We start from the raw sequence: 72,089 nt of genomic DNA, 5'->3' as shown, positions 1-72,089 counted from the left end.
AAAATATGGCATACCTGCTGTAAATATATTTGTAGTTTTGCAGATATAGCTACTGATTCATTGTGCGCCAGTTTCCCCTATGACCAAAACTGTTAGATATATGATTTTTTTTTTAATCTCCACATGTGTGGTCTCTCAAGTTTCAGGCATACTATTGTTATTTCTACCTGGTTCTTTTTATGTAAAATTCTGCCCCTACCAAAAACCAAACCATTGTATTCCTCATTTGAGTTTATTCAAGGTCACGTTAGAAACCAGGCCTGGGACCCTCACAGACAGTGTCCATCTTGTGAAAGGCCCCTAAAATGAGTCCATACAACACTTTTATACCTTGTGGGTGTTAACATAGGTGTGGTTTAGTCTAACATTTCTAATGTTACTGGCTTTCACCAACAGGGGGAGCTCTCCCTGTGTCTGAAACTTGGACAGATAGAGTAAAACTTAACATATTTCTCCGAACGTCCGAACAAATAACACAAATACTTAATAGCTAACATACAAAAATAATTAGCACAGATATATATATATATATATATATATATATATATATATATATATATATATTATATATATATATATAATATACAAAAAACTTCCATTTTGTGTGATAGAATTTAAGATCTACAGTGAAGTTTTAGGCTACAAGGTAGGCATAGTGGTTGAAGTCAGTTTGAAAAACAAGTTGTCTTTCATTTTAATTTCTCACCTAAAAAACGAACTGAACTTTGAACTAATTCAAAATTGAAATGGTGATCTATGAATGTTAACAGTTCACTTTGAACATGTGTGAACTGACCTTTGAACTAGTTCATGAAAAGTGTGAACTGATCAAGACATTTTATACTTACTTCTCAGATTCTCAAGGGCAAATGCAGCCGCTTTCAGCTGTAAATAAATGCAGATTGTTCAATAATTATACAAAGTCAAAATGATTGACACTATTGCCACTGGGTGTTTTATATGAGTTAAAAAGGACAATGGGGGTGCTCACCCAATGCAATCTCCATGCCCTTGTCCATTACTTCATCATCATCATCTTCACTCTGTAACAGAATAATAATCATGATAATTTAACCCTACTGAAATTAAACAAAGAGTTGCGATTACAAATAAAGCAAGGCAAAGAACAATAAGAATTGTAGATGTAGCTACCTCAGGACTCAAAATACATTCTTCTTCTTGTGAAGCCGCTGTGGTCTGTACATGGTGGTAAAAAGAACAGTTTAATATGATGTGTATGTAAAGCATGCCAGTTAATGTAATTTATCTCTATATACTATTATACGATTCCTTGGAAATAATCATAATGTTACTTTATACATACCTTCTCTTTCATTTCCTTCTCTATAGCTCTTGCCAGTTCTTCTTCATCATTGTTCTTTGAAACCACTTTCTTTTCTTATTAATCTACAGAGACAAAATTATATTGCAGCATTAACAAAGTGAAATCCACACATGACAAGGACATACACAGACACTATCATAGTGCATTCATGAAGAAAACAATCCCTAACACTGCCATTAAGAGAGCAATGTTACTGGATGGCATACGCTGTCAAAATTACCATCAAATTCCAGAAGAAGTATTTCTTTTACAAAAACTGCACAAATGCTGTGAACTTATTTTCAGTTTCTCAATCGAGATAATGGTGAAATTTGCAGGACATGAAAGCATGTAAATTAAATACCATGTTGATAAATTGCCCTCAAATAGGCACAGTATTGTTTGTTTTGTGTCAGGATACAATGAGGGTGTCTATTTCAGGGAGGAAATTTACAGATCACTGATGATTCAATGGTGTCTCAGAATTTCTAAGTTCGGCTTAGATAACAGTATTTTCTAATTATAGGCTAAAAATCATGATTTTTATTAATTAAAAAATAAATGTTAGCAGTCTTTTTTTATTTTGTAATTATTTGATTTAATAGAAGAGTATTTAAGCTTTATAAAATATATGGTTGTTGGGGGTTACTGCAGCTTTGTCATTACTGTATTATCATTATTTTCTGTTACCATTTATTCCTGGAGCATGTTATCCCTAAATAGGCCAAAAAGAATATGATGCCCCCTAAATATACATAAGCTTGTAAGAAAACTAGAACACCCATTGGGGTCATATTGTGAAAATACTTAACTCACCACCAGTTTTCAAAATGTATGCGCAGCAGTTTTTGCCTGGTAACTCGTTCAAGTGGATCTCTTCTTTCCCAGTTTTCTTCATCAAATTCTTGTTTAAAAGGCCATTTAACAATAACCTGAGGAAAAAAGAAACACAATGTGACAAATATTACATATATAATTTGGGGCATTTTAAATTAATTTATTGCTGAGGTCTGTGTAGTCACACATTGTACCTTAGGGGTAACATAATGCGATTATATTTTGTAATGGAACTCATAGGAAAGTAGAAATGAACACTATGGAATGTAATTATGCTGTAGATAAAAAGTGCCTGGTTATTACAAAACATGAATTTCATCCTTTTGTGCTGTTAGCAAACAACCAATCAACAGGACAAATGAAACTTGTACATGACACCATGAGGAGGGTGTCCTTGCATAAATAGGGCGAGCATTGCAAACAAATTGAGCATGTTTTATTCAATGGTAAAATGAGTTTCCTAGTCCAGAACTAGTGTTGAAGCAGGTCTTAGATTCACCTTCAAAATGCTGGTCGAAATAAGCGAGATGGAGTTCCGAGTGCGCATGTGCGAGTTGAACATCTGGTAGGCAGCTCGGTATAAACAAACGCTTTTCGTCAATCGTGACGCATGTGTTTGAATCGATTTTAAAACTGAAATCGAATATTACACAAAAGTATTTACGATATGAAATGGGCAGAACACAGCAGGACCGGACTTGGGAGTCCTGTTTCCTTTTGTTGATACTCCCATCGGTGTTTACAGCCCCCCTGACGATTGCAGTGAGCCATTTCTCACTCCTGTATTTCTCAGAGGTATAATATAGAACTGCCGTTCAGGATAACTCCTGGTTGCTGGTACAACCGGAGCCCAAGCGCGCAACTACGACTCCATTCTCTTATTGTGTGATGTCCGAGGTGATCACACGTAACACACAATCCATACCTCTGTTTTACTCCATCATAGACTCTGCAATCTGTTTGTGGCCAACAATCCACTTGAATTCGCCTACTTCAACGGCATCTTCCTCAAAAAACTCAAAAAAGGGCGTATTTCACTATTATACAAGCGTAAAATGTGAAAATAAAGGAAACAGACAAAGTGACGCGGTCTTTCCTCCAAGATCGGCCTCGTTTGAAATGGCGCGAATCCTATGAGCGCGTGGCATCATGGGATATAACGGACCTATGACCCGGAGACAGATTCTGACTTATACGTGTTTATTTGTTCACATGATCTAAGTTAGATGTTTTTATGAAGAAAACTGAAAAGTTAATTCTATTTTAAATTTTGTTTATTTAAAAAAATGTATGCATTTTGAATCATTGCGGGCGCTGCTCTGTTGTACGCATGCGCACCTAACCTGATGGCTCCTCCTGACCAACAGAGAGAAGAAGACGCAGAAGAAGAAAACACAACAACCCGACGGCCATATTTCGGTTGACATGCTTCGACAACGTTACAGACAATATGGGATTAATCCCGATATCTCTCTTCCGAGACAAACAAAATGTAATCGACGAAAGAGAAGAAGAATTGTAGGTGGTGAAACCATTGATCTCAACTCTTCACAGTCGGTTGCTCCCGTAAGTACAAAAGAGACCCGTTGTCTTATGTTTAGACTGGGGGGGTCACTAACAATCGGGCGGGGGGATTTAAAAAAAAAAAAAAACGAGGCATGCGAAAATATTAAGATTTCTTTCATGAAGAAAAACACATGTAACATAATGCCACACCATTCTAATCATTGGCCACTTGATTCAAATCAAATCAAATCAAATTAATTTATATAGCGCCAAATCACAACAAACAGTTGCCCCAAGGCACTTCATATTGCAAGGCAAAAGCCATACAATAATCACAGAAAAACCCCAACGGTCAAAACGACCCCCTATGAGCAAGCACTTGGCGACAGTGGGAAGGAAAAACTCCCTTGATTGACAATGAATTTGGCATGTATATGGTTAATTGTAGATTCTTGAATGTTGGCTATATTATGATCTACAGCATGTATAGAATAACCAGTTGAAATTGAAACTAATTAGTATGGCTGTTTCATTATTTGAATTGTTTCCATTTGAACAATATTTCTGTTTGCTTGAAGATAATTTGTATACTGACTTTTTCCTTTTATTAATTTTATGAGAAATTGTTTGTAAATTTTGATAAACATCAATCAAGATTAAAAATATGAAATGCCACTTCTCTGCATACTTGAAATTCATGTTGCTAAAGGTCATGTATCCTATATTTTTTCCTAGGAGCATTCAAGAGACTGACGAAGGGATTGATTGTACCACTGTGGCCACTGAGGTTGAACAACCTGAAAACTGACTTACCAATGAATGATCGAATGGACATCAGAAATAGAGCTGGTGTTTCAACATAGTAGTTCTCAGAAGGGGGGGTTTGGTTTTAGAACAGGATGATATAGTGGACAATGTAAGCAAGGATGATGTTCTCAATGAAGTAACCAAGCAGATTCAGCAGACTTTGGATGGTGATGTGGATGTGATCATAATGTTGAAGATAACACTTATATTGATGGCAACAAGGAAGGCGAGATGATTTGGGGCAAGACATGGGTGGAGACTCAGTACAAAATGAAGAAATGGATCAGGGGGATGATGAGGACTGGCATGACAATGGAGTTGACTCTGGAGGAGATGATGAAGATGATGATTTTCAGCATGGTGATGGGGAGGAAGGACATGAACCAGATGATAATTACCAGGTAAATAAGCATCATGACTGATACCAATTTATGTACCATATTTCCTCTATTCTAGAAATAAATAGAAGCACACCTAAACCAAACATTGCATTTATTGCATATAGAAATGTTAACATATGACTTATTTTGAACATAAAATTGCTTCTGTCATTTAAGCACATGCCATTCTAATAGAACAAATATGGTGTTTGGTTTTTCTATGCACTGTAACCGTATGAATTAGGGCATTGTCTATGACCTTAACCTTAACAAAAGAAAAACAAAATATTTTCTTACTTCAAACACACATGTACCATATTCCTCTTCTCTTGGGCCAAAAAATTCATTCTTTTTGTATACAGGAATTTTAAATTATTTATACTTATTTTATTTAACCATATACAAGATAAATGGCATAGGTAACCCTAATTATTATGCAGTTCAAACAATATACTTTAGGTGTTTTAAATAAATACTGTCATTATTGATTTAGAGTAATATATTTTATTATACTAAATACATAAAGCTGAGGATTATGCATTTCAAATAAATAGGAATTATTACAGTAATGAATATGAATCATGTAAGGTCTATTTGGTAGGTTTGTATTAAAACTATCTTAAAAAAAAAGTAAATGGGAATTAGTCATGTAATAAAATTACATAAATCTTCAAAGTCAGGGTTAAATATTTCTGTGAGTGTAATAGTGTCGCAATTAATGTTCATATAATAAAAATTAAGGCTCAACCAACTATAAACAGTCCATGTCTGATGAGTGCAGCCACGTTTATCTAAGGCTCTTTCTGATATCAGCCCCGTGACTAATGTTTACACCTTTCTGATGGCTCACTGTTTTGTTTTGTTTTTTTTGCCTTTTTTTAGGGATTCAGCCTTGAAGATGGAAATCTTCCAATTTATCCAGATGCACCCATCACCAAGTCACAGAGTCTACTGCTGATAGTGTCCTATGTCTTGCGGCATGGTCTTTCTGATAGTGCTTTGGATGATCTTCTTTTTCGATGAATATACACTGTCCAAACAGTGTTCCTACATCAAAGTATTTGCTGTACAAGAGTGTTGAAGATTCAATGTACGAGGTATGTTTATTTTTATTAAATCATCATCTGTACTGACCATGTGTTCATATAAAGGGAGTTATGCTGCATTTACACATAGGCAGAATGCATGACGAACGTCATATTTTGCTGTCATTCTTGGCACATTCCTGACATTCTTAACATGATCAGCGGCCAAGAATGTATACTTCGTGGCATTCATTTCTTTGTCATTGTTATGTGTAAATGCAGCATTAGTCTGTGCTGTTATCATTTGCCATGGTATGCTAGTAAATCAGTTCTTGCTGGTGTATGGTGATTTTTTGTTGCTATACAGATTGCTTATCATTGATAATCAATATGCTCAAGCTTCTGTTGGCATTAAAAAACGATCATGCTCTCGCAGGTTTCAATGTTCTTATATTCATACCATTCTTCTATTTCAATTTCAGGTTCACTATTATTGCATGGCGTGCACTGCATATCTTGGCCCCGAGAAATTGACAAGGAATTGTACAAACTGCGGCAATGAATTCAGTGCAGACATCTCAACTGCAGAGGGTAGTTTTTTTCTCAGGATGCCCGTCAAAACACAGCTGCAAAGAATGATGAAAGTACCAGAAGTGGCAGCTGCCCTTGAAAATCGAAATATTGATGAAATCTTGAGAGAAACTAACATAAATGACATTGTTCATGGTAAACTTTATAAAAACCTTCTTCATGATGGCATAATAGGTCCCAGTGACTTGTCATTATTGTTCAATACTGATGGAGTTTCTATTTTAAATCCTCCAATTTTTCTGTTTGGCCTTTGTTTGCCACAGTAAATGAAATTCCACCACATATGCGCAGGAAACATATGATTATGGCAGGCTTGTGGTTTGGAGAATGTAAACCCAAAATGAATACTTTCTTAAAACCATTTGTGGATGAACTTAGAGATTTGGGTGCAGATGGTTTGCACTCACCTCTTGGCCAAACCAGGATTTTGCTCTTTGCCTGTCAGCGGATGCACCTGCCAGGTCTTTAGTGAGGAATTCCAAACAGTTCAATGGGAAGTATGGATGCGACTGGTGTAAGCAGGAAGGCACACCAATACCCATTCGTACTTACCCATACAATGGTGAAGCACTCCCAAGAACTGACGATGATCAGAGGAGATTGTCAATAGAGTCACAGAGAACAGGGATGTGTCAGCAAGGTGTGAAGGGGCCTTCAGTTGTCATGCAGTTACCACATTATGACTCTGTGAAAGGCATTTGTTCTGAATCACAACACACAGCTTTCTTAGGAGTTACTAGACATTTTGTGGGGACTTGGCTGGATTCAGCAAACAGAGCAGAGGCATATTACATTGGGGACCAAGTGAAGAAATTAGATGAGAGACTGCAGGATATAGCACCTCCAAGTGAAATAACCAGGTCTCTCAAAACGCGGAAGTATTGGAAGGCATCTGAATGGTGAGCTCTCCTGTTCTATTCTTTGGTGGTATTTCAGGGAATTTTACCTGCTGTGTATATGAAACACTGGTTCCTATTTGTATTTGGTATTTATTACCTCATGAGTGAGAGTGTTTCTGAAAGAAAGGTTCGTGAGAGCAATGCTTGCCTCAGGATGTTTGTTCTGATGACTGAGCGTTTATATGGAATAAGACATTGCACTTTCAATGTCCACTCATTGATTCATTTTGCCCAGTCAGTTATCAACACTGGCCCTTTATGGGCAACTTCCACCTTTGTTTTTGAGGGATACAACAGGACTTTGATTAGGTGTTTCCACGGTACCCAGAAAGTTGGTTTTCAGATTTGTGAGACATTCTCTCTCATGAAGGTGATGACAGAGTTAGCAGTTAGTTGCATGGAGGAGAACACTGATGTGTCTGTCCTGTATACCTCATTGGCCAGCAGACACATTAAATCAAAATGTACAAACGTACTTTCAAATAATTTGCGTGCTCTTGGCAAAGGAGAGCAAGTTATTCTGCCTCCATCAAAGTTACTGGCTGCAAGCAGACTGACAGGGAACCAAGTGCACACTTCCGCCGTGTATATAAGAGATTTATTTTTCACCACCAGCTGTATGCCAGCAGTGACTATTTTCAATCTGCTCGGCATTGCAACTGCTATGTTGCATTTACTCATGGTGTGTATAAATATGGAAGAATTGAAACTTTTCTCTGTGTTAAATTGGGACCAGACTGCATGAATGATAATGGTTTTTGTTTGTGTGATAAAGCAAATATCATACTAGTAAAGCCATTCAGCATTACACGAAGACCATTATTTGTTGATGCAAGGCTAGGCTGTTCATCTGACTTTCTTGTAAATATTGACCAACATGCAGATAACCCAAATATTTGTATTTATCCAGGAGACATCCTGCAAAAATGTATTTTTATGAAAACTGATGTTTCATCTTACCTGTGCCCACTGCCTTCTCGGTTTTACTGGGATTAAGTTGTGAATTGATGGTTACACATGAATGTTTTACATGTTAGCAGAACTTGGCCCTCTATAGAATGCTATAGGGCAGCCTATAGAATTCTCTCAAAGTCACCGTCAAGTCACTCTCAAGTCATGAATTGGCCACCAATTGTTTGCAAGCTCACTTGAGATTTGACTTGAGACTTGCCGATTCATGACTTGAGAATGATTTGACAGTAACTTAGTCCCACCTCTGGCATAGGATATAGACGGTCCTACAGAATTGTATACACTGGCGTATGGGTTGAACTGATATAACATATGCATGTGTAGTTTCAGTTACAGATGTTATAGTAACCATTTGAAGCAAACTGTCTGCATTAATGCTGACCTGTTTGGATGTTTACATCTATACTTGTGTTTGATGATACTGCAGTTTCCAAGTTCCATGGTTCGACAAAGAAAATGATATATGTGATTATGTATATACATGTAATAATTTTTAACTTGTAATAAAAGATATTGTTGAATTTGTAATGTTGTGTAACTTTTTTATACTTTGCCTTTATCTGCTTGTGTATAAGCGTGATGTGTATATACACACTTCTCAAATATATTATAGTTACAAGTGAACAAAAATTAATATCTCCTTGCTAGTACAGTGGCAACGTTATCTTGCATAAAAATATGCAGACAAAATAAAACAATCTGTTTTTTCATCCAAATTCCACATTTTTTTCTATCAGATAATTTATCGGCTACATTTGAGCCAGAATTGATTAATATGGTGTTTCTATATACTGGCATGTCTATAGAAACCTATAGGTTTCTATACGCAATGGCGCCTATAGGTCCTTATGTCTGTAGAATGCTATCGGTCTCTATAGGCCAAGACCCCTGTAGGTCGCGTGTCTATAGGTGTTCTATAGAAAGCTATATGACCTCTATAGAATCCTATAGAAACCTATTGAACTTTTTCGTAAGGGTGATTCCGTAAAAATGATTATTAAACAGAAAAACGAAAAGAGTTTTCTGCAGCGCCGGTATTCCTGTCTGGAATTTTGTCAGCTTTCTTCCCCTTCGGCTCTGAAAAACACCACAATTTTACAACCCAGAACGTTTTCAAATTTTCCCACCTGCTCTAAAGATACCGGCGTACCGGCGACGCTATTTGTAACGCCAGCCCGCGCTGCTCCGCCTCGTGCGTAGTCAGATGAGGATTCAATAACTGAACGAGGTTTATCGCGAAACATAAACTGTTGTCAGGATTATACACGATATTAAGGCATTTGGATTTTTTCCTCAGAACCTCGTGATGGAGGAGGTCATCTATTCTGCGCTTCCCCGCCCCGTTCTGGTTGCGGATGACTTGGACCACTAATTCCAGAGACTCGTCGGATAAAACGTTGGAATTCGATTGTATCAATCGTTCTAGCAGATTCTCGAAGCCCGTCACATCGCCCGCATCGTTATATGAGCTGATCAAAGCGACCTCGTTGTAGACTGAGTCCCCACGAATCTCCGTTTGGATAAAGTCCCCGGCCCTGGCGTGTGTTAAAGCCTTTTCGACCGAGTTACGAAGAGCCCCTACGACGTTACGGTAAAATTCCACGTAGTCGGGAATTTCGTCGGCGCGCTGGAAATTTAGAGGTTGCCTGATTTCGATATTGTTAAAAGCAGGTCTCCTGATGACGTTAGCAGCCCCACCGCCCGTCATGGGAGAGTGTCGGCTGGGCCCCGGGCGTGCATCATCCCCGTCTTCCATCAAAACAGAGATTGCCGCGTTTATCGGGGTTAAACGAGCTCTGTTTAAAATCTCTTCTCCGGGGGCATTAACTTCACACGCGAGGAGGTTTACGGCGTTATTTAGTGGAGTCAGGCGTACCTGGTTCAACGCCGCGGTACCGGACTCGTCTGGGGGGGGTGTGCGGGGGTCAGGGGGCTCTTCAGTATCAGACTGGACCGTCGAATTTATAGCGTTAATCGCATAAATGATGTAGGGGTTAATTTCTTCCGATTCTCGTTCAGCCGCCAAATTGTTAAGAGCCTCATTTAACGGTGTTAAACGAACACGGCTTAAAAGTCTCTCTCCGGACTCGATGTTATTTCGAGGCGGCGAATTTAACGCCTCGGGTAATGAGCCATCTGCTCCAGGAGTGCTTCCCGCTGAGTCGATTATTGAAGCGTTTAAATCCAATACACGTCCGAAGTTATTTTCCCGATCTGAATTCTTTCCTTCCATCTTTTAAAATCTGTACCAGGATGAATCTACCTCAAGAAAATCAATTAATATACCTCTTCAAAATGAATTCTCCCGTTCCATCGGAATAAGAAAAAAAATAAAAACAGAATACACATTTTCAAAAAAGTTGCGAGATGAGGTTAATCCCAGCTCAGAATATCTTCGAGCCTTGCGTGTCGGTGGAAAATAGACGGTCTCCCTCCACCGCGTGCTGAAAAAAGAGAAAATCGTTAGTTATTAAATATTTAAAATAAATAAATAAATATAAACTCGACTCCGACTTACCGTGTACATCCGTGGATCGTTTTACGGTTCTCTCGCTGACCCGCTTCTCCATGGGCTGTGACAGAAAAAATCGGGTTATTCCAGAGTTTTAACCGTGATTTAATTTCGATCGCTGTACTTACCTGCGTGGTGAAGTCGGGGCTTCCGGCCTTCGAACTTCTTCAGGGGGCTCTGACTTGATTTCTAGAATTAACATAAATAAATGAATACAAAGCACCACCCTCGCAAGCGGATATTCTGTAATATTTCAAATATATTACCGAGGACGGGTCCGAACGCGCTCTGGACCGTCTGCGTGGTTTTGTCTAAAAAAAAAAAGACACAGTTTCATTTCTATCAAAACAGATTACTTAAATCACTTACCCTGAAAGCTGATGCGGTTTTCGCACTCTGCTCGAAGACAAGAAAACTTAATTAAACAACATGGTTTTTCAGGATTTTTTTTTTTCCGCAAATTTATTCTATTTTATACCCATAGCTGGGGGTCCAGGCATCTTCACTCTTCACCGGTCGTAGTGGAAATGCGCGGTGACTCCTTCCCAGGGACGTGAGTGAGAAGGAGGTTTGTTGATTTTTCGGGTTCATCACCTCGGGGCAGCATCTCCGATCAGCGGGTGTCCCGCGCACCATGATCGATCGGGTAATATCTTAATAGAAACACCATTTGGCGTGAGTGAGAAGGAGCTTTGTTTTTTCAGCCTTCAAACAAGCGTGACGAACGCTTCTCTACTATGTTATAAAAGACCATCCGGCCTGACACACACACACACACGCACACACACGCACGCACACACAGACACAGCTAGCGTCTGCAACAGGTATTACAGCCGTGGGGTCATGTTTCCGCGAGCGGCTCTATGCGTGGGTATTTGACCGTCTTGCTAAAGACTACAGCCGAGAGAGACGGCTATTTGTTTCCCTTCTTTAATTTACGAATTAAAAAACAGAAAAGGAAACGCGATAATTCAAGAATTAAGAAATATTAATGGCGTATTAAATATTCGTGTTTAATCACATATTTTTAATCATTCTTTAATTCATGAAATAAAATGACATTAAAATATTAGACCCGGGTGGGAGGGGAGGTGGGGCTTGGAGGCGGTGCTTGGGGCGGGGTTAGGGGAGGAGCTTGGGGTGGGGCTAGGGGAGGAGCTTGGGGTGGGGCTAGGGGAGGAGCCAGGGGCGGGACTAGGGGAGGAGCCGGGGGGGGGGCTTAGGGGCAGGACATAGTGATGTCATCGATTCTGATTGGCTGTGATGTCATAACGGGGGGCGGGGCTTAGTGAAGTAGTCGATTCTGATTGGCTGTGATGTCATAGGGGAGGGGCTTGGAGGCGGGACTAGGGGAGGGGCTTAGGGGCGTTATCGATTCTGATTGGCTGACAGGGCCATCAATCACTTTTGACATAAGGTGGGTCATTACTCTCTCTTACGTCAGATGCCGCATTCATACCGCACGACACGCAATGCCACAAATTTGTGTCCTAAATGTTTTTAATGAGGTTTTTAACTTGATAAACAAAGCGGTGGACCAGCTTTAACTGATAACTCTAATGTCATTACTTCTCTACACTGGATCATGAAGCTAGTGGGAGGACAGTAAAAATGATTCTTACCGCTGGTCTCCTCTGGTCTTAGCTGAAGATCTTTCTCTGCATGAAACTGGAGGAGGCAAAGCAGAAGATTTTCAGGTGATTCACACTGAGTCTTTGCTCTATTATGAGGACATTTGTAAATCATGATTCATGTGTCACATACCAGGAGAACACTTCCTGTGCCCTGCAGCTGCTTCATGGCCATGTGGAGGTCACTCTCAGTCACATGTGGAAACTCCTCCATGCCGCTGTGGATGAGGAAACACTTGAAGCCAGCGACTCCGGCCTGAATCCGGCCACAAATCTGTCAGCCTACTGTACCCGATTTTCAGGTACCACACCTCCCAGAAGGCCGTGTCACAAAACACTTCCCTGTGGATTCATGCAGCTTTTCATGGAGGTGACTGAGTATGGTGGTTGGAGGGATGCTGTTCCTGTGGGATGTCCAAAGACTCTGTTAAAAAAAAAATCTTCATTTCCCATTTTCAAATCATTACGGACAACTCGAATCTTTACATATAAAGGTTCATAAACTGAAGATACTGTCCCTCAGGTAAAGGAAATAATATCATTTCGTGGGACTAATGGGCCTTTCACACTGAATACATCAGGCCAATTCGCCAACGCCTTCCAATCCGTCGGATGCGTTTCCAACGCGTGACGTCAGACGCTTTGCTTTGGAAGCAGCAAGGGGGCGGAGATTGCCATGTCACATTCTGGCTGTTTCCACAACCTGAAAAAAGTTCAGCGATCGCTGATTGAATTTGGGTCGCCTGAAACACAAAAAAGCTTTACAAAATACGCAGTAGAACGATTCTCCCATCACCCTGGGGAGAAGCTTTTTCAGCTACTTTTCAGAGTGACGCCGACCGAGGGAGGACTGACGACTTGGTGGGATATCGATCGAACCGCGACAGCGGGTTGACCTGCATGGAGAAGCCTGCCTTCAGGCATGATCACTGTGCAGAGCGAGGCAGGCAGCCGGGGTGATGGAGCAAACCCACTCAGTCCGAAATCTCCCACTTTTTGAATATATGTGAAGTCCCAGTTTGCCCAACGGAGTTTAGTTCTGCAGCTTCATCGAGGTGAGAATAATGTAAAAATAAAACATGATGTTTACTGAACTGCTGTGAAGGTTTAATGATCGGCTAATGTTAGCTTAGCCTTTAGCACAGGAAAATCATAAAGGACATCTCCTATCCTGGAAAGCCATGGTTACTTTATTGTCCTCTGGTGTCATGGATACAGGAGCATTATAAGCAAAAACAAAAACAGTCAATCAGAACCTTAAAGTGCATATCACGAGTAAATGAAATGTCAAACGAGCTGACCATTCAAAATAATACAGAACTATGAAAATATGTGCTGTATTGTGTTTTATTTTGGTGCCATATGCCCTGAGATATGAAGTCATAAACAGGGGGAATTTAGTCTGATTTGATCAGCTGCTGAGAAACGCGCAGTAATGACATCCTGTGGAAAATGCTGATTTCCGTGGCATCAACAGAACTATTTTGCCGTTTTCACTGAAACAAATGGGAAAACAGAATTTTTGCAGTTCAAAATCTGTTTTTTTTTTTTTTTGACTTTGACAGTGAACACATCGAAATGGAACAGGTGCGTTTTTTTATAAGGTCCAGAAATACCAATCCTGAAATACAGTATTGTTGTACAGTTTTCACGAGGATGAGATTTTGAGGGTGAATTGGAGTAGTTTGTAAGTAGAAAATGTGTCCATGACAATAAATTCCTATTCTATTCTATTCAATTCTATTCTACTGTAGTTGTACACTGTCACCCTCTAGATCCAGGTGTCGAGCCAAGTCCCAGACAGAGCTCTCTGCTGCTGACTTTGTGTGCACGCTGCAGCTTGATTATTTTCATCAGCGCAGGTGCGACACAGAGTAAACACCAGTTTACCGTGAGGAGTTCTGTGTGGGAGGACGGGGAATTTTAGCCCCCGGGGCGGATACACGACGGCTTTGATGAGCCCGAAATAAGTCCTGGGGTCTCGGAAATTTCTCTCGATAATTTCCGGATGCCCCGTGGGATATGTGAAATTTACGTTAATGTAAGGATACAGCGAGGTCACGTCGACGTAATAGACCCTCTCATCTTGCTTAGTCGTGTACCTCAGATGGGACGCGCAAGTCCGACTGCCGTATAAAGCGTCGCGAGGTTCGAGGGGCGGCGGTAACCCCCTGCGGGCGAGGAAAACCGAACGCTCTCATCCCTCAGCCTCATTTCAAGCCACTGATGCTCCCAAATTACGCTGAGGGTGACGCCCGGCATAGCCCGCAGAAAGGCTATTTTTTTCTGACACGCTGCGTGGAGCTCTCCAAATGAGGTGTTTGTGAGAGTTTATTCGTGCTGTGTAAAACACCTTGCACACCCCGTGGTAAAAACACCCGAGAAACTCCCACACTTTTCCGGCCGTCAATCTGAGCATACCCATCAACATAAAACCTCCTATTTTTTTCTCGCCCCTGTTTAGAGCGTGATCGATGATAATGTTTTGCGTCTCAGCAACCCATTCTAACCACTGCACGGCCACGTCCGAATATTTTTTATGCATCGTTCTATAATTGTCGGCAGAGGGGATCGCCAGCGTTTGTGGAGCAAGAAAGTTAGTTTTGGAAGACTTTCATACACGCCGAGGCGATTGTAACGCAGGTAAAAGGATCCACGCGTGTTTCAGCGATGAATTCAGACATAAATTTGGAGCAGGCTGCAGCCAGGATTTTTGTATCGTTTCACAATACATAAAGGCCTCGGCTTTAAAATCGAAAATTGCGTTTTTTTTGCACACGTACCACGCGTTAAATTCCTCTCTTTCTCTCTCTGACATATTTGCGACCCCGTAAGCCGCTGAGTCAGGGTATGGACCGACATAGTTCATATTTTTTTCTGAACTGAACAGGTGCGGAAAGTATCCTTTGCGGACGATTTCGTGTTTCAGTCGGATTCCCAGGGCTTTATCTGAGATAAGCGCATTGTAAGGAAAGATAAGGAATCTATATATTTCTGTTTAAAGGCGGCGTCTGTCATGATTAATAGTTTACTCCCGGTCATAATCACAGCGGGGGTTACGCCCTGCTGGACTAAATACTTTAGAAGCAAATAGCCGTCAAAACCTTTTGAGTTGTGAGCGATGAACACGTATTCTTTGAATTTTCTCGTTCTAAAATGTTTAAAGAAGCGGGCTACGCAGTCTGTCCCCCATGCGCTCCAAAAATCACCCGTCTTTGTTACAGCGCTGACGTAAAACGGCACGAGTTCCCCGTTATTATCGACATACGTTTCAAAATCATAAAAAACATATTTCTCTGAATGCGTCTCTTCAGCTTTGAGCGGGGTCATATAGCAGAGGTGACCCTCGCTCGGCTCCTGGAGAGCCTCGCCAAATATATGACACCTCTTTTGATTACACACGTGCTCTTTCTTTGCTCTTGCTTGCCTCTACTGGTGGTTGGCTCTCACTGCGGTATTGTATCACTTCCTGTTACGGAGCACAGCGGTGTTTTTCTGTATCTGTTAGCTGTTTAATCTGCGCAGTTAGATTGATCTAGTTATCTAGATTACGATTTGTTTCCCAGTGTAATCTTACGTGCCTTAACTAAAGCACTCCTTCTGCTGAATCACCTCTAAATTATTTACACATTATTCACTTTGCGTGTTTTTAGGAATCCGCTAGCTTAGCGTAGCTACTAGCTCTTAGCCGATTTAGCATGGCGGCTTCTCCTGTCTCTCCCGCACTTTTCTGCTCTGGGTGTGAAATGTTTAGTTATTCCTCGGCCTCCTTTAGCAGTAATGGTACTTGTAATAAGTGTAGCTTATTCGTAGCTTTGGAGGCCAGGCTGGGCGAATGGAGACTCGGCTCCGCACCGTGGAAAATTCTACAGCTAGCCAGGCCCCTGTAGTCGGTGCGGACCAAGGTAGCTTAGCCGCCGTTAGTTCCCCCTCTGGCAGATCCCGAGCAGCCGGGAAAGCAGGCCGACTGGGTGACTGTGAGGAGGAAGCGTAGTCCTAAACAGAAGCCCCGTGTACACCGCCAACCCGTTCACATCTCTAACCGTTTTTCCCCACTCGATCGACACACCCGCCGAGGATCAAACTCTGGTTATTGGCGACTCTGTTTGAGAAATGTGAAGTTAGCGACACCAGCAACCATAGTCAATTGTCTTCCGGGGGCCAGAGCAGGCGACATTGAAGGAAATTTGAAACTGCTGGCTAAGGCTAAGCGTAAATTGGTAAGATTGTAATTCACGTCGGCAGTAATGACACCCGGTTACGCCAATCGGAGGTCACTAAAATTAACATTAAATCGGTGTGTAACTTTGCAAAAACAATGTCGGACTCTGTAGTTTTCTCTGGGCCCCTCCCCAATCGGACCGGGAGTGACATGTTTAGCCGCATGTTCTCCTTGAATTGCTGGCTGTCTGAGTGGTGTCCAAAAAATGAGGTGGGCTTCATAGATAATTGGCAAAGCTTCTGGGGAAAACCTGGTCTTGTTAGGAGAGACGGCATCCATCCCACTTTGGATGGAGCAGCTCTCATTTCTAGAAATCTGGCCAATTTTCTTAAATCCTCCAAACCGTGACTATCCAGGGTTGGGACCAGGAAGCAGAGTTGTAGTCTTACACACCTCTCTGCAGCTTCTCTCCCCCTGCCATCCCCTCATTACCCCATCCCCGTAGAGACGGTGCCTGCTCCCAGACCACCAATAACCAGCAAAAATCTATTTAAGCATAAAAATTCAAAAAGAAAAAATAATATAGCACCTTCAACTGCACCACAGACTAAAACAGTTAAATGTGGTCTATTAAACATTAGGTCTCTCTCTTCTAAGTCCCTGTTGGTAAATGATATAATAATTGATCAACATATTGATTTATTCTGCCTAACAGAAACCTGGTTACAGCAGGATGAATATGTTAGTTTAAATGAGTCAACACCCCCGAGTCACACTAACTGTCACAATGCTCGTAGCACGGGCCGGGCGGAGGATTAGCAGCAATCTTCCATTCCAGCTTATTAATTAATCAAAAACCCAGACAGAGCTTTAATTCATTTGAAAGCTTGTACTCTTAGTCTTGTCCATCCAAATTGGAAGTCCCAAAAACCAGTTTTATTTGTTATTATCTATCGTCCACCTGGTCGTTACTGTGAGTTTCTCTGTGAATTTTCAGACCTTTTGTCTGACTTAGTGCTTAGCTCAGATAAGATAATTATAGTGGGCGATTTTAACATCCACACAGATGCTGAGAATGACAGCCTCAACACTGCATTTAATCTATTATTAGACTCTATTGGCTTTGCTCAAAAAGTAAATGAGTCCACCCACCACTTTAATCATATCTTAGATCTTGTTCTGACTTATGGTATGGAAATAGAAGACTTAACAGTATTCCCTGAAAACTCCCTTCTGTCTGATCATTTCTTAATAACATTTACATTTACTCTGATGGACTACCCAGCAGTGGGGAATAAGTTTCATTACACTAGAAGTCTTTCAGAAAGCGCTGTAACTAGGTTTAAGGATATGATTCCTTCTTTATGTTCTCTAATGCCATATACCAACACAGTGCAGAGTAGCTACCTAAACTCTGTAAGGGAGATAGAGTATCTCGTCAATAGTTTTACATCCTCATTGAAGACAACTTTGGATGCTGTAGCTCCTCTGAAAAAGAGAGCTTTAAATCAGAAGTGTCTGACTCCGTGGTATAACTCACAAACTCGTAGCTTAAAGCAGATAACCCGTAAGTTGGAGAGGAAATGGCGTCTCACTAATTTAGAAGATCTTCACTTAGCCTGGAAAAAGAGTCTGTTGCTCTATAAAAAAGCCCTCCGTAAAGCTAGGACATCTTTCTACTCATCACTAATTGAAGAAAATAAGAACAACCCCAGGTTTCTTTTCAGCACTGTAGCCAGGCTGACAAAGAGTCAGAGCTCTATTGAGCTGAGTATTCCATTAACTTTAACTAGTAATGACTTCATGACTTTCTTTGCTAACAAAATTTTAACTATTAGAGAAAAAATTACTCATAACCATCCCAAAGACGTATCGTTATCTTTGGCTGCTTTCAGTGATGCCGGTATTTGGTTAGACTCTTTCTCTCCGATTGTTCTGTCTGAGTTATTTTCATTAGTTACTTCATCCAAACCATCAACATGTTTATTAGACCCCATTCCTACCAGGCTGCTCAAGGAAGCCCTACCATTATTTAATGCTTCGATCTTAAATATGATCAATCTATCTTTGTTAGTTGGCTATGTACCACAGGCTTTTAAGGTGGCAGTAATTAAACCATTACTTAAAAAGCCATCACTTGACCCAGCTATCTTAGCTAATTATAGGCCAATCTCCAACCTTCCTTTTCTCTCAAAAATTCTTGAAAGGGTAGTTGTAAAACAGCTAACTGATCATCTGCAGAGGAATGGTCTATTTGAAGAGTTTCAGTCAGGTTTTAGAATTCATCATAGTACAGAAACAGCATTAGTGAAGGTTACAAATGATCTTCTTATGGCCTCGGACAGTGGACTCATCTCTGTGCTTGTTCTGTTAGACCTCAGTGCTGCTTTTGATACTGTTGACCATAAAATTTTATTACAGAGATTAGAGCATGCCATAGGTATTAAAGGCACTGCGCTGCGGTGGTTTGAATCATATTTGTCTAATAGATTACAATTTGTTCATGTAAATGGGGAATCTTCTTCACAGACTAAAGTTAATTATGGAGTTCCACAAGGTTCTGTGCTAGGACCAATTTTATTCACTTTATACATGCTTCCCTTAGGCAGTATTATTAGACGGTATTGCTTAAATTTTCATTGTTACGCAGATGATACCCAGCTTTATCTATCCATGAAGCCAGAGGACACACACCAATTAGCTAAACTGCAGGATTGTCTTACAGACATAAAGACATGGATGACCTCTAATTTCCTGCTTTTAAACTCAGATAAAACTGAAGTTATTGTACTTGGCCCCACAAATCTTAGAAACATGGTGTCTAACCAGATCCTTACTCTGGATGGCATTACCCTGACCTCTAGTAATACTGTGAGAAATCTTGGAGTCATTTTTGATCAGGATATGTCATTCAAAGCGCATATTAAACAAATATGTAGGACTGCTTTTTTGCATTTACGCAATATCTCTAAAATCAGAAAGGTCTTGTCTCAGAGTGATGCTGAAAAACTAATTCATGCATTTATTTCCTCTAGGCTGGACTATTGTAATTCATTATTATCAGGTTGTCCTAAAAGTTCCCTGAAAAGCCTTCAGTTAATTCAAAATGCTGCAGCTAGAGTACTGACGGGGACTAGAAGGAGAGAGCATATCTCACCCATATTGGCCTCTCTTCATTGGCTTCCTGTTAATTCTAGAATAGAATTTAAAATTCTTCTTCTTACTTATAAGGTTTTGAATAATCAGGTCCCATCTTATCTTAGGGACCTCATAGTACCATATCACCCCAATAGAGCGCTTCACTCTCAGACTGCAGGCTTACTTGTAGTTCCTAGGGTTTGTAAGAGTAGAATGGGAGGCAGAGCCTTCAGCTTTCAGGCTCCTCTCCTGTGGAACCAGCTCCCAATTCAGATCAGGGAGACAGACACCCTCTCTACTTTTAAGATTAGGCTTAAAACTTTCCTTTTTGCTAAAGCTTATAGTTAGGGCTGGATCAGGTGACCCTGAACCATCCCTTAGTTATGCTGCTATAGACGTAGACTGCTGGGGGGTTCCCACGATGCACTGTTTCTTTCTCTTTTGCTCTGTATGCACCACTCTGCATTTAATCATTAGTGATCGATCTCTGCTCCCCTCCACAGCATGTCTTTTTCCTGGTTCTCTCCCTCAGCCCCAACCAGTCCCAGCAGAAGACTGCCCCTCCCTGAGCCTGGTTCTGCTGGAGGTTTCTTCCTGTTAAAAGGGAGTTTTTCCTTCCCACTGTAGCCAAGTGCTTGCTCACAGGGGGACGTTTTGACCGTTGGGGTTTTACATAATTATTGTATGGCCTTGCCTTACAATATAAGGCGCCTTGGGGCAACTGTTTGTTGTGATTTGGCGCTATATAAAAAAAAAATTGATTGATTGATTGAATTGATTAACGAACTTACCGGCGGAAGGACGATACTTCGGCTGTTTATGCAGGCTGTAACAGGTGGGAGAGCGACACTTCTTGTTACATTCGCTGCAGAATACAGGGTTATTTTTCTCATAACACTGCGTGGATTCACAAATTTTACAATATGACGGACAATTAAAGTGCCTTGGGGCAACTGTTTGTTGTGATTTGGCGCTATATAAAAAAAATGATTGATTGATTGAATTATGGGAGGCATGGTTATTGTACCCCTCAAAGCAAAACTTACATACATATTTCACTCCCAAAAATCTCTTTAAATCGATGCCCTTACAAAAAAAATCTATAGGAAATTCTATAGGCATGGCCTATAGGTTGCGATAGGCTAGTCTATAGAATTTCCATAGACAAGCCTATTGAGCAACCTATAGGCTTCTACAGAAAAACCTATAAGTGCCTATAGGCAATTGGGACATTTCACTTATAGGATCCCATAGGCGGTCCTATAGGGCCAGCTATAAGAACCTATAGGCCAACCCATAGGATCTCTATAGGAACCTATAGGCCAACCCATAGCATTTCTATTGGATCCCGTAGGGCCCCCATAAGAACCCATAGGCCAACCTATAGGAATTCTATAAGAACCTATACACCAACCCATAGAATTTCTATCAAAACCTATAGAACAACCTATAGGGCCCCTATAAGAACCTATACAATAACCTATAGGATTTCTATCAGAACCTATAGATCAACCTATAGGAGCTTATATGATAGCCTATAGGATTTCTATGTAACCTATAGGCTCTCTATAAGAACCTACAAGTCATTATGCCATAAAATATACAAAGGATAATAGGAACAATTAAACATTTAAATATAACATTTATTTCACAAATAAACAATACACAAACAGTGACAATTTAACTTTGTATTGGATGAAATATTGAACATTAGGGGAAGGCTTTAATCAGTGGTATCACACTTCTTCAGTAAGCGTTTGCTTTCCGTGTTCAACAGGTGAGTGATGGCCGTTTTGACTGGTTTAACATCAGGAGACCGGGTCTGTTCTTTGATATAATCTGCATATGAAAAATAAATAAATAAATAAATTAAATCTGTGAAATGTGGATGCAGCATACAGATAAAACAAAACCAACCAGCATAGGGTTTAACAGCAATTAAAACGGTTATTTAAAAATAATTCTCCAAGAAATATTACTTAAAAATGATACCACCAGTTCCCAAAGCAGGGGAAAAACATTACCGTATTTCCTCTATTAGAAGCGCATGGGCTTATGTAAATAATGTTTTTTTTTTTTTTTTTTAATGGTCAAAATGTTTCTGTTTCGAAAGAATTTAATTTTTGGTCTAGATGCGCCTCTATTGGACGTGTGCTTCTCATAGAGGAAATATGTTATATGTAAGGCATTGCATTAATATTGTTATTGTTCTGCCAGTTAACTTACCAATTGCGAACTCTACACCAGGCAGCTTCTTTTTGGCACTCATATCTTTAAAGCGTTGCTTTTCTTCCCAGTGAGGGAAGATGACTGTAGTAATTCTGGTGTGTGAATCATCAGCAGCAGGGTGTTTGTGTATTCTTTAACATTTGTTTTTTTGGCATTTAGTAATCTCTTTTGCCAAACTGTTATGGCCACCCCTGGCCACAAAGTTACCTGAAATTAAAAGACACTAGGTTAGGCACAAAATAAAGCTTGAGATGATGTACAACAGTAAGAAAAGTTTCCTACAACAAACAGTATACAAAGCATTGTCTAGAATCAATCAATTCAATCAATTTTTTTTTTTATACGAGGTCTCTTAGATAATAAACCGACCTTTTTATTTTTTTTTTAACTATATGGATTTGAATGACGTGCGATTACACCAATCATGCTTGAACCCTCGTGCGCATGCGTGAGTTTTTTCACGCTTGTCGGTGACGTCATTTCCCTGTGGGCAGGCCTTGAGTGAGATGTGGTCCCGCCCTCTCGGCTGAATTCCTTTGTTTCACACGCTGCTCGAGACGGCGCGCGTTGCTTTATCAAAATTTTTTCTGGACCTGTGAGGAATATCCGAGTGGACACTATTCGAGAAATTAAGCTGGTTTTCTGTGAAAAGTTTAACGGCTGATGAGAGATTATGGGTGTTTCTGTCGGTGTAAGGACTTCCCACGGAGCGGGACGTCCTGCAGCGCTTCCAGGCGCTGTCGTCGGCCTGTTTCGAGCTTAAAACATCCTAATTTAAGGCTTAACTCACCCAGGACATCGTGAGAGAACAGAGAAGATTCAGAAGAGGCCGGCATGAGGAATTTATGCGGACATTCCACTGTTTAAGGACATTTTTTAATGAAAGACGTACGCGCAAATTCGCCGAGTCGTTTCCGTGACGACTCGGCAAATCTGTGTGCGCCGCGACAGGAAAAACACCTCCGTGTTGAAAACCATTTGTAGAATTCAGGCGGCTTTTAATGGCTTTCAACAAGTGAGTAACTGAGAAATTGTTTAACAGCTTGGGCATGTTCCAACTTGCCCGTTAAGATTTCCAACGGAGGTGTTTTTCCTGCCGCGACCCCCCGCGGTTGGGTCCAGCCCGACATGCGACTCTGCCCGCACGTTCTTTCATTACAAAATGACCGTTAACAATGGAATGTCCGAATAAACTCCTCATGCCGACTTCTTCTGAAAGTTCTCTGTTCTCTGACGACTTACTGCGTCAACAGAGCCTGAAATGTGGAAGTTTTCAACTTGAAACGGCGAGACGCTGCCGCCTCAAAGCGCAGATCGCCGTCAGGCGCCGTGGACCGTCCTTAAAGCGACACTACCAGACCAAAATCTCTCATCAGCCGTTAAAATTTTTACCGAAAACCAGCTGAATTTATTGAATGGTGTCCACTCAGTTGTGCTTTACAGTTTTGAAAAAATTTTTATCAAACAAAGCAACAGTCTCTGAGCCATTCCTAAACAATGAAAAAAATCGACGAGCGGGTGGACGACTCCTCACTCAAAGACTGCCCACAGGCGAATGACGTAACCGACAGGCGTGAAAAAACTCTCGCTGTTATGAGTCGGACGCAGCTCGGAGAACAGACCAGCATTTGAAGGACCCAGTATGAAATAAGCAGAGCACGGTACAAAGGCTAACTGAATTTAATACATAACAGTGATAATATAATAACAAAAGGTGCGGCCTGGCGTGGTGCGCTCCCAGCAGCGCTAACGGTCCGGAGCCAGAAGCTGTTTCGGACCCAGGACCCCGCCGACACCCCCCAGGTGGCCGCAACAACCGAGTCTGTGAAAGAAGGAACCATTATGTGAGTCCACACTCTACACACAGAACACTTAAAGGTGTACAAACAGCAAACACTTCCTGGCTTGATTACTGATCAGCTTCCCAACCTGCAGGCATGGAACATCCAGTTCACAAAACTCCACTGCAGTGGAAGCCGATACATGACTAACAAACAGCTCAATACAATAAGGTGTGAGGGACACCACATTTACTGACTGTATAACTGTTAGTCACAAAATCTAACGTACCTCAGGAAGTGTGCTGACGAGCGTGAAACCTCACCCCCTCCTCTTTCACAGACTGTGCATCAAACCTGGACGTTCTCAGCATCCGCTGCTGATGAGATGGCTCCCGAGACGACGATCTCACCCGTCTGGTCACAAGGTCGAGTCTCTGGCAAATACACACTGTGCACTCCAGTCTTAAATGCCAACATGTTCCAATCCATCCAGATGCACCACAGCTGTGAGTCCTGACGAGTCGCAGGTGATCAGGGTGAGGTCCTGACAGCCTCAGCAACACAGCCACTCAGTCCCAAACGCAAGCCACCTGGGAGGAAAACCAAAAGACAGAAACAAACCGGCAGCCAGGCCCCCCCAGCCATATAACACTCGCATGCCCACGAGGGTTCAAGCATGTCTGATGTAATCACACGTGATTCAAATCCATATGGTTTTTGAAAAAAATAATAAGGTCGGATACTTTTCTAATAGACCTCGTATAGCGCCAAATCACAACAAACAGTTGCCCCAAGGCGCCTTATATTGTAAGGCAAGGCCATACAATAATTATGTAAATGACACATGACATGACATATGACACACACGAGTCATGCTATCAAATAGCTGATAGACTGGAGAAGACATAACACATGCTCATCAGTTGGACGGGGTAGTCTTCTAACTAATAATTTTTTTGGGCCACCTTTCCTCTGTTGTGAGAAATAAATGCAAAGACACTGACATCCACAAAATTTACTTTTGATAGGAAAAAACTGACTTCACTTGCCACTTACTTTTACCCTTAATGCATCCAAAAACAAAACACAAATTTATAAGGGTAATGTCTTTATGTATAAAAATATGGCATACCTGCTGTAAATATATTTGTAGTTTTGCAGATATAGCTACTGATTCATTGTGCGCCAGTTTCCCCTATGACCAAAACTGTTAGATATATGATTTTTTTTTTTAATCTCCACATGTGTGGTCTCTCAAGTTTCAGGCATACTATTGTTATTTCTACCTGGTTCTTTTTATGTAAAATTCTGCCCCTTACCAAAAACCAAACCATTGTATTCCTCATTTTGAGTTTATTCAAGGTCACGTTAGAAACCAGGCCTGGGACCCTCACAGACAGTGTCCATCTTGTGAAAGGCCCCTAAAATGAGTCATACAACACTTTTTATACCTTGTGGGTGTTAACATAGGTGTGGTTTAGTCTAACATTTCTAATGTTACTGGCTTTCACCAACAGGGGGAGCTCTCCCTGTGTCTGAAACTTGGACAGATAGAGTAAAACTTAACATATTTCTCCGAACGTCCGAACAAATAACACAAATACTTAATAGCTAACATACAAAAATAATTAGCACAGATATATATATATATATATATATATATATATATATATATATATATATATATATATATATATATATATATACAAAAAACTTCCATTTTGTGTGATAGAATTTAAGATCTACAGTGAAGTTTTAGGCTACAAGGTAGGCATAGTGGTTGAAGTCAGTTTGAAAAACAAGTTGTCTTTCATTTTAATTTCTCACCTAAAAAACGAACTGAACTTTGAACTAATTCAAAATTGAAATGGTGATCTATGAATGTTAACAGTTCACTTTGAACATGTGTGAACTGACCTTTGAACTAGTTCATGAAAAGTGTGAACTGATCAAGACATTTTATACTTACTTCTCAGATTCTCAAGGGCCAAATGCAGCCGCTTTCAGCTGTAAATAAATGCAGATTGTTCAATAATTATACAAAGTCAAAATGATTGACACTATTGCCACTGGGTGTTTTATATGAGTTAAAAAGGACAATGGGGTGCTCACCAATGCAATCTCCATGCCCTTGTCCATTACTTCATCATCATCATCTTCACTCTGTAACAGAATAATAATCATGATTAATTTAACCCTACTGAAATTAAACAAAGAGTTGCGATTACAAATAAAGCAAGCAAAGAACAATAAGAATTGTAGATGTAGCTTACCTCAGGACTCAAAATACATTCTTCTTCTTGTGAAGCCGCTGTGGTCTGTACATGTGTGGTAAAAAGAACAGTTTAATATGATGTGTATGTAAAGCATGCCAGTTAATGTAATTTATCTCTATATACTATTATACGATTCCTTGGAAATAATCATAATGTTACTTTATACATACCTTCTCTTTCATTTCCTTCTCTATAGCTCTTGCCAGTTCTTCTTCATCATTGTTCTTTGAAACCACTTTCTTTTTCTTATTAATCTACAGAGACAAAATTATATTGCAGCATTAACAAAGTGAAATCCACACATGACAAGGACATACACAGACACTATCATAGTGCATTCATGAAGAAAACAATCCCTAAACTGCCATTAAGAGAGCAATGTTACTGGATGGCATACGCTGTCAAAATTACCATCAAATTCCAGAAGAAGTATTTCTTTTACAAAAACTGCACAAATGCTGTGAACTTATTTTCAGTTTCTCAATCGAGATAATGGTGAAATTTGCAGGACATGAAAGCATGTAAATTTAAATACCATGTTGATAAATTGCCTCAAATAGGCACAAGTATTGTTTGTTTTGTGTCAGATACAATGAGGGTGTCTATTTCAGGGAGGAAATTTACAGATCACTGATGATTCAATGGTGTCTCAGAATTTCTAAGTTCGGCTTAGATAACAGTATTTTCTAATTTATAGGATAAAAATCATGATTTTTATTAATTAAAAAATAAATGTTAGCAGTCTATTTTTTTATTTTGTAATTATTTGATTTAATAGAAGAGTATTTAAGCTTTATAAAAATATATGGTTGTTGGGGGTTACTGCAGCTTTGTCATTACTGTATTATCATTTATTTTCTGTTACCATTTATTCCTGGAGCATGTTATCCCTAAATAAGGCCAAAAAGAATATGATGCCCCCTAAATAATACATAAGCTTGTAAGAAAACTAGAACCACCCATTGGGGTCATATATTGTGAAAATACTTAACTCACCACCAGTTTTCAAAATGTATGCGCAGCAGTTTTTTGCCTGGTAACTCTTCAAGTGGATCTCTTCTTTCCCAAGTTTCTTCATCAAATTCTTGTTTAAAGGCCATTTAACAATAACCTGAGGAAAAAGAAACACAATGTGACAAAATATTACATATATAATTTGGGGCATTTTAAATTAATTTATTGCTGAGGTCTGTGTAGTCACACATTGTACCTTAGGGGTAACATAATGCGATTATATTTTGTAATGGAACTCATAGGAAAGTAGAAATGAACACTATGGAATGTAATTATGCTGTAGATAAAAAGTGCCTGGTTATTACAAAACATGAATTTCATCTTTTGTGCTGTTAGCAAACAACCAATCAACAGGACAAATGAACTTGTACATGACACAATGGAGGGAGGGTGTCCTTGCATAAATAGGGCGAGCATTGCAAACAAATTGAGCATGTTTTATTCAATGGTAAAATGAGTTTCCTAGTCCAGAACTAGTGTTGAAGCAGGTCTTAGATTCACCTTCAAAATGCTGGTCGAAATAAGCGAGATTGGAGTTCCGAGTGCGCATGTGCGAGTTGAACATCTGGTAGGCAGCTCGGTATAAACAAACGCTTTTCGTCAATCGTGACGCATTGTTGAATCGATTTAAAACTGAAATCGAATATTAACACAAAAAGTATTTACGAGATGAAATGGGCAGAACACAGCAGGACCGGACTTGGGAGTCCATTGTTTCCTTTTGTTGATACTCCCATCGGTGTTTACAGCCCCCCTGACGATTGCAGTGAGCCATTTCTCACTCCTGTATTTCTCAGATGGTATAATATAGAACTGCCGTTCAGGATAACTCCTGGTTGGCTGGTACAACCCGGAGCCCAAGCGCGCACTCGGAACTCCATTCTCTTATTGTGTGATGTCCGAGGTGATCACACGTAACACACAATCCATACCTCTGTTTTACTTCCAATCATAGACTCTGCAATCTGTTTGTGGCCAACAATCCACTTGAATTCGCCTACTTCAACGGCATCTTCCTCAAAAAACTCAAAAAGGGCGTATTTCACTATTATACAAGCGTAAATGTGAAATAAAGGAAACAGACAAAAGTGACGCGGTCTTTCTCCAAGATCGGCCTCGTTTTGAAATGGCGCGATCCTATGAGCGCGTGGCATCATGGGATATAACGACCTATGACCCGGAGACAGATTCATGACTTATACGTGTTTATTTGTTCACATTGATCTAAGTTTAGATGTTTTTATGAAGAAAACTGAAAAGTTAATTCTATTTTAAATTTTTGTTTATTTAAAAAAAATGTATGCATTTTGAATCATTGCGGGCGCTGCTCTGTTGTACGCATGCGCACCTAACCTGATGGCTCCTCCTGACCAACAGAGAGAAGAAGACGCAGAAGAAGAAAAACACCAACAACCCGACGGCCATATTTCGGTTGACATGCTTCGACAACGTTACAGACAATATGGGATTAATCCCGATATCTCTCTTCCGAGACAAACAAAATGTAATCGACGAAAGAGAAGAAGAATTGTAGGTGGTGAAACCATTGATCTCAACTCTTCACAGTCGGTTGCTCCCGTAAGTACAAAAGAGACCCGTTGTCTTATGTTTAGACTGGGGGGGTCACTAACAATCGGGCGGGGGGATTTAAAAAAACAAAACAAAACGAGGCATGCGAAAATATTAAGATTTCTTTCATGAAGAAAAACACATGTAACATAATGCCACACCATTCTAATCATTGTCCACTTGATTCAAATCAAATCAAATCAAATCAATTTAATTTATATAGCGCCAAATCACAACAAACAGTTGCCCCAAGGCGCTTCATATTGCAAGGCAAAAGCCATACAATAATCACAGAAAAACCCCAACGGTCAAAACGACCCCCTATGAGCAAGCACTTGGCGACAGTGGGAAGGAAAAACTCCCTTGATTGACAATGAATTTGGCATGTATATGGTTAATTAGTAGATTCTTGAATGTTGGCTATATTATGATCTACAGCATGTATAGAATAACCAGTTGAAATTGAAACTAAATTAGTATGGCTGTTTTCATTATTTGAATTGTTTCCATTTGAACAATATTTCTGTTTGCTTGAAGATAATTTGTATACTGACTTTTTCCTTTTATTAATTTTATGAGAAATTGTTTGTAAATTTTGATAAACATCAATCAAGATTAAAAATATGAAATGCCACTTCTCTGCATACTTGAAATTCATGTTGCTAAAGGTGCATGTATCCTATATTTTTTTCCTAGGAGCATTCAAAGACTGACGAAGGGATTGATTGTAACCACTGTGGCACTGATGTTGAACAACCTGAAACTGACTTACCAATGAATGATCGAATGGACATCAGAAATAGAGCTGTGTTTCAACATAGTAGTTCTCAAGAAGGTGGGGTGGTTTTAGAACAGGATGATATAGTGGACAATGGAAGCAAGGATGATGTTCTCAATGAAGTAGACCAAGCAGATTCAGCAGACTTGTGGTATGGTGATGTTGGATGTGATCATAATGTTGAAGATAACACTTATATTGATGGCAACAAGGAAGGCGAGGATGATTTGGGGCAAGACATGGGTGGAGACTCAGTACAAAATGAAGAAATGGATCAGGGGGATGATGAGGACTGGCATGACAATGGAGATGACTCTGGAGGAGATGATGAAGATGATGATTTTCAGCATGGTGATGGGGAGGAAGGAAATGAACCAGATGATAATTACCAGGTAAATAAGCATCATGACTGATACCAATTTATGTACCATATTTCCTCTATTATAGAAATAAATAGAAGCACACCTAAACCAAACATTGCATTTATTGCATATAGAAATGTTAACATATGACTTATTTTGAACATAAAATTGCTTCTGTCATTTAAGCACATGCCATTCTAATAGAACAAATATGGTGTTTGGTTTTTCTATGCACTGTAACCGTATGAATTAGGGCATTGTCTATGACCTTAACCTTAACAAAAGAAAAACAAAATATTTTCTTACTTCAAACACACATGTACCATGTTTCCTCTATTAGAAGAGCATCTTGGGCCACAAATTTCATTCTTTTTGTATACAGGAATTTTAAATTATTTATACTTATTTTATTTTAACCATATACAAGATAAATGGCATAGGTAACCTAATTATTATGCAGTTCAAACAATATACTTTAGGTGTTTTAAATAAATACTGTCATTATTGATTTAGAGTAATTATATTTTATTAATACTAAATACATAAAGCTGAGGATTATGCATTTCAAATAAATAGGAATTATTACAGTAATGAATATGAATCATGTAAGGTCTATTTGGTAGGTTTGTATTAAAACTATCTTAAAAAAAAAGTAAATGGGAATTAGTCATGTAATAAAATTACATAAATCTTCAAAGTCAGGGTTAAATATTTCTGTGAGTGTAATAGTGTCGCAATTAATGTTCATATAATAAAAATTAAGGCTCAACCAACTATAAACAGTCCATGTCTGATGAGTGCAGCCACGTTTATCTAAGGCTCTTTCTGATATCAGCCCCGTGACTAATGTTACACCTTTCTGATGCTCACTGTTTTGTTTTGTTTTTTGCCTTTTTTAGGGATTCAGCCTTGAAGATGGAAATCTTCCAATTTATCCAGATGCACCCATCACCAAGTCACAGAGTCTACTGCTGATAGTGTCCTATGTCTTGCGGCATGGTCTTTCTGATAGTGCTTTGGATGATCTTCTTTCTTCGATGAATATACACTGTCCAAACAGTGTTCCTACATCAAAGTATTTGCTGTACAAGAGTGTTGAAGATTCAATGTACGAGGTATGTTTATTTTTTATTAAATCATCATCTGTACTGACCAATGTGTTTCATATAAAGGGAGTTATGCTGCATTTACACATAGGCAGAATGCATTACGAACGTCATATTTGCTTCATTCTTGGCACATTCCTGACATTCTTAACATGATCAGCGGCCAAGAATGTATACTTCGTGGCATTCATTTCTTGTCATTGTTATGTGTAAATGCAGCATTAGTCTGTGCTGTTATCATTTGCCATGGTATGCTAGTAAATCATGTTCTTGCTGGTGTATGGTGTTTTTTTGTTGCTATACAGATTGCTTATCATTGATAATCAATATGCTCAAGCTTCTGTTGTGCATTAAAAAACGACCGTGCTCTCGCAGGTTTCAATGTTCTTATATTCATACCATTCTTCTATTTCAATTTCAGGTTCACTATTATTGCATGGCGTGCACTGCATATCTTGGCCCCGAGAAATTGACAAGGAATTGTACAAACTGCGGCAATGAATTCAGTGCAGACATCTCAACTGCAGAGGGTAGTTTTTTTCTCAGGATGCCCGTCAAAACACAGCTGCAAAGAATGATGAAAGTACCAGAAGTGGCAGCTGCCCTTGAAAATCGAAATATTGATGAAATCTTGAGAGAAACTAACATAAATGACATTGTTCATGGTAAACTTTATAAAAACCTTCTTCATGATGGCATAATAGGTCCCAGTGACTTGTCATTATTGTTCAATACTGATGGAGTTTCTATTTTTAAATCCTCCAATTTTTCTGTTTGGCCTTTGTTTGCCACAGTAAATGAAATTCCACCACATATGCACAGGAAACATATGATTATGGCAGGCTTGTGGTTTGGAGAATGTAAACCCAAAATGAATACTTTCTTAAAACCATTTGTGGATGAACTTAGAGATTTGGGTGCAGATGGTTTGCACTCACCTCTTGGCCAAACCAGGATTTTTGCTCTTTGCCTGTCAGCGGATGCACCTGCCAGGGCTTTAGTGAGGAATTCCAAACAGTTCAATGGGAAGTATGGATGCGACTGGTGTAAGCAGGAAGGCACACCAATACCAAATGGAAATTTGTCCTCCCATTCGTACTTACCCATAAAATGGTGAAGCACTCCCAAGAACTGACGATGATCAGCGGAGATTGTCAATAGAGTCACAGAGAACAGGGATGTGTCAGCAAGGTGTGAAGGGGCCTTCAGTTGTCATGCAGTTACCACATTATGACTCTGTGAAAGGCATTTGTTCTGAATCACAACACACAGCTTTCTTAGGAGTTACTAGACATTTTGTGGGGACTTGGCTGGATTCAGCAAACAGAGCAGAGGCATATTACATTGGGGACCAAGTGAAGAAATTAGATGAGAGACTGCAGGATATAGCACCTCCAAGTGAAATAACCAGATGCCCCAGGTCTCTCAAAACGCGGAAGTATTGGAAGGCATCTGAATGGCGAGCTCTCCTGTTCTATTCTTTGGTGGTATTTCAGGGAATTTTACCTGCTGTGTATATGAAACACTGGTTCCTATTTGTATTTGGTATTTATTACCTCATGAGTGAGAGTGTTTCTGAAAGAAAGGTTCGTGAGAGCAATGCTTGCCTCAGGATGTTTGTTCTGATGACTGAGCGTTTAGATGGAATAAGACATTGCACTTTCAATGTCCACTCATTGATTCATTTTGCCCAGTCACTTATCAACACTGGCCCTTTATGGGCAACTTCCACCTTTGTTTTTGAGGGATACAACAGGACTTTGATTAGGTGTTTCCACGGTACCCAGAAAGTTGGTTTTCAGATTTGTGAGACATTCTCTCTCATGAAGGTGATGACAAGAGTTAGCAGTTAGTTGCATGGAGGAGAACACTGATGTGTCTGTCCTGTACACATCATTGGCCAGCAGACACACTAAATCAAAATGTACAAACGTACTTTCAAATAATTTGCGTGCTCTTGGCAAAGGAGAGCAAGTTATTCTGCCTCCATCAAAGTTACTGGCTGCAAGCAGACTGACAGGGAACCAAGTGCACACTTCCGCCATTGTACATAAGAGATTTATTTTTCACCACCAGCTGTATGCCAGCAGTGACTATTTTCAATCTGCTCGGCATTGCAACTGCTATGTTGCATTTACTCATGGTGTGTATAAATATGGAAGAATTGAAACTTTTCTCTGTGTTAAATTGGGACCAGACTGCATGAATGATAATGGTTTTTGTTTGTGTGATAAAGCAAATATCATACTAGTAAAGCCATTCAGCATTACACGAAGACCATTATTTGTTGATGCAAGGCTAGGCTGTTCATCTGACTTTCTTGTAAATATTGACCAACATGCAGATAACCCAAATATTTGTATTTATCCAGGAGACATCCTGCAAAAATGTATTTTTATGAAAAGTGATGTTTCATCTTACCTGTGCCCACTGCCTTCTCGGTTTTACTGGGATTAAGTTGTGAATTGATGGTTACACATGAATGTTTTACATGTTAGCAGAACTTGGCCCTCTATAGAATGCTATAGGGCAGCCTATAGAATTCTCTCAAAGTCACCGTCAATTCACTCTCAAGTCATGAATCGGCCACCAATTGTTTGCAAGCTCACTTGAGATTTGACTTGAGACTTGCCGATTCATGACTTGAGAATGATTTGACAGTAACTTAGTCCCACCTCTGGCATAGGATATAGACGGTCCTACAGGATTGTATACACTGGCGTATGGGTTGAACTGATATAACATATGCATGTGTAGTTTCAGTTACAGATGTTATAGTAACCATTTGAAGCAAACTGTCTGCATTAATGCTGACCTGTTTGGATGTTTACATCTATACTTGTGTTTGATGATACTGCAGTTTCCAAGTTCCATGGTTCGACAAAGAAAATGATATATGTGATTATGTATATACATGTAAAAATTTTTAACTTGTAATAAAAGATATTGTTGAATTTGTAATGTTGTGTAACTTTTTTATACTTTGCCTTTATCTGCTTGTGTATAAGCGTGATGTGTATATACACACTTCTCAAATATATTATAGTTACAAGTGAACAAAAATTAATATCTCCTTGCTAGTACAGTGGCAACGTTATCTTGCATAAAAATATGCAGACAAAATAAAACAATCTGTTTTTTCATCCAAATTCCACATTTTTTTCTATCAGATAATTTATCGGCTACATTTGAGCCAGAATTGATTAATATGGTGTTTCTATATACTGGCATGTCTATAGAAACCTATAGGTTTCTATACGCAATGGCGCCTATAGGTCCTTATGTCTGTAGAATGCTATCAGTCTCTATAGGCCAAGACCCCTGTAGGTCGCGTGTCTATAGGTGTTCTATAGAAAGCTATATGACCTCTATAGAAACCTATTGAACTTTTTCGTAAGGGTGATTCCGTAAAAATGATTATTAAACAGAAAAACGAAAAGAGTTTTCTGCAGCGCCGGTATTCCTGTCTGGAATTTTGTCAGCTTTCTCTCCCCTTCGGCTCTGAAAAACACCACAATTTTACAACCCAGAACGTTTTCAAATTTTCCCACCTGCTCTAAAGATACCGGCGTACCGGCGACGCTATTTTGTAACGCCAGCCCGCGCTGCTCCGCCTCGTGCGTAGTCAGATGAGGATTCAATAACTGAACGAGGTTTATCGCGAAACATAAACTGTTGTCAGGATTATACACGATATTAAGGCATTTGGATTTTTTCCTCAGAACCTCGTGATGGAGGAGGTCATCTATTCTGCGCTTCCCCGCCCCGTTCTGGTTGCGGATGACTTGGACCACTAATTCCAGAGACTCGTCGGATAAAACGTTGGAATTCGATTGTATCAATCGTTCTAGCAGATTCTCGAAGCCCGTCACATCGCCCGCATCGTTATATGAGCTGATCAAAGCGACCTCGTTGTAGACTGAGTCCCCACGAATCTCCGTTTGGATAAAGTCCCCGGCCCTGGCGTGTGTTAAAGCCTTTTCGACCGAGTTACGAAGAGCCCCTACGACGTTACGGTAAAATTCCACGTAGTCGGGAATTTCGTCGGCGCGCTGGAAATTTAGAGGTTGCCTGATTTCGATATTGTTAAAAGCAGGTCTCCTGATGACGTTAGCAGCCCCACCGCCCGTCATGGGAGAGTGTCGGCTGGGCCCCGGGCGTGCATCATCCCCGTCTTCCATCAAAACAGAGATTGCCGCGTTTATCGGGGTTAAACGAGCTCTGTTTAAAATCTCTTCTCCGGGGGCATTAACTTCACACGCGAGGAGGTTTACGGCGTTATTTAGTGGAGTCAGGCGTACCTGGTTCAACGCCGCGGTACCGGACTCGTCTGGAGGCGGGGTGTGCGGGGGGTCAGGGGGCTCTTCAGTATCAGACTGGACCGTCGAATTTATAGCGTTAATCGCATAAATGATGTAGGGGTTAATTTCTTCCGATTCTCGTTCAGCCGCCAAATTGTTAAGAGCCTCATTTAACGGTGTTAAACGAACACGGCTTAAAAGTCTCTCTCCGGACTCGATGTTATTTCGAGGCGGCGAATTTAACGCCTCGGGTAATGAGCCATCTGCTCCAGGAGTGCTTCCCGCTGAGTCGATTATTGAAGCGTTTAAATCCAATACACGTCCGAAGTTATTTTCCCGATCTGAATTCTTTCCTTCCATCTTTTAAAATCTGTACCAGGATGAATCTACCTCAAGAAAATCAATTAATATACCTCTTCAAAATGAATTCTCCCGTTCCATCGGAATAAGAAAAAAAATAAAAACAGAATACACATTTTCAAAAAAGTTGCGAGATGAGGTTAATCCCAGCTCAGAATATCTTCGAGCCTTGCGTGTCGGTGGAAAATAGACGGTCTCCCTCCACCGCGTGCTGAAAAAAGAGAAAATCGTTAGTTATTAAATATTTAAAATAAATAAATAAATACATAAACTCCGACTCCTTACCGTGTACATCCGTGGATCGTTTTACGGTTCTCTCCCGCTGACCCGCTTCTCCATGGGCTGTGACAGAAAAAATCGGGTTATTCCAGAGTTTTAACCGTGATTTAATTTCGATCGCTGTACTTACATCTGCGTGGTGAAGTCGGGGCTTCCGGCCTTCGAACTTCTTCAGGGGGCTCTGACTTGATTTCTAGAATTAACATAAATAAATGAATACAAAGCACCACCCTCGCAAGCGGATATTCTGTAATATTTCAAATATATTACCGAGGACGGGTCCGAACGCGCTCTGGACCGTCTGCGTGGTTTTGTCTAAAAAAAAAAAAGACACAGTTTCATTTCTATCAAAACAGATTACTTAAATCACTTACCCTGAAAGCTGATGCGGTTTTCGCACTCTGCTCGAAGACAAGAAAACTTAATTAAACAACATGGTTTTTCAGGATTTTTTTTTTTCCGCAAATTTATTCTATTTTATACCCATAGCTGGGGGTCCAGGCATCTTCACTCTTCACCGGTCGTAGTGGAAATGCGCGGTGACTCCTTCCCAGGGACGTGAGTGAGAAGGAGGTTTGTTGATTTTTCGGGTTCATCACCTCGGGGCAGCATCTCCGATCAGCGGGTGTCCCGCGCACCATGATCGATCGGGTAATATCTTAATAGAAACACCATTTGGCGTGAGTGAGAAGGAGCTTTGTTTTTTCAGCCTTCAAACAAGCGTGACGAACGCTTCTCTACTATGTTATAAAAGACCATCCGGCCTGACACACACACACACACACGCACACACACGCACGCACACACAGACACAGCTAGCGTCTGCAACAGGTATTACAGCCGTGGGGTCATGTTTCCGCGAGCGGCTCTATGCGTGGGTATTTGACCGTCTTGCTGCAAAGACTTACAGCCGAGAGAGACGGCTATTTGTTTCCCTTCTTTAATTTACGAATTAAAAAACAGAAAAGGAAACGCGATAATTCAAGAATTAAGAAATATTAATGGCGTATTAAAATATTCGTGTTTAATCACTATATTTTTAATCATTCTTTAATTCATGAAATAAAATGACATTAAAATATTAGACCCGGGTGGGAGGGGAGGTGGGGCTTGGAGGCGGTGCTTGGGGCGGGGTTAGGGGAGGAGCTTGGGGTGGGGCTAGGGGAGGAGCTTGGGGTGGGGCTAGGGGAGGAGCCAGGGGCGGGACTAGGGGAGGAGCCGGGGGCGGGGGCTTAGGGGCAGGACATAGTGATGTCATCGATTCTGATTGGCTGTGATGTCATAACGGGGGGCGGGGGCTTAGTGAAGTAGTCGATTCTGATTGGCTGTGATGTCATAGGGGAGGGGCTTGGAGGCGGGACTAGGGGAGGGGCTTAGGGGCGTTATCGATTCTGATTGGCTGACAGGGCCATCAATCACTTTTGACATAAGGTGGGTCATTACTCTCTCTTACGTCAGATGCCGCATTCATACCGCACGACACGCAATGCCACAAATTTGTGTCCTAAATGTTTTTTAATGAGGTTTTTAACTTGATAAACAAAGCGGTGGACCAGCTTTAACTGATAACTCTAATGTCATTACTTCTCTACACTGGATCATGAAGCTAGTGGGAGGACAGTAAAAATGATTCTTACCGCTGGTCTCCTCTGGTCTTAGCTGAAGATCTTTCTCTGCATGAAACTGGAGGAGGCAAAGCAGAAGATTTTCAGGTGATTCACACTGAGTCTTTGCTCTATTATGAGGACATTTGTAAATCATGATTCATGTGTCACATACCAGGAGAACACTTCCTGTGCCCTGCAGCTGCTTCATGGCCATGTGGAGGTCACTCTCAGTCACATGTGGAAACTCCTCCATGCCGCTGTGGATGAGGAAACACTTGAAGCCAGCGACTCCGGCCTGAATCCGGCCACAAATCTGTCAGCCTACTGTACCCGATTTTCAGGTACCACACCTCCCCAGAAGGCCGTGTCCACAAAACACTTCCCTGTGGATTCATGCAGCTTTTCATGGAGGTGACTGAGTATGGTGGTTGGAGGGATGCTGTTCCTGTGGGATGTCCAAAGACTCTGTTAAAAAAAAAATCTTCATTTCCCATTTTCAAATCATTACGGACAACTCGAATCTTTACATATAAAGGTTCATAAACTGAAGATACTGTCCCTCAGGTAAAGGAAATAATAATCATTTCGTGGGACTAATGGGCCTTTCACACTGAATACATCAGGCCAATTCGCCAACGCCTTCCAATCCGTCGGATGCGTTTCCAACGCGTGACGTCAGACGCTTTGCTTTGGAAGCAGCAAGGGGGCGGAGATTGCCATGTCACATTCTGGCTGTTTCCACAACCTGAAAAAAGTTCAGCGATCGCTGATTGAATTTGGGTCGCCTGAAACACAAAAAAGCTTTACAAAATAAGCAGTAGAACGATTCTCCCATCACCCTGCTGGGAGAAGCTTTTTTCAGCTACTTTTCAGAGTGACGCCGACCGAGGGAGGACTGACGACTTGGTGGGATATCGATCGAACCGCGACAGCGGGTTGACCTGCATGGAGAAGCCTGCCTTCAGGCATGATCACTGTGCAGAGCGAGGCAGGCAGCCGGGGTGATGGAGCAAACCCACTCAGTCCGAAATCTCCCACTTTTTGAATATATGTGAAGTCCCAGTTTGCCCAACGGAGTTTAGTTCTGCAGCTTCATCGAGGTGAGAATAATGTAAAAATAAAACATGATGTTTACTGAACTGCTGTGAAGGTTTAATGATCGGCTAATGTTAGCTTAGCCTTTTAGCACAGGAAAATCATAAAGGACATCTCCTATCCTGGAAAGCCATGGTTACTTTATTGTCCTCTGGTGTCATGGATACAGGAGCATTATAAGCAAAAACAAAAACAGTCAATCAGAACCTTAAAGTGCATATCACGAGTAAATGAAATGTCAAAACGAGCTGACCATTCAAAATAAATACAGAACTATGAAAATATGTGCTGTATTGTGTTTTATTTTTGGTGCCATATGCCCTGAGATATGAAGTCATAAACAGGGGGAATTTAGTCTGATTTGATCAGCTGCTGAGAAACGCGCAGTAATGACATCCTGTGGAAAATGCTGATTTCCGTGGCATCAACAGAACTATTTTGCCGTTTTCACTGAAACAAATGGGAAAAACAGAATTTTTTGCAGTTCAAAATCTGTTTTTTTTTTTTTTTTTGACTTTGACAGTGAACACATCGAAATGGAACAGGTGCGTTTTTTTATAAGGTCCAGAAATACCAATCCTGAAATACAGTATTAGTTGTACAGTTTTCACGAGGATGAGATTTTTGAGGGTGAATTGGAAGTAGTTTGTAAGTAGAAAATTGTGTCCATGACAATAAATTCCTATTCTATTCTATTCAATTCTATTCTACTGTAGTTTGTACACTCGTCCAGGAAAGAGTAGAGAAATTGCCGCCAAGCACAGCCTGGACTGCAGAAAGGTAGAGTACAAGCAGGGGTCTGTGGTTTGGCACATAAGAATTTCGTACAGATAACATTCAGTTTCATCTAAAGGTTTAATAAATAAGTTTAAAAATAGAGCAGGACACTTTTATAAAATTGTGATGTGATTTACGTCTTGCATTGAAGAATAAATGCTGCGATACTTTCAGAACTTATTTCTGATTTGTGTTGACAATAAGCACACTGGGACTCCTCATCTCTCTGTTAGTCTATTTATAGTCTATTCTATTGGTCACCTCCCCAGTTTAGTTTGTTTTACCATTTTACCATTTACATCAATTCATCAATCACAAAACTCAAGAGTGTGCATGCCACCACCAGAGCAACAAAAACTGTTACTGTTCTGAATTTTTTCTCCTCCATCTATCCCATATTCTCTTAAAGGTGATAAAGTTATGAACGAATGAACGTGAAAGTGGATTTACTGCAGACTAAACCATAATGCACAATGTATGGGTGTCACTGTTTTTTTTTAACAATATGGATTATATCTTAACAAATATGTGCTGTAGTCTTTTATTTTGACAAAGTTTAGTACAAAGAAAAATTCAGTAAATAGTTAACCCTCTTGGGTCTATGTACGCACTGGTGCAGCCAAATCAACTTTTTGTCACATTTCCTTTAAATCACAGACAAAATGTGATACAGACTTTGTTCAACCACTTCCTGAAACTTCAACTTCAACTGAAAAAAGAGAATGTTTGACCCAACTTAAAAAGTGTTACAATTTGTAAAAACCTGAACGAATTAAGTTTGAACTTAACTTTGTAAGTTAGAGTTTATTTAACTTTCAAACTTCATTCAGGTTTTTACAAATTGTAACACTTTTTTAAGCTGGTTCAAACATTCTCTTCTTTCAGTGTAGCTGTACTTGATCATTCACTTGCAGACAATCAGGCAAGAAGAGATCACATGGTCTGGCGACATAAAACTGTCTTTCTTTGCAACTGGCTGTGGCGTGTGTCATTGTGGGATTCTCACTGAAACCAATGCCGATAAACTCCCTGAAAAAAATGAAATAAAAAGCCATTACCTCTGACCAGAAAACAGTTTTATTTTAGTTTTTACTCAGTAGAGCAATTTTTTTTTCATCTTCAAGGCAGCAATCATGGATATTTTTGTGACATGATTGTCAAAGTTTTCATCACTGAAGGATTTTATTTAAAAATAACTGTTTATTTGAAGACCCAAGTCATCCAGCTGACACTGGTAAGTGATATTATTTTTATAAATATGGTCTTTTGCAATGTACCAGGACCACATACTTTATTTTTTTTCAAATTTATTTTACATTGTTTGAAAATATTTTTTATATATACTACTTTTGTGACCCAAAGATTTTGGTAAATCCATTTCTAACACCAAAACAGTATGTCCACATGGACAAAAATGTATATTCACTAAAGATTTTAAGAATTTGCAAAAACACATTTCATATTTTCAGGTTCAGAGCAAAGTTATTTTTCTTACACAGTGGTCGAGACAAATATCATTCAGAAAGCTGAGACTGTTATGAATATTTTGATATGCAACACATGGCGTTATATTTTCACACAAAACGCAATTGAAGCTGAGTAGCTCACAAAGGAGGAATTGCATGCCAGTCGTCAAAAATTGGAGCTGCCTCTAACATCTTGTACACATGTCACTACAACTATTCGCGCACAACAACGGCTGAAAGACAGAGAGTGCCCTGTGAGAGCACATTTGATCCCTCGCAGATGTTGGCCAAATTCCAGGTGTCACACACAAACATCCAACACCGCTCACTTGGCACTTAGAAAATGTGGTGCAGTTTGCGCTGTTAGCAGGAAAATAGTGAGCAGATGATCACTTTCGAGCTGGCAGTGAGATTTGTCTAAGTGTCCCCATGAGTGCGGCATTGCACAGCAACACACATGTAGCGTGCGCGTATGCCCCCCCACACACACACACATGTGGCGTGCGGAGGGAGAGCACACTTGAATGACATGCTGATATGTATTTACAGACATGATCACAAGGGCGCCGGACACCCATGTCTGAGCACACACAGCCGGGCTGCAGCGGGCACACACAGCGCACATTGGCAGGCTGCTCCATGTGAAACGGACGGTCAGATCATGCAGCAGGCAATCTGAATGGCACGCGTCTTCTACCTCACATGTGTGTCCAGCAGAAGACACGCACCACAGGACTATGACACTATGACTAGCTAGCAGCGCCACAAATACGCCACTTTCAGTCACATATCACCAAAAATATGCTGTAACAAACACTGTTTTGTCAGTTATTACGCTTTTTTCTCTTGTTTTTTAAAAAATACATTTATCCTCTTGTTGATTTTAGCCATTTTACACTCCTCTTATAAGACAGTGATTGTAACGCAGTGGTAAAGTTTCCATCTGGAAATCTGAGCTTTTGTAAACTGCAGGTTCGAATCGAGTGAGTGGCATTTATTTTTTATTTAACTGCAGGGTTCTGTATTTTATCCCCTTTTATTTATTATTTATATCAACCCAGTGAAATTCACTAATTATACAGTTGGTTTTTATTTTATTTTTCTCCACATCAGCGGCACGATGTGATGCAGCTGCTAGCAAAAACCTGTTGCTGTGCACAGCTGATTCACATTATAGTGCACCTGTCGCTCATCTCCTCATTAAATGTGTCACTGTTTATGTTCCTATGTTCCTGTGTTCCAGTGCTCATTCATGCCAACGTCTCATCCCAAACTTACATGCCGAGTCTCCACCCTGACCTCTGACCATTTGGACTGTTCCCCGTTTTTGGACTTGAAATCAGTTTTTGGTCATTTAAATCACTTCTTATCTATATCTTGTGTGGCTACCATCTGGTTTTGAGGTTATATCACTGCCAAACATAACACAAAAACAGATCAACGGAAAAAATATCACTGAAAATGAAAAGGATAAAAACTTGCAGATTTGGATTACCATGGAAACGTCACTTCTCAACAAAGTGTTGACATCCATTTACTACTTATGATTTCGTACACAAATAAACAAAGATAAATTTGAAAAAATGGCAACAAACATGTCAACAACAGCAGAAAATTGTCTGCCAGTGAGGTTTGCTCTCAGCAGCTGTGGGCGGTCTTTAAACCGGTTGGAGCACTCCTTAATCTGTGTAATCCCCATAAAATTGTCCCTCAAAGCCATTTGAATTTTCTGAATGGTGTCCACCTGGAGGTCTCTCACAGTTTCTGGAAAAAATTGATGCAGCAAAGCTCCAAATCGTTCAGACATTTATTCGCAATAAAAATCCGACGAGAGGCGTGGACCACTGCTCACACAAAGCCTGCTCACAGTCGAATGACGCCACGGACAGGCGTGAAAAAACTCACGCATGCGCACGAAGGTTCAAGCTTGGCTGATGCAATCACACGTGATTCAAATCCATATGGTTTTTGAAAAAATAAAAAGGTCGGATACTTTTCTAACAGACCTCGTATATACACACACATACATTCACATACACATATTCACACATCAATCAATCAATCAATCAATTTTTTTTATATAGCGCCAAATCACAACAAACAGTTGCCCCAAGGCGCTTTATATTGTAAGGCAAGGCCATACAATAATTATGTAAAACCCCAACGGTCAAAACGACCCCCTGTGAGCAAGCACTTGGCTACAGTGGGAAGGAAAAACTCCCTTTTAACAGGAAGAAAGCTCCAGCAGAACCAGGCTCAGGGAGGGGCAGTCTTCTGCTGGGACTGGTTGGGGCTGAGGGAGAGAACCAGGAAAAAGACATGCTGTGGAGGGGAGCAGAGTCCTGAATTAGTTCAGGAGTCTAATTGAGGTTGGAACAAAAGAGCTCTTGTATCTGTTCAGTTTGCACTTGGGGACTCTGTATCATCTCCCAGATGGTAAAAGTTCATACTCCTTATGGAGGCTGTGGGAAAGATCACAGAGTATTTTCTGTGCTTGACAGACTGCTCATAGATGGGCTGAAGGGGAAGGGTTCCGGTCCTCCCCATAACCTTCATAGCAGTCTGCACCAGACGAGAAAGCTTTGATTTTAGCTGAACCGATAAGTTCCCATACCATGCTGCCATCCCGTATCTAACGATGCTCTCCAACACCACCCGATAAAATAAAAGCATAACTTATTGGTCAACACCAAACAACCTGAGTCAATGTAAAAAATCCAGTCTTTGCTGTAAGTGTGCACACAAATGATCAGTATGGGTTTGCCAGCTAAATAGATTATCAAAGTGAACACTTAGATATCTATAAGAGCTTACCTGGCGGAATTTTTGATCATGAACTACAACTGGAGACTGGTCCCCAACAGCTTGCGGATCCAGAACCATCTCCTATAGTTTATTTACATTTAAAACCAGGTGATTGGCATCACACCACTGAACAAAAGACTCCACCTCAGAAAAAATAAGATAAGGGATCTTTGTCTTTGTGCAAGAGGCTGAGGATGGCAGTGTCATCAGAGAACTTAAAAATAAGGTTACACAACGGCTACATTCATTTGTATATAACGAAAACAAAACAGGGGAACTCATACAACCCTGAGGTACTCCTGTACTAATAGATCTGGCGTCTGAGTTTGAGTCCTATTAGTTAAAAAAGAATAAAACCATTTCAATAAGTGGATCTACAGTCATCTGAGACAACTTGCTTAACAACAGATGAGGCTGCAAAGTATTAAATAAAATACATGCGTAAGCCTTGGGGTCCTCAAGATGCTTTAGGGTCAGATGGGTAATACTATTAATTGCATCGTCTGTACCTCGCCCATGTCTGTAAGCAAACTGCAGTGGATCCAATTCAGAGCTGACATCAGCTTTCAATATGGAAATAATATATTTCTCCAAACATTTAACTGCCAACAGAAGTTAACGCTACTGGTCTATAATCATTCCTCTCAGTTGGACAGGGTTTCTTTGGAACAGGAATAATAGTCGATTTTTCCAGAAGTGAGGAACTGTGTGTGTGTCAAATGCCATCAGGGCCTGTGGATTTACCCTTACAAACCTGACTAAACAGTAACTTAATTTTATGGCGGTCAATTATAAACCTGAACTCATTCACAGGAAGAGACTGTAACACATGATTACCTTCCAAAGAAAAGTCATTAAGTTTCAAACCTGAGAAAAACAAATCATTAAGTTTGTTTGCTTTCTCCAGTTCATCATGAGTTACAAAGTCTTTCCTCTCCATTGTCATGTTAACTGGAGCTTTCACAGAATCCCAAAGCCTTCTTGAGTCCATTGACCTAAAATTGTGTTAAATGATGTTCCTGTGTTTCCTTCTTGCCTCCCACAGCAGTTGGTTGAGTTCTTTTTGAACTGTTTTTAAACCAGCTCTAAAAGACTAAAACTCTAAACTCTAAACACAAGATATTTAATGTTTAAAGTGATAAACTTTATTGTTTTGTGCAAATATTTGCTCATTTTGAAATGGTTGCACGGAAACACGTATGGAAACACGTTTCAAAAAAGCTGGGACAGTGGTATGTTTACCACTGTGTTACATCACCTTTCCTTCTAACAACGCTCAATAAGTGTTTGGGAACTGAGGACACTAATTGTTGAAGCTTTGTAGCTTCAACTAATTGTTGAAGCTACAAAGTTGAAGCTTCAGTTGTTCAACAGTCCGGGGTCTCCGTTGTCGTATTTTGCGCTTCATAATGCGCCACACATTTTCAATGGGTGACAGGTCTGGACTGGAGGCAGGCCGGTCTAGTACCCGCACTCTTTTACCACGAAGCACGCTGTTGTAACACGTGCAGAATGTGGCTTGGCATTGTCTTGCTGAAATAAGCAGGGACGTCCCTGAAAAAGACGTTGCTTGGATGGCAGCATGTGTTGCTCCGAAACCTGGATGTACCTTTCAGCATTAATGGTGCCATCACAGATGTATAAGGTGCCCATGCCATGGGCACTAACACACCCCCATATCATCACAGATGCCGGCTTTTGAACTTTGCGCTGGTAACAATCTGGATGTTCTTTTTCCTCTTTTGTCCAGAGGACACGAAATGTGGACTCATCAGACCACAGCACACTTTTCCACTTTGCGTCTGTCCATTTCAAATGAGCTCGGGCCCAGAGAAGGTAGCGGCGTTTCTGGATGTTGTTGATGTATGTCTTTCACCTTATATGGTAGAGTTTTAACTTGCACTTGTAGATGTAGCGACGAACTGTGTTAAATGACAACGGTTTTCTGAAGTCTTCCTGAGTCCACGCAGTAAGATCCTTTACACAAGTGCCGTCTGAGAGATTGAAGGTCACAGGGATTCAATGTTGGTTTTTGGCCTTGCCACTTGCGTGTAGAAAGTTCTCCAGATTCTCTGAATCTTCTGATTATATTATGGACTGTAGACGATGGAATCCCTAAATTCCTTGCCACTCAATGTTGAGAAACATTGTTCTTAAACTGTTGGACTATTTTTTCACACAGTTGTTCACAACGTGGTGATCCTCGCCTCATCTTTGCTTGTGAACGGCTGAGCCTTTTGTGGATGCTCCTTTTATACCAAATCATGACACTCACCTGTTCCAATTAGGTGTTCTTTGTGCATTCATCAACTTTCCCAGTCTTTTGTTGCCCCGTCCCAACTTTTTTGAAATGTGTTGCAGGCATCCATTTCAAAGTGAGCAAATATTTGCACAAAAACAAAAAAGTCTATGAGTTTGAACATTAAATATCTTGTATTTGTGGTGTATTCAATTGAATATAGGTTGAAGATTATTTGCAAATCATTGTATTCTGTTTTTTTATTTACATTTTACACAATGTCCCAACTTCATTGGAATTGGGGTTGTATTATAATGTAGATATGTAGCCGTATTAATAATTCCGAATGGTTAAGCATACTAGAGGTGGGCGGATCGATCCTAATATTGATAATATCGATACCAAAGCTGGTATTGATATTGAACGGTCCTCTTGTAAAAACATTGATACTCAACCTTTTTTTCTCTTCCGCACGCACTGACTGCTGCGCATGCAGATTCATCAAACTCTACTCTCTGTCTGTAAGACCAGTGCTGCACTGTGTCACACAACACGAAGCAGCGCACCCATGTATTGTGGTTTATCAGCCCTCTACCTCAGGAGATTTTGTTTTAAGTTGTGTTGAGTGACACTTTTTTAAACGAAAATGTTGATTGTGATAATAAAGTATTTTGTTGTCATGTAAAATGTTTGGCGAAATTCTATCCTAGGTCTTTTGGATCCTTTGGATCTATGAGGCCTAAATATGAAAAAGTATTGTATCGGTATGCCTGTATTTAGTTGGTATCGGATCAATACCAAAATTCCCGGTATCGCCCACCTCTAAAGCATACTGGTTTAGGAGTTGTGGTTAATAAGGAGCTGCACGTGCCTTATAATCGCGTGACCAATGAGAGAGACGCTACTATGTACGAATACAATTTCATTGTAGAAATACGACTACGTACGGAAAGACGCTGCCATACAAAAATTAGTTGGTTTCAACTGTACTAAAACAATGCTCAAATGCAACTTACTTGTAACTATTAAATCCAAATCCTGGAAAATGTCTGTTGTCGCAGCTACATGACGCTGGAACTAAAACAAACATGGTCGCCTCTGGCTTAAAAATAGTCGGATAAAAGCGACAAAACCAGGCTGCGATTGTCAGGACCGACTTTCTAAACAATACTTTTCTTCATCTGACTCCGTTGTACGCAAAGGTTGGTCATGAAAGGTCGGTGGAGAAAAAATAAACTGGTTAAACCGTACAGCAAACAGCTAGTTGTGGTGTTAACGGGGCTTGTCTTAGCCAAAGAAATAAAAAAAAAAAGCGTTGAGATCGGATGAATATGAATATTAGAGCTAATGTCACCAATTTGAACACGTGGCTCGTTGGTCTAGGGGTATGATTCTCGCTTCGGGTGCGAGAGGTCCCGGGTTCAAATCCCGGACGAGCCCGCTGATTTTTCGCTTTTCTCCCAAAATAATTTCATTTTCACTTTAAGTTTGCGCTGGGGTGAAGTAGAGGCTGTACTGTGGGGGAATATCTTTTCTGTAATAGTACATCATAATATAATGTTAGTAACATCTTCCTCGCTTTGGTCCCTTTAAATACACCGACCGTCAACACCATGTCAGCTGGCTCGTTGGTCTAGGGGTATGATTCTCGCTTTGGGTGCGAGAGGTCCCGGGTTCAAATCCCGGACGAGCCCTAATATTTACTGCAATTTTTTAATATTTTAATCAGTTTCTATTGTGTCTTAGTTTATAGATTGTAACCCAGTGTATTTTCAATGTGCACGAGTTTAGTTCTAAATTAATACAGTTGCGTTGTGTTCACTTAGCGTGGGTCGTGCGGAGCCTCTCCACCTGCCGTCCGTCCAAACAAAGACCGCGGCGCTTCAACAGCTGCTGCTCGGGAGGGTTTCAACACGGACCGTGAGAAGAAAACGTCATCTGCTCTACGCCCACAAACACGGACACATTAACAGACAGACACAGAGCATCAACTCCGCCTGTTCTTAATGCCGAACACGCACCAGAGTTGTCTGTAAGTACTTTCTTACGACCTTTATTTTTCAGCACTGGACGAATAAAACTATAAACATCGATCGTTTTTTTTTTTTTATAGTTTTTTAATGAATTATAAATATTCTACGATCGGTTCATATACCTATTATTAATATTTTTTTAATGAATTATAAACATTATAATATCGGTTCATACCTATTATTAATAATTTTTAAATGAATTATAAACATTATAAGATGGTTCATACCTATTATTAATAATTTTTTAATGAATTATAAACATAAGATGGTTCATACCTATTATTAATGGTTTTTAATGAATTATAAACACAAGATCGGTTCACACCTATTATTAATAGTTTTTTTAATGAATTATAAACATTATAAGATGGTTCATACCTATTATTAATAATTTTTTAATGAATTATAAACATTATAAGATGTTCATACCTATTATTAATGGTTTTTAATGAATTATAAACACAAGATCGGTTCATACCTATTATTAATAGTTTTTTAATGAATTATAAACATTATAAGATGGTTCATACCTGTTATTAATACTTTTTAATGAATTATAAACATAAGATGGTTCATACCTATTATTAATAGTTTTTTTGTGAATTATAAACATTATAAGATCGGTTCATATCTGTTATTATTTTTTTCTGAATTACCATTTTGGTGCTGTAACTAGGCACACGTGATCTCTAAACCTGTGATATTTTTCTGTCTAATTATTTTTACACAACACTATTACTATTGTAATACTATGGAATGTTTACAGTTTGTAATACTATGTAATGTAAGTAATACTATGGAATGTTTACAGTTTGTCACTCTATTATATTTTTACATTTTGTTTGTATGTTTTTATTTTGCTATCTGCTGTCTTGTGTTTTCATAATTTAATGTGTTATTATCCTCAGCGTTATTTATGCAGGTATGACTTTGCAACAGGTATCAATTTTACCAAATGCAGAGAGACAATATATTTTAAAATCAAATTTTCTGCTATGTTCTGTTCTTGTGCCCAGCCTCAAACAACAATCTAAACATTATTTGAGAGTGAAAATTTGAAATATCAATGATTAGTAATGCATTTCCAGTTGTGTCCATGTGGACTGACATATACATATTGTGGTTTAACAGGGAGAAGTAAACCAGCCGTCTGGATCCAGCACCTCGAGGGTCTGATAATAAGAACCAGGTTCCACTGGAACTTAAATTTCCACGTACTGTGGCATCAGCGGTTTGGCTTTGGCCATGGTCCTGTGTGAGGACAGGGAGTGCACCATTTGTTTCTTGCCGTACTCTCGGCAGGACAGGGTCCCACGGATGATTCACTGCAGACACACCTTCTGCGAGCCCTGCCTGGAGACCCTGTCCCAGTCCCACAGTGGTCTGCGGACCGTGGGCTGCCCTCTGTGCCGCCGTGTCACCTGCATACAACACGGTGTCAGCCTGCAGGAAGCACTGTGGGTCAACAGCTGGGTGTGGGATCAGATCCCAGAGGACGCGGAGGAAGAGGGGTTAAAAGAAGAAAATGAGGAGGAGAGTGTGGAGGCTGAAAGACGACCATCAAACCAAGCACAGAGGTGGGTTCAGCTACTGTAACACTGACAAGACCATTTAGCTGATCAAATTTCAATTTTTTTTTAATTCTGCTGATAAAAGAATAAAAAGTACAAGATTTACACAGAACAAAAAGTGTGACAATACAAAAAAAAAATTAATTATAGTGAATTACCATTATTTGTTGATTTTCAATTCAACAGATTTATAGACTACAGTACAATTAAAGGTGATTAATGGTGTATGTCAACTGAATCATACATTTTATTTTTGTAAATTGAACAAAACTGGATCTGGCTTGTTAGCTATTTGAAAGTATTACATTTACGAGTATTTGTGAACTTTAAAACTGTAATATACACTGTCAAATAATATGAAGAGGTTAGGACCAGTGGACCCTAGGATCAGTGGACCCTAGGACTAGTGGACCCTAGGATCAGTGGACCCTCGTCGTTTTGTCATAGATGAATATACTAACGTGTTCACGTTTTCTTTTCAATTTCTCCTCCAGGAGCTTCAGGACAAAACTCAAACTCCCAGTATTCTTCAGAAAGTTCAGATTTAAAAAGCAACGTGAAGAGAGGATTGTGGTTAGTGGTAATGTGTAAGTTCTGATGTTGATAAATGGCTCTTAAACCTGTCTCCCATTACTGATTTTTGATACTGATTACCTATGATTTTAACAATAAGTAAATAATTGGATACCCAATTGAGTTTGGGTGCAATCTGTGGTAAAAGTAATGTTCTAGACCATTGTGGGCAGTTTTTAAAAAATTATAATGTTGGGTTAAATTGTGAGCCACAAAATGTGAAAAATGGAATTACATTGGTGCAGATTGCATGGAATTTTGTGTAAAAGTAGGTGAAAGGGGGCAAGTGTGTACAATATGCAGATCCTCTACAACATGAAAAGTATGTTTTGTGAAATTTTAGCTTTTGGTCAAAGTGAGAGGCAACGTAGTAAGAGTAAGTAGCATATTGCACAGAGCCACGTGCAAAAAAGAAGATTGAATACATATAATTGAGTGTCATCAGCATAATCATTACAGTTGTAATCGGATATGTTAGGCAAGAACTTTGGCTACATTTTAAAAAAGATATTCCTCAATTTTGAAATCAGGAATAAAAATCAGTCGTGGCAGATGTCCGTTATATATTCATTTATTTGCAGAGTGTTGGGTTGACGTACGTTTGTTTACCTCTTTTGAAGGGAGATGAAATCCTGGCGGAGGCTCTCAGCTGAAGACACGGATCAACAGTGACACGTTACGGTTCTCCTCAGGATATTTGGGAACAATAGAGCAGAGACATTAGGACCCACGGTCATTGTTTGGTTCCCATCCAAAGGTGCCTCACATTATTTATTCTGAGGTCCACTGTCCCAGCTGGTGCTGTGGGACTTGATTCAGCTGTCACAGCGGCTTGAACAGATGGCCTCCTGAGCATACACACTGATTTTATTTCTTAACATTTTTCATTTAAAATAACTGCACTGGAAATAAAATATTTTAAAATGTTATTTGAAAAATGATTTCTCTTCATATATTGTTGTACCTTTGGAAAGCGTGACATCATCTACACCAGAAAACAACAACAGCAACAACAAAACATTCTGATTTACACAATACATTATGTTGACAAATGACTGAATAAAATGAAGCAGAATGAGATTTACACACAGTTCAGTGTCATTTATATTATTTTTCTGGGGCATGATGAAGAACAGAAACGTGTTAAAAGGCTTGTTGGGCTGTGAAAGTGGATTATGAGCTCTATTCACTGAGCATCTGGCAAATGTTCCACGTGACAGCATATAAGAACACTGGGCCATCACGTGGAACGGAAGCAGCCCTCAGCTTTTGTGTGTTCAAACAAAAGCATATTAATTTAAAAAATATAGGTAAAAGTAAAGGGACACTCAGTGAAGTGTAAGTCAGCAACACACCCTTCATTTATATCAGTGCATAACTTCTCAGCCCCAACCAGTCCCAGCAGAAGACTGCCCCTCCCTGAGCCTGGTTCTGCTGGAGGTTTCTTCCTGTTAAAAGGGAGTTTTTCCTTCCCACTGTAGCCAAGTGCTTGCTCACAGGGGGTCGTTTTGACCGTTGGGGTTTTACATAATTATTGTATGGCCTTGCTGTTATATGGCTGGGGGGGCCTGGCTGCCGGTTTGTTTCTGTTTTTTGGTTTTCCTCCCAGGTGGCGTGCGTTTGGGACTGAGTGGCTGTGTTGCTGAGGCTGTCAGGACCTCACCCTGATCACCTGCGACTCGTCAGGACTCACAGCTGTGGTGCATCTGGATGGATTGGAACATGTTGGCATTTAAGACTGGAGTGCACAGTGTGTATTTGCCAGAGACTCGACCTTGTGACCAGACGGGTGAGATCGTCGTCTCGGGAGCCATCTCATCAGCAGCGGATGCTGAGAACGTCCAGGTTTGATGCACAGTCTGTGAAAGAGGAGGGGGTGAGGTTTCACGCTCGTCAGCACACTTCCTGAGGTACGTTAGATTTTGTGACTAACAGTTATACAGTCAGTAAATGTGGTGTCCCTCACACCTTATTGTATTGAGCTGTTTGTTAGTCATGTATCAGCTTCCACTGCAGTGGAGTTTTGTGAACTGGATGTTCCTGTTGGGAAAGTGTAGGAACACGGACCCACAACAGGGGGCGCAAATGAACGGACAATGGAGTAAGTCAAAATAACAACGCTTTACTGTTGTGAATGTGCACAACGAATACAACCAATTACAGAAATGGACAAAAGTCAATACACAAAGGTGTCGTGTGGGCAGGCTCAAAGATAGGAGACGCCTCTCCAAGGTAAGACTGGAACCACACGGCTTCCTCCGCCACAGGACCCCGGGAATACTGGAGCCGCCAAGTCCCGAACTCCCAGGTGGCCACTGCCTCCGCGTGTCGGACCTGGTACTGCTGGCGAGGGAAAAAGAACAGTTAGATGGGGGCGCGTTTGCACCCAGAACTCCGAACGGCAGGAAAGGTACCTCCACCTCTCGTTGGAACAGTAAACCAATAACTAGCTCAGTCAAAACTGTGTACTCAGTAGGCTTTGATATGTTACCTCTCTGGTAGAAACGATATCTCGGCAATGAGGTGGAGATGCCGTCCTGCTGATATACCCCACTGATGATTGCCGTCAGCTGTCTCAGGTGATGGGTGACAGCTGTCACCGAGGCTGCTCCCGTGAGGCGGCGGCGCCCTCTGGTGCCTGGAGCCCGCACTCCAGGCAGGGCGCCCTCTGGTGATGGTGGGCCAGCAGTACCTCCTCTTCAGCGGCCCACACAACAGTTCCATGCCTGCAGGTTGGGAAGCTGATCAGTAATCAAGCCAGGAAGTGTTTGCTGTTTGTACACCTTTAAGTGTTCTCTCTGTGTGTAGAGTGTGGACTCACATAATGGTTCCTTCTTTCACAGACTCGGTTGTTGCGGCCACCTGGGGGGTGTCGGCGGGGTCCTTGGGTCCGAAACAGCTTCTGGCTCCGGACCGTTAGCGCTGCTGGGAGCGCACCACGCCAGACCGCACCTTTTTGTTATTATATTATCACTGTTATGTATTAAATTCAGTTAGCCTTTGTACCGTGCTCTGCTTATTTCATACTGGGTCCTTCAAACGCTGGTCGGTTCTCCGAGCTGCGTCCGACACATAACACTTGCCTTACAATATAAAGCGCCTTGGGGCAACTGTTTGTTGTGATTTGGCGCTATATAAAAACATTGATTGATTGATTGATTGATTAAATGTACAGTATATGAGTGGTAGCAAATACATTTATGTGATAAAAATAATTGAATTAAAAATGGTCAACCTTTATAGTCACTGACAAATGCTGTTAGATTTATTAAAAAAACCCAAACTAAAAAGCCCAATGATCTTCCTTTGAAGATGTTGGAACAGAATTATTTACCTTCATGCGTATCTTCACATGGCGCGCTCCCAATTTTTTGAAACACCACTTAAATCTATAAAGCAGTTTTGGCAGAGCTGCACTTTACATGATTGAGTGACAGACAGATGACCTGTTAATAAGCAGGAGTGGGAGTTGGCAGGACATACATGTCTACACCATTATGTCCCGAATCCTGGAGATGGCATTGAAGGAGAAGACCTACCTCGCTGGCAATGGACCCTCCTGAACCGCCTACGCACAGGGGTCAGCTGCTTCAAAGCGTCCATGAAGAAGTGGGGCCTAACAGACAGCGCAGCGTGTGAGTGCGAGGAGCCTGAGTCGACTGCCAATCACATTATCACCGCCTGTCTTCTGCACAGACCACCTTCAGAGGAGGGCCTTTTCAGAGAGGGACCTGAGACGAGGGCATGGCTACACAACACAATGCTGGACATATGATGACAATGCATGAAAGAAGTGTTAATAAGTTAGTAAAACTGAAATGTAAGGCAAACGTTCAAAACTAGCTAACATGAGTGTTCATCTGGAGCCACGTGACAGACTCAGTACATTAAACAAGCTAGATAGTTACCTATACTTTAACTGACTTTAACTGACCACTGTTATCATTGGCTTGCACCACACACTGAACCGTGGGCTTAATTGAGCTGCTGTAATGACGGGAGTGAATGTTAAGAACCACCGGTATAAGATTCTTCGAAGCACGACTATAGCAAATAGTGTTTTAATATTGACATTTACAGCTAAGAGTGCTGTATAAATGTTTTGAGTACCCCAAACTGTTTTATTTTTACCTCTTTTAGGGAATCGGAGGGCTGGTGCATTGGTAGTGTACTCTGCAGAGCAGTAGCGTAGCTTGGCACAGCTGATCGTCGACACAACATTTGAGACATTTTGTGATGTAAACTCGACATATGCAGTGTTATCACTGGCATCTGGTGCATCATTGAACATGTTTGACATATTGCTTCACATTTCTTCATATTTTTTTCTATATACTTCTTCATGCCCAAGAGATCCAGAGGAGGTGGTGCGTCCAATCAAACCTCCGTCATTGGCCAGCAGAGACAAACGGAGCATCAATGGTGTCCTAGCAGAGGTAACATAGTGGTAGCGGAGTTCAACCCTTGCCGGTGTGGCAGACCAAATAGTCCGCCCCTAAAAATTGGTCTGCCCTGCCTCCACTGCAACATGCGTCACTTCATGACGAAGTGGTGTAGAGGAGGATTTTCTTAAAAAGAAGACCTGAAAGTTCAGCTACAATTTGACAGAAGGTACATCTGATATGTAAGTCTAGATCTGATGTTTTGGTGAAAGAAAATGCCCTTCTGTCTCCCCCGGAACCCAAAGACTTTGGTTTCCCGGACGCTGCCTGACGGGTCATGCATGGGAATAACAGTGCCGGATCACGAGTTGGCATCATTATGGTCTGAACTATGAAGGTGTCTGATCGTCTTCAAACCTCTGACTTTCATTCTTGATTAATGAAAACATTCTTGCCAAATGCTTTTGCTTTCATCCGTCTTGCGCCAGTCCAAGAATTTCACCTCGAGCAGCACAATACGACTGCCCCCAGCCGTCCCTCTTAATCATAGCCTTGGTTCAGAGAACTAGCTGGGGTATTCAGGTGACCAGACCTACTTTGAACACTAATTTTTTCAAAGTAAATGCTTCAGACCCAGCGGGACACTCAGCTAAGAGCATTGAGGGAGCGCCAAGAGACAGGGGCTGGGACAGACGGCAGCTCACCTCGTGGCGGGCCGTCTGCTCGATCCCGAGATCCAACTATGAGCTTTTTAACTGCAGCAACTTTAAGATACGTTATTGGAGCTGGAATTACTGCAGCTTCTGGCACCAGATAGACACAAAATACTGATAAACAGAGAGAGAAATGACTTTGTTTTAAATGGCCGCTCACACGTGTTGGCTGTGTTTGGTACTAGTGAACTCTGACCTCTTCCACAATGCAATGGCTCACCTGAGACTCTGATATGGCTCATACTGGTTTTGAAAATGGATTCATTGTCAGCATATTGTCCTGGACTGAACCACAAACAAACTTGACTCCAAAATAACGGGTGACAGATCACACACACCAAACCCCGACCTTAGAGCCGTTAGCGTCACGCTCAGATGTGGTTTTAATACCGGGGGGGGGGGGGGGGGGGGTCTGAGACATTCAGGCTGTTGTTGTGAGGTTGGAGCTAGAAATCCGTTAGCCGTCGCACCGGTTTGGTGGAGAACGCGTTGGAACAGGCTGTGAGCGCTGCACGGTTGTGAAATACAGACAAATCCACAAACTTAGTCATTCTTGTTCTGCTTCAGAGCGCAGCCTCTGGATTCCCACACGCGTCTGCAGACATCTCCATAACTCCAAAGACGGATCCGAGTCTACGTCACTGTCCACATGAAGGAAGCAAAGCCACAAAAACAAAACACAAACAGTCTGTCACCGTCTGAAACCTGCTGCCATCCAACAGCTTCCAGTGCAGGTCAGAATCAGCAGTAATGATGGTACTACAAATACAGTACAGACAGGCCCATAAGTGTTTGGACAGTAACACATTTGACCAATACAATGGGGATAAACAATGAAGAGGCGTTTGTAAGTGCTGGGATAGGCTCCAACACCCCCACTTAACCCTTCACTGGAACAGGTGTGTTTTGCAAATTAATGAGTAACTGGATTTTGTTTTTGAAGATAATTACTTTTACAGCAAATTTCGGTTCAATTCATTATTTTTTATTTGAGTAACAGATTTACATAGTTGTAAGCAGACATTTGGTAAGGTAGATATATACAGTACATGATGCCCAAAAGTAGTAGGCTGAAGCAAAGCTTATAAATACCTGCACCCCTCCATACTGTTTACAGCAGGTACATTCCAGATCGGATTATATGGAGTGCGTACACATATACATTGCATTGTTTGTTGTGCAAATTGAATATTAGAAAGCACAGAAATTTGTCAGTTTTGGTCTACGACCCTTGACGTGTTTTTAAAATCATTCATAGTTGTACAAATAATAGACAAGAGGAAAATGAAAAAAGAAAAAAAATTGAGTCATTAACAAGGTCCTTAGTAAAAAAATAATAACACCATATTTACAATCATTTATGATTATACAGATTAAAAAAGCTCCTGTTAAATGCTAGTTACTTCTTTTTCACATTCCAGTAATAAACCTTTAGAAACCTTTTTAAAGTGTGGTAGATTCTTACAAAGTTTGGCATTTGCTTCTAAACTATTCCATGTTTCCACTCAAAGTTTCCATGTTTTCAAAGTAGTTAGGAAGAATTATTTTTTTTATGATTTGTCTGATCTCTCAAATCATACTGGTCAACATTGAAAACATGTTTAAAATACTTTGAGGAAGCGACTTTTCTGTAACTCTGAATAGGATTTGAGCAATTGTGAATTCAACCAGGTCACTAAATTTCAATATTTTAGATTGGAGGACCAGGGCATTTGTGTGCTCCCTATATCCTACTAAATGGATTATTCTGATTGGCCTTTTCTGATTGTAGAGGCCAATTGGGGGGCAATATTTATAAAATATTTGTTAAACTCACTCACAATTTTGATAGGATTTTTAATGTTTTCACCATTAATGATAAAACTGTCCAGTAGACTGTTATTTTTAGTTCTTCTTCCAATTACGTCATTTATGAGTTGGAGGAGATTTTTTTTAATGAAAGATGTGCGGACAGGTCCGCGCGTCGGGACGCAGCCGGCGCAGTGCGGCGCCACAGGAAAAACACCTCCGTGTTGATAACCATTTGTAAAATCCAGGCGGCTTTTGATGGCTTTCAGTGGAGTGAGTATATGAGAAATTGTTTAACAGTTGGGCATGTTCCAACTTGTCCTTAAGGCTTCCAAAAGAGGTGTTTTTCCTGTGGCGGAGCGTCGCGGCGGCTGCGAGTCGATGCTGCAATCCGTCCGCACGTCTTTCATTAAAAAAATCTCCTTTAACAGTGGAATATCCGGATAAAATGCTGAAACCGACTTCTTCTGAAACTTCTCTGTTCTCTCACGACGTCCTGGATCAATAGAGCCTGAAATGTGGAGGTTTTCAGCTTGAAACAGGCTGACGACGGCGCCTGAGAGCGCTGCGCGATGTCCCGCACCGTGGGAAGTCCTTAAAGCGACTTATCACCTCAAAATCTCTCATCAGCCGTTAAAATTTTCACCGAAAACCAGCTTAATTTTTCGAACCGTGTCCACTTCGATGTGCCTCACAGGTTTAGAAAAAATTTTGATCAAACAAAGCACCAGTCTCTCAGCAACTTCTCAGACAAAGGAATTCCGATGAGGGGCTGGATGACTCCTCCCACAAGGAGTGCTCACAGGCGAATGACGTCACCGACAGGCGTGGAAAAACTCACGCATGCGCACGAGGGTTCAAGCATGTCTGATGTAAAAACATATGAATGAAATCCATATAGTTTTTGAAAAAAATAAAAAGGACCTATACTTTATTGACAGACCTCGTATAGTATAGTTTTTTACAATTTCATATTATATTTGTTAGTTTGTTTTTGTACCTTTTATATTTCATTTCTGAGTCACTTGCTCTTTTAAGAAGAAAATTTCTGTGCAGCGAGTTCTTTTTCTTACATGCATTTGCTAAGCCCTTAGTAATCCAAGGATTCCTTTTCTTTTTGTTTTTGCATTCAATTTTGACCTTGGGAAAATGCAGGTCATTGATTGACATGAAAGTTTTAAAAACTTATTGTATGCTGCATTAACATCAACTTCCTTATAAACAAAATTACAATTTTGATTTGATAGACTGGCTTTTAAATGCATTAAATGATTTTTCATTTGTCAGTCTTATGACAAGTAAAATAATTTTCAACTTAAATCTTTTTTTAAGGTGTACAGCACACAAACGGGTAAGTGGTCACTTACATCAGTAATTAAAATACCACTGGGAAAATCTTTATGAAGAACATTAGTGAATATGTTATTGATTAATGAACAACTATGTGAGGTTATTGTTACTAGTTGTGTTAGTTTTGGATATAACGATGGACCATAGAGTGTTTAGAAAGTTTTCTGTGGGCCTATGTGTTTTAGCTTCCAATAAATCAATATTAAAATCACCACAGATTAACACATCACTTTGATCTGAATTTGTGAAAGTTCTTTCTATGCACTCTGTAAATCTGTCCATTTTTGATCCAGGTGTTCTATAAATGCAGCTAATCAGTGTGTTTTTTCTTCTTTCAAAAGATAGTTCCACAGTGAGACACTCCATTAGATCGTCTATTGTTGTAGTCACATTTCCAACAACTTTTTTCTCAACCACTCCTCCTGTTTTATAATTTCTGTTTTGTTTAAACAATTTACTTTAAATACATCAGAGAATGGATACATGAGCAAGGGACTGAGTATGTCTTGGACTTCATTTCGTCACTAAATACAGTGTGGTGCAGTATGTAAATCTGTCTGGAGGAGGAGACCAGTGTAGGAGGTACAGGCCTCTGTGACTGTGCCTACAGAAACCGCGCTGAGGGCAGCGTTTGTCTGTTGCACCACCAGTTATACAGGTTCATGGTGGAGCAGAACAGAGACTTTTCTTCGAGGGAAGACATAAAATTTTAAATAGTTTGCCAGAAGACACACAGTCACTCGTCTTTTACTGGCCTCCTTCTTTCATGGTCACTCCGCTTTTGAGACCTGCCTACTCCAGACAGATTTGTTGGCCAAATGATTAGTGCACTGGGTTTCAGTGCAAAAGCTTCCATCCCTGCTACATTTCTCCATGTAATGTGGAGTTGCATAAGGAAAGGCATCCGGGGTAAAACTTGTGCCAAATCAACATGCAGATCCATTTTGAATTTGCTGTGGCGTCCCCAAGTGAAAACAAGGGAGCAGCCGACAGGACTTAATGTCATCCTGTTTGTATTTATTAATGACTGTTGAAAATTAAGTCCAAGACATATTCAGTAACTTTGAGATGTTCATGTATCCATCTCCTGACTTATCTAAAGAAACTTATCTGAAACCGATTATTTGTTTTAATTGTAATTTTTAGATTGCGTTTGTCCAATGACATATGGCCTCTGAAAACAGAGGGACTGTGTTTAAAAACAACTGTAATTCCTTAATGGCTAATGTGATATTTCTGTTAAATGCCTTGAATTAAAGCTAACAATCTACATTTCAAGCACATCTTGATTATTTCATTTCACCTTCATTATGTTGGTGTACAGAGGATTTCTTTTTAAAGGTCATTGTCCAAATACCTATGGACCTGACTATGTGTTGGGGATTCTGAACAAAACAAAGGTGTAGTAGAGCTTTCAAAATACAACATATTACTCCAAGCATCATGAGTCAGCCTAAAGGAATTAGAATCCAAAATAGATACCTGCATTCCTGACGAGCTTTTGCAATGCACTACACCTGCATCACTACAGTGTTTTACACAACTGACCCAGTTACAAACCCAGGATTACTGTTCCACCACAGCATGTCGACATTCTGCACAAAATAAGCTCCTTGGTCTGGTAGTTCTAGTTATGTAGCCTGTACAGCTCAATATAAAGCAACGCGATCTTTTTTTTTTTTTGGTAATTGAAGTCACTGGGGTCACTCACACACCTGTAAGAAAATTTTTGTTAAACCGAGCACTGCTTCAAATTATACAAACATGGTTCCGCCTCATGCCCCGCCCTCAACACGCCCACATTCAACCACAAATGGTCAATGCAAAACTACTCATGAATATTCAAGTACACCAAGTCTGAAATGTGTACTTATTATGGCAACCAAGAGGAAGAGAAAGGGGGAAAAAAAAAATAAATAAATAAAATTCTGAAACAGAAATAGAGGTGCTTGTGTGTGATCACAGCAGTGACATCACAAAAAACAACAAATACAGCAAGTGGCAACACTAAATCAAATCAAATCAAATCAATTTTATTTATATAGCGCCAAATCACAACAAACAGTTGCCCCAAGGCGCATTATATTGTAAGGCAAAAGCCATACAATAATTACGGAAAAACCCCAACGGTCAAAATGACCCCCTGTGAGCAAGCACTTGGAGACAGTAGGAAGGAAAAACTCCCTTTTAACAGGAAGAAACCTCCAGCAGAACCAGGCTCAGGGAGGGGCAGTCTTCTGCTGGGACTGGTTGGGGCTGAGGGAGGAACCAGGAAAAAGACATGCTGTGGAAGAGAGCAGAGATCAATCACAAATGATTAAATTGCAGAGTGGTGCATACAGAGCAAAAAGAGAAAGAAACACTCAGTGCATCATGGGAACCCCCCAGCAGTCTAAGTCTATAGCAGCATAACTAAGGGATGGTTCAGGGTCACCTGATCCAGCCCTAACTATAAGCTTGAGCAAAAAGGAAAGTTTTAAGCTTAATCTTAAAAGTAGAGAGGGTGTCTGTCTCCCTGATCTGAATTGGGAGCTGGTTCCACAGGAGAGGAGCCTGAAAGCTGAAGGCTCTGCCTCCCATTCTACTCTTACAAACCCTACGAACTACAAGTAAGCCTGCAGTCTGAGAGGGAAGCGCTCTATTGGGGTGATATGGTACTATGAGGTCCCTAAGATAAGATGGGACCTGATTATTCAAACCCTTATAAGTAAGAAGAAGAATTGTAAATTCTATTCTAGAATTAACAGTAAGCCAATGAAGAGAGGCCAATATGGGTGAGATATGCTCTCTCCTTCTAGTCCCTGTCAGTACTCTAGCTGCAGCATTTTGAATTAACTGAAGGCTTTTCGGGGAACTTTTAGGACAACCTGATAATAATGAATTACAATAGTCCAGCCTAGAGGAAATAAATGCATGAATTAGTTTTTCAGCATCACTCTGAGACAAGACCTTTCTAATATTAGAGATATTGCGCAAATGCAAAAAAGCAGTCCTACATATTTGTTTAATATGCGCATTGAATGACATATCCTGATCAAAAATGACTCCAAGATTTCTCACAGTATTACTAGAGGTCAGGGTAATGCCATCCAGAGTAAGGATCTGGTTAGACACCATGTTTCTAAGATTTGTGGGGCCAAGTACAATAACTTCAGTGTTATCTGAGTTTAAAAGCAGGAAATTAGAGGTCATCCATGTCTTTATGTCTGTAAGACAATCCTGCAGTTTAGCTAATTGGTGTGTGTCCTCTGGCTTCATGGATAGATAAAGCTGGGTATCATCTGCGTAACAATGAAAAATTTAAGCAATGCCGTCTAATACTGCACTTTATACTGCATGTATAAAGTGAATAAAATTGGTCCTAGCACAGAACCTTGTGGAACTCCATAATTAACCTTAGTCTGTGAAGAAGATTCCCCATTTCAAATCAAATCAAATCAATTTTATTTATATAGCGCCAAATCACAACAAACAGTTGCCCCAAGGCGCGTTATATTGTAAGGCAAAAGCCATACAATAATTACGGAAAAACCCCAACGGTCAAAACGACCCCCTTACAATTATGCCTCACATTCACCCCAATGTCAGGTTGCTGCCATACAAGGCACTCACTACACACTGGGAGCAATAGGGGATTAAAGACCTTGCCTAAGGGCCCTTAGTGATTTTCCAGTCAGGCGGGGATTTGAACCACAGATCAGTGCAGAAACCACGTGTCTGAAGAAAAATCCTTGGAAATGTTTTCTGTTGTTGTTGTTTGTTACCTCAAAATTTCTGATTACTGTTTAAAAAAGTTTAGAACACTTGTAATTAAAATAGCTAAATCAATAAATGGTTCTTTAAAAACCTTTCATCTATAAATTAAAACCACCTGTTATTTCAGATTAGATAATTTCTTGTTTAACATACGGAACCTTAGACATTTATTTTTAGACAAATAAAATAACATGGAAATTTGTACGTTTTTTAAGTCTGGTAGATTATTACTTGATTATTCAAGCTACCTCAAGGAGAAGTGCAGTGTTTAAATGATAAATAATAAAATAAGGTGATTAAAATGAAATTATTATATATTTAGCATTTGTTCATTGTTCATTCAGTTTTTTTAAAGTATCGGATCGGGACTCGGTATCGGCAGATACTCAAAATCAGATGACTCGGAATCGGATCGGGGCCAAAAAAACCTGATCGGGACATCCCTAGTATTTACAGACGTGATCACATGGGCTCTGAACAGCCACGTCTGAGCGCACACAGCCGGGCTACAGCGGGCGCACACAGCGCATGTTGGCAGGCTGTTCAATGTGAAATGGACAGATCAGATCGTCAGATCATGCAGCAGGCGATCTGAATGTCACGTGTCTTCTACCTGACACGTGTCCAGCAGAAGACGCTGGACAATATAACAAGCCAGCAGCGCCATAAATACGCCACTTTCATTCACATATCACCAAAAATACGCCGTAACAAACGCTGTTTTGTCAGTTATTACGGCTTCTTTTTCCCATTTAAAAAAAAAATACATTTATCCTCTTGTTGATTTTAGCCATTTTACACTCCTGTTATAAGACAGTGATTGTAACGCAATGGTAAAGTTTCAGTCTGGAAATCTGAGCTTTTGTAAATTGCAGGTTAAAATCCCGTGAGTGGCATTTATTTTTTATTTAACCGCAGGGTTCTGTACTGCTTCCCCTTTTATTTATTTATTATTATCTGAGTTTAAAAGCAGGAAATTAGAGGTCATCCATGTCCTTATGTCTGTAAGACAATCCTGCAGTTTAGCTAATTAGTGTGTGTCCTCTGGCTTCATGGATAGATAAAGCTGAGTATCAATGAAACAATGAAAATTTAAGCAATGCTGTCTAATAATACTGCCTAAGGCAAGCATGTATAAAGTGAATAAAATTGGTCCTAGTAAGTAACTAATGAAAATAACTCAGACAGAACAATCGGAGAGAGAGAGTCTAACCAAATACCAGCATCACTGAAAGCAGCCAAAGAGAACGATATGTCTTTGGGATGGTTATGAGTAATTTTTTCTCTAATAGTTAAAATTTTATTAGCAAAGAAAGTCATGAAGTCATTACTAGTTAAAGTTAAAGCAATACTCGGCTTAATAGAGCTCTGACTCTGTCAGCCTGGCTACAGTGCTGAAAAGAAACCTGGGGTTGTTCTTATTTTCTTCAATTAGTGATGAGTAGTAAGATGTCCTAGCTTTACGGAGGGCTTTTTTTATAGAGCAACTGACTCTTTTTCCAGGCTAAGTGAAGATCTTCGAAATTAGTGAGACGCCGTTTTCTCTCCAACTTATGGGTTATTTGCTTTAAGCTGCGAGTTTGTGAATTATACCACGTAGTCAGGCACTTCTGATTTAAGGCTCTCTTTTTCAGAGGAGCTACAGCATCCAAAGTTGTCCTCAATGAGGATGTAAAACTATTGATGAGATAATCTATCTCCAAACACTAGGTGTCAACAAAGAGCCAACAAGTAGCTTTGAATGCAGCGACTCATTACACCATCCACCTGTACTGCAGCATACTTCTTTATTTTAAGGTCAGAATTAGTTATGGATACACCTTTAACAACCATTAACAATCTCACAAGAAAGAGCCTGAACCTTTACAAATAACAGAATAACTATACAATTATTAATCGTTACAGCTGTCTTAGAATCCTTTGTGATGCTGTGATATTAAATGTGTAAGATCAGAGTTGGCTTATAAAGTTGTGCTCAAATGTTTACATACCCTGCTAGGATTTTTGTTTTTTTGGCCATTTTCACAGAATATGAATAACACTCATTCATGGTTAGTGGTTGGGTGAAGCCATTTATTGTCAAACAAGTGGTTACTCTTTTTAAATCATAATGACAACAGAAACGACTCAAATGACCCTGATCAAGTTTACATACCTCTGTTCTCAATGACAGCTTGGACTCTTTTGTGGTCGTTGTGGACGAGGCTCTCTGATGGTGAAGCTGCCACTGAATATGTCTCGGACTTTATTTACATCAATTACAAAGAAATACAAACAGCTGTGTACTGGGCACATTTTGCATTTTGTGTCACTACTCTTGCCTTCATAGTGGAGTCCACTAGACTAATAAATAAGGCCAGAGACCCTCATGTACCTCCCCGCCCCCAAAAGTACAGATTGGTCTGGTCATCCCTGCACTGAAAGGCAGAAGTGGGACGAAGTCACTGTGAAGTCATTCTCAAGTCATCAATCTGCAAGTCCTAAGTCATCTCAAGTCAGCTTGCAAACAATTGGTGGTCATTATGACTTGGGACTTGCCGATTCATGACTTGAGACTGACTTGATGGTGACTTCGTCCCACCTCTGCTGAAAGGTACTGTACACCTGCACACCAATCACATGCTTTTTTGGCACAGTCCCATCCCATTACATTTTATTTATTAACAGTGAACATAGTCGTGCCTATTTGACTTTTTTTTTTTTTCATTTATATAGCACCAAATCACAACAGAGTTGCCTCAAGGCGCTTCACACAAGTAAGGTCTAACCTTAGTAACCCCCAGAGCAGCAGTGGCAAGGAAAAACTCCCTCTGAGGAAGAAACTTCAGGCAGACCAGACTCAAAGCGGTGACACTCTGCTTGGGCCATGCGACAGACATAAATTACAAAACAACATTTGACTCTTTTACTTCTTACATAAGTATTTTTCCCTTTCTTTTTATCATTGTTGTTTATGAACCAATAACACTTGAATAAATTCATTGCATGTGTGAACTTACTTGGCAATAAATTCGATGCTGAGTAGAGCAGAGAAGGATATTCTTTCACCAAAACAGATCAAATCAAGGCTTACATCTCAGATGTACAGTAGTGTTCAGAATAATAGTAGTGCTATGTGACTTAAAGATTAATCCAGGTTTTAAGTATATTATTGTTACATAGGAAACAAGGTACCAGTAGATTCAGTAGATTCTCACAAATCCAACAAGACCAAGCATTCATGATATGCACACTCTTAAGGATATGAAATTGGGCTATTAGTAAAAAAACGTAGAAAAGGGGGTGTTCACAATAATAGTAGCATCTGCTGTTGACGCTACAAACTCAAAACTATTATGTTCAAGGTGCTTTTTTTTTTAGCAATCCTGTGAATCACTAAACTAGTATTTAGTTGTATAATCACAGTTTTTCATGATTTCTTCACACCTGCGAGGCATTAATTTTGTTGGTTTGGAACCAAGAGTTTGCTGGTTTACTAGTGTGCTTGGGGTCATTGTCTTGTTGAAACACCCATTTCAAGGGCATGTCCTCTTCAGCATAAGGCAACATGACCTCTTCACATATTTTGACATATCCAAACTGATCCATGAAACCTGGTTTGTGATATAGAGGCCCAACACCATAGTAGGAGAAACATGCCCATATCATGATTCTTACACCACCATGCTTCACTGTGAACTGTGGCTTGAATTCAGAGTTTGGGGGTCATCTCACAAACTGTCTGCAGCCCTTGGACTCAAAAAGAACAATTTTACTCTCATCAGTCCACAAAATATTCCTCCATTTCTCTTTAGGCCAGTTGATGTGTTCTTTGGCAAATTGTAACCTCTTCTGCCCATCTTTTATTAACAGAGGGCTTTGCGAGGGATTCTTGCAAATAAATTAGCTTCACACAGGCGTCTTCTAACTGTCACAGCAGTTACAGGTAACTCCAGACTGTCTTTGATCATCCTGGAGCTGATCAATGGGTGAGCCTTTGCCATTCTGGTTATTCTTCTATCCATTTTGATGGTTGTTTTCTGTTTTCTTCCACGCATCTCTGGCTTTTTTTGTCCATTTTAAAGAATTGGAGATCATTGTAGTTGAACAGCCTATATAAGTTAAGTTTTCCCCTCTCCAATCAACTTTTTAATCAAACTACACTGTTCTTCTGAACAATGTCTTGAACGTCCCATTTTCCTCAGGCTTTCAAAAAGAAAAGCATGTTCAACAGGTGCTGGCTTCATCCTTAAATAGGGGACACCTGATTCACGTCACCGAAATGTAAGAGAAGGTCTCGATGCGGTGTCACTGTTCGAGATGAAAGTAAAGGACGCCACAATGGGAGAGCGAGCTGTCACCCACCCAGTTGCTGTCATCTCTCCAGTGCAACAGATGCTGGCCTCTGGCTCTGGAGCGCTCATCACATCTGGCTTTGTCACACCACTGGATGTTGTGAAGATCAGGCTGCAGGCTCAGCAGACGTCTTTGTGCCAAGCTCTATCCTGTGATTCAGCAACCTGGGGCAGTGTCATCCGCCCTTCAAAGTGGAGGTCCTTCCTGTTTTGTAAGAGAGAGGTGGATAATTTCTTTGCTAAAGTTCTAAAGGACGCCTCACATCTGTTGGGGAAAGTGTAGTGACACGGACCCACAACAGGGGGCGCAAATGAACGGTCAATAGATGAGCCAAAAGGTAACAATTTAATGTTGTGAATGTGCACAACGATAATACAGACAATCGCAGAATCTGACAGCAGTCAATACACCAAGGTGACGTGTGGGCAGGCTCGAGGATAGAAGACGTCTGTCCTGATAAGAGCCGGAACCACACGATTTCCACTGCCACAGAACCCGGAGAATACTGGAGCCGCCAAGTCCCGAATTCCCAGGTGATCACCGTCCCCGACTGTCGGATCTGGTACTGCTGGCGTGTGGGTGTGTGAAAGTCACCTCCACCTCTAATCACACACTCATGCAGCTCCTGTTACTCCACTTATCTGGTTTGGGTGTGAAGCGAAGCCGTCGCTGTCCACACTAAATGCCAATCCAGCAGATAAGGCACACTACAGGAAAGCGGCTGCAAAAAGAGTTCAGACTATGGCAGTTGTAGATACAGCAGAGAATATTACCTTCACAGGTTGATGATATCTCGGCAACAAGGTGGAGATGATGTCCGGTCTTTATGGAGTGAGATGATGTAGAGTAGATGGGTGACAGCTGTCAAGAGATACTGAGTGACAGCTGTCACCCCCGGCTGTGTCCGTGGCGGCAGCGCCCTCTTGTGCCTGAAGCCCGCACTTCAGGCAGGGCGCCCTCTGGTGGTGGGCCAGCAGTACCTCCTCTTCAGGCGGCCCACACAACATCCTCTTTTTGATCAGTTTGAACTGCTCCCTTCAGGACGGAGGTATAAAGCTCCTTTCTGCAGAACTAAGCGCTACAAGAGCACTTTTATTCCTGCTGCTATTAGTGTTGAATGTATATTTAATTAATTTATCTGCTATTTTGCAGAGATGGCACACGCTTTGTGACTTTCTTCTGGGTGCCATGCTATTGGCCTGTACTTGCACTGCTCATTGTATTTTTATTTTTTTAATTTTTATTATATTTATGGTATTTTTTTAATCGGTATTTATGTGTTATGTGATTGTTATGAATGGAGTGACTCACTGTCAAACCAAATTTACCTTTTGGTACAAATAAAGTAACCTTGACACCTGTTTGTTCCACAAAATTGACAAACTCACTGACTGAATGCCACACTACTATTATTGTGAACGCCCCCTTTTCTACTTTTTTTTTTTACTAATAGCCCAATTTCATAGCCTTAAGAGTGTGCATATCATGAATGCTTAGTCTTGTTGGATTTGTGAGAATCTATTGAATCTACTGGTACCTTGTTTCCCATGTAACAATAAGAAATATACTCAAAACCTGGATTAATCTTTTTAGTCACATAGCACTACTATTATTCTGAACACTACTGTACCTTCTGGCAATTAAATTGTAGCTAAACCTTCAAATCTTCTTTTTAAGAAAATCCTCCTCTACACCACTTCATCATCAAGCTGCATAACTAGTGATACAAAATGGAAATGCAAAAGGGCTTAAAACGTCTGTGTCCAGGGTGTGAGGGGTCAGCAGCAGAGATGTTACCAGCTGGGTTCCTGGTCCTGGACCGGTATAAGTCCAGGATGGAGGGCAGGCTGGCTCCAATGATTTTTTTTCTTCAGACTTGACAGTTTGTTGAAGTCTGTGCCTGTCATGTTTAGAGGCAGAGTGAGACCAAACAGAGATGGAGATGCACAGGACAGACCGGATGATGGATGTATAGATGATGATGAGCAGTTCCTGGGACAGGTCGAACTTCCTGAGCTGTCTGAGGAACTACATCCTCTGCTGTGCCTTCTTCCTGATGGATTCTATGTAGGAGGTCCACTTCAGATCCTGGGAGATGGTGGATGCCAGGAACCGGAAAATGTCCACAGGAGACACAGTGTTGTTGAGGATGGGGCTTCTCCTTAAGTCTACTATCATCTCCATCGTATTGAGCGGGTTCAGCTCCAGGTTGCTCTGACCACACCAGAGGACCAACTGTTCCACCTCCTGTCTGTATAAGGCCTCATCACCATCCTGGATGAGACCAATGATGATGGTATCGTCCGCTGTGGACGGTGTTAATATTCTCTTCACTGGTCTGTCATCGTAGAGGACACGATATATGAAACACATTCTCATTTTGCGTCCACAGTCTTGACCAAACCCTGTGGTGTGGTGGACTGCTGTCAACTCTGATGTGCTGAGCCGATCATTCACACAGGACTTTCTACTGTTATTTCTATTGCATAGAAGATACATGATGAATGTTAAAATTTTATATAGCCAGCGGATGTTTCCTTTTGTTTTTTTTAAATAGGCCACTTAGTCCATGAGCCAGTCATGAATTTTGACCTAATCAGTACCACTTAAGGGGAAAAAAAATGACACTTAAAAATAATAATGATAAATAATAGGGGTCTTTATTGTTTGTGCACAACAAAATTTGCCCACTGCATTTAACTCATCCTAATTAGTTAGGCATAACATAACCACCAGGGGCAGTGAGCAGCCACAGTCCGGCGCCCGGGGACCAACTCCAAATGTAGATACGCTGGCTTAGTCAGAGACAGAGGAAGGAAGAGACCAACAAGCATTGTTTTTTTTTTAATTGTGGGAGGAAACCCAAACAGACACGGAGAGAACATGTAAACTCCACACAGAAAGGAGCAGGTGGGAAGTGATCCTGTTACCTTCTTGCTGTGAGGCAGCAGTGCTAACCATGAAACCACCGTGTCATCCGTGGGAGCATGCCATCTCTGTCACCTTTGCTTTTATTCTTAGGAAATTAACTCACAAAACATTCATCTCAATGTGAAAAAGTTTGTAAAGTTCAGAGCATTCAGCCCTCACTATTTGGGATCTTATTAAATCAGGTCCTTAATATTCCCAGAAAGGTTCTTCTGTGTTCTGTTTGTTTGAAGTGTGAATCAGATGGGAGATAAAAAGGACTAGGACATGACTTTTGGTAATAAGACGTCTTTATTGATCGTTTGTAGAGACATGCTCGATCTCTGTACAGTGTGAATGAAGAGCCAGCTGTGAACCCATTTCACCTTCAAGCACCTTCAGGTCAGATGACTCCCGTTTTCGCTCGGTGACCTCGGCCGTACAGAGCTGTGATAGGACAGACGCACCTTAAGGGGCCCACAACCTTTGTCCTCAAACACAGCTACACACACATATACACTTGTTGCATCAGTTGCGCACTATTGGTCCGTTTCCATGACATAACCACACTGGACTCTGGGAAACAAAGGTGGAATCATTGAAGGACAACTGGGCTGCACAGTCTCCTTTGAGGGCGGGTGCTAAAGCGGTAAAATATGACGCATATGATGCAATTTTTCTACTTCTGGGGACAAAAGCACAGCATTTCCTCTGAGGTTTTGGGCAAATTATACACAAACAAATTGAAAATGCAAAGAAAAAGTGACGATGCGGTGGGAAAGTGGACATGTGATTTGTTTATGACCTGCAGCACAAATGTGTCGAGGCGGTTTTGCAGACGAGAGAAAGCAGCTCCTCTGGTTAGCTGTGTAGACTAAACACTTAACCAGTGGTGTCAAAAGTACACACATTTGTTACTTAAGTTAGAAGTATAGATACTGCAGTTTAAAAACACTCTGGTAAAAGTTGAAGTATCAACTTGACCTCTTTACTCAAGTAAAAGTGAAAAAGTATGTGCTCCAAAACCTACTTAAAGTATAAAAGTATAAAGTAACCTTTAAAAAAAAAAAAGGTAGATGCCACTATATGAATTGAAAGCTTAATTTAAAAACTGATTCGTTCTACATGTGGCCCAAGACCCAAAACCCCAAATTACCCCCCAACACCACCTGCATGAAAATGTTTCAATTCTAGAAGCTCTGAAATGCAATCTGGGACTATTCCAGACAATAAACTGCAGTGAGTGCAGCATCCATTTAGTGAAGGAAAAAAACCCCCACAACTTTCCTTATTCAAATTAATTCCAGTAGTATTCTGCTCTTACTAGGATGCAGCAGTTTTCTAGTTTGGCAGATAGTTCTGGAGGAAATCACTGAAGAAATTAACAAACTGAAAATATGGTTTGACTGAAACAAACGGTCATTAAACTTAAATAAGACAGGGATGAAATGGAGGTGTAATAGTCACTAGGTGTTCACAGGAAACATTTATGTACGTATGTATTTATTTATGTATGTTCATTGTTAGTTGCTTTTATATTTTCTGTTGTGTTTCTATTCAGGTTCTTTTTGCCTCTTTCTCTAGAATTGTATATAATAATAATTAGATTATTAATATATAAACAAAAATAAATTTAAGAAATATTACAATTTGAAAACAAATGCACCCGAACGTGATGAGAGCTGCAATTGCTAAATGCTAACTTTTAACATTGAAAATGCCATAGGACATGCTAACGCGTTAGCGTCGCTCCCGTTTTAAGTTATAAAATACATCTATCAACTGTTTCAGAAGACCATAACAGGTCGGTTTAACATAGAAAAGGTAAATAATACTCACAGAAGTATGCTCTTTAGGATTTTAGCGGGGGGAAATTAAGCGAAAGAAAGAAAGAATAAACGAAGCAATGGTCGAAGCATTGCTTCAATCTGCGAACCACTGCTTGGTTCACGGTTCAAAGCAAAGCCGCGCTGCAGAAAAGTTGATTACAGGCGCACATGACGTGAAATATATATATATATATATATATATATATATATATATATATATATATATATATATATATATAAACATTAAACTGAAGCCAAGAGTAACGAGGCTGTTTGTTTTAAAAATGTAAGGGATAGAAAGTACAGATACTTGTGTGAAAATGTAATGAGTAGAAGTCAGAAGTAGGCAGAAAAATAAGTAATGGAGTAAAGTATAGATACCTAAAAAGTGTACTTAAGTACAGTAACGAAGTATTTGTACTTCGTTACTTGACACCTCTGCACTTAACGACACGACGTCTCCCATCTGCCTCGTCTTCCCTTCTCCATTGGAAACCGAACCCCCCCCCGTTGTGACTGCTTGTGTGATTGCACCCGAAAACAAAACAGAACACCATTTTTCCGTTAGAAGTGATGCTGTGTATATACTGCACAACGGGAACGGCTGTCCGTGTAAGTGGTCAAATCCCACGATATCATGCAGGGTTCAAGCGAGACTGCGGTACCCTATAAATACAAACATTTGATCAGTAATGGTACTTTTCCTATAAAGTGCTCTCTTTAAAAGGCTCAGTGATCAGTGAGAGCACGACGATACATTATTCGCTGAACACAGATGGTCTGTACAGAAACGTAAGAGGCAGCAGTGCAGACAAATTTTTTTTTGTACACATGCAGGTAATAACTGTGTACTCGTTCACAGAATCTAATCTAACGGTGCGTTACGTCTCTGTCACCATCTGCTGTTTTGGGATTTTCAGCTGGACATTCAAGTGAAAACATCAAATCTCTCTTCATCAAAACCTGGTCTGAGTCAGTTAGAAAAACATGTATAAAGTGGTTATAACTTTTCTACTGCAGTCAC

The 72,089-nt window shown here is 40.4% G+C and overlaps 2 protein-coding genes, 3 long non-coding RNA genes and 2 other non-coding genes across 8 annotated transcripts; 5 read left to right on the top strand and 2 right to left on the bottom strand.

Moving 5' to 3' along the window:
* Nucleotides 1-11,449: 11,449 nt before the first annotated feature.
* On the bottom strand, nt 11,450-12,793 carry LOC117519351. The gene is made up of 3 exons (XR_004563253.1): nt 12,618-12,793; nt 12,476-12,521; nt 11,450-11,506 (listed from the first exon to the last, which is right to left on the bottom strand). It is a non-coding gene; the product is annotated as an uncharacterized LOC117519351 (long non-coding RNA).
* Nucleotides 12,794-27,820: 15,027 nt separating this feature from the next.
* Nucleotides 27,821-29,500, top strand: LOC117519354. The gene is made up of 2 exons (XR_004563254.1): nt 27,821-28,662; nt 29,350-29,500. It is a non-coding gene; the product is annotated as an uncharacterized LOC117519354 (long non-coding RNA).
* A 146-nt stretch (nt 29,501-29,646) lies between these two features.
* LOC117519344 lies at nt 29,647-32,716 on the top strand. Its single transcript, XM_034180702.1, has 3 exons — nt 29,647-29,823; nt 30,693-30,908; nt 31,321-32,716. The coding sequence occupies exons 1-3, from the start codon at nt 29,671-29,673 to the stop codon at nt 32,014-32,016; spliced, it is 1,065 nt and encodes a 354-aa protein (XP_034036593.1). The 5' UTR covers nt 29,647-29,670; the 3' UTR covers nt 32,017-32,716.
* Nucleotides 32,717-36,440: 3,724 nt separating this feature from the next.
* Nucleotides 36,441-47,105, bottom strand: LOC117519349. 2 transcript variants are annotated; one of them, XR_004563251.1, is made up of 4 exons: nt 46,845-47,105; nt 37,619-37,891; nt 37,477-37,522; nt 36,441-36,497 (listed from the first exon to the last, which is right to left on the bottom strand). It is a non-coding gene; the product is annotated as an uncharacterized LOC117519349 (long non-coding RNA). The 2 variants fall into 2 exon arrangements; XR_004563250.1 differs by lacking the exon at nt 36,441-36,497 and having other exon boundaries at nt 37,141-37,522.
* Nucleotides 47,106-47,196: 91 nt separating this feature from the next.
* trnap-cgg lies at nt 47,197-47,268 on the top strand. The gene has a single exon. It is a non-coding gene; the product is annotated as a tRNA-Pro (tRNA).
* Nucleotides 47,269-47,450: 182 nt separating this feature from the next.
* Nucleotides 47,451-47,522, top strand: trnap-ugg. Its single transcript has one exon. It is a non-coding gene; the product is annotated as a tRNA-Pro (tRNA).
* Nucleotides 47,523-47,571: 49 nt separating this feature from the next.
* On the top strand, nt 47,572-51,224 carry im:7152348 (uncharacterized protein LOC559250 homolog). The gene is made up of 4 exons (XM_034180710.1): nt 47,572-47,860; nt 48,993-49,438; nt 49,927-50,019; nt 50,626-51,224. The coding sequence occupies exons 2-4, from the start codon at nt 49,107-49,109 to the stop codon at nt 50,675-50,677; spliced, it is 477 nt and encodes a 158-aa protein (XP_034036601.1). The 5' UTR covers nt 47,572-47,860; nt 48,993-49,106; the 3' UTR covers nt 50,678-51,224.
* Nucleotides 51,225-72,089: the final 20,865 nt, after the last annotated feature.

The sequence above is a fragment of the Thalassophryne amazonica genome, chromosome 10 (assembly GCF_902500255.1).
Source record: "Thalassophryne amazonica chromosome 10, fThaAma1.1, whole genome shotgun sequence".
In the NCBI taxonomy this organism is placed as follows: domain Eukaryota; kingdom Metazoa; phylum Chordata; class Actinopteri; order Batrachoidiformes; family Batrachoididae; genus Thalassophryne; species Thalassophryne amazonica.
Note: the sequence above shows the minus strand (reverse complement) of the source record. Positions and strands in the feature narration are given on the sequence as shown.

What these genes read in the sequence shown, in the direction of transcription:
- LOC117519344 (XM_034180702.1), top strand. Translation starts at nt 29,671, where the DNA reads ATGGGTGGAGACTCAGTACAAAATGAAGAAATGGATCAGGGGGATGAT. An exon ending in AACCAGATGATAATTACCAG is followed by an intron (nt 29,824 to 30,692) that starts GTAAATAAGCAT and finishes TGCCTTTTTTAG; the next exon opens with GGATTCAGCCTTGAAGATGG. An exon ending in TTGAAGATTCAATGTACGAG is followed by an intron (nt 30,909 to 31,320) that starts GTATGTTTATTT and finishes TTTCAATTTCAG; the next exon opens with GTTCACTATTATTGCATGGC.
- im:7152348 (XM_034180710.1), top strand. Translation starts at nt 49,107, where the DNA reads ATGGTCCTGTGTGAGGACAGGGAGTGCACCATTTGTTTCTTGCCGTAC. An exon ending in CCATCAAACCAAGCACAGAG is followed by an intron (nt 49,439 to 49,926) that starts GTGGGTTCAGCT and finishes TTTCTCCTCCAG; the next exon opens with GAGCTTCAGGACAAAACTCA. An exon ending in ATTGTGGTTAGTGGTAATGT is followed by an intron (nt 50,020 to 50,625) that starts GTAAGTTCTGAT and finishes CCTCTTTTGAAG; the next exon opens with GGAGATGAAATCCTGGCGGA.